Source organism: Hibiscus syriacus, unplaced genomic scaffold (genome assembly GCF_006381635.1).
Source record: "Hibiscus syriacus cultivar Baekdansim isolate YM2019G1 unplaced genomic scaffold, ASM638163v2 tig00112453_pilon, whole genome shotgun sequence".
In the NCBI taxonomy this organism is placed as follows: domain Eukaryota; kingdom Viridiplantae; phylum Streptophyta; class Magnoliopsida; order Malvales; family Malvaceae; genus Hibiscus; species Hibiscus syriacus.
In genome coordinates, this window is record NW_024063336.1 from 242,994 (window position 1) to 315,082 (window position 72,089).

Here is a 72,089-nt window from a genome sequence, read left to right on the forward strand (position 1 = left end):
GTGGTCGTGGTAATACGTGTCTTCGATGCGCGTATACTATCTTTTTAGAGAAAATTCTTAAGAAACAAAATCTTTTTTTTCAACGAATTTGGAAAATCGCAACGACAACCGTAGACTATCGCAACGCGAAATGGAAAATCGCAACGCGAAATGGAAAATCGCAACGCGATTTTCAACTATCGCAACGCGAATTTGCGATGATGGAGATCGCGTTGCGATTTCAACTATCGCAATGTGAAATGGAAAATCGCAACGCAATCTCCAACTATCGCAACGCGAAATGGAAAAACGCAACGCGATTTTCAACTATCGCAATGCGAAATGCAACGTGAATTTGCGATAATGGAGATCGCAATGCGAATTAGAGATCGCATTGCGATTTTGTTGGTCATTTTCGTAAATCCAAAAAAAGTTGGTCAAAATCGTATATTATCTAAGATTTTTGGTCACTGAGGTTATTTTCTCTTATATTATTCAGTTATTAATAATCCAAGAATCTAGTTATTTAATATTAAAAGACTTACTTATCTAATATTCATAATACTTAAAATTAAGGAATAACAATAAATTTTAATAGAAAAGTAACTCGATTCGTGTAATAATATCAAAAAGTTAATAGTAAAATTTAAGGTTTTTAAAAGTTTGATGACTTATTTTTGAAAAAGAAAAAACCAATAAAAAGTGCATTATTTTTCTATGGTCAAAATGTGGGAAGAGATTCGTGACTTTATGAACAGAGAGGATCAGAGGGAAAAGGTAAAGGAAAAATATGGGCAATGGTAGTAGCATCAGCTGAAGCTGATGCAGCATTACAGAGTTCCATTCTAAGCGCGTCCATGTAGTTTCCCAAGGCTCCCATTTCTATCTCAACGTAAAAATACTATATTTCTCTAAAGTTTATTCTTTGATCTATGGGTTGGGGTTTAAAATTTTTTATTTTATGGAAAGTACAGATTTTTTTACCGAAGATACAGTGAAAGGAAGGCAACCAAAGGCCAAAGTTGGGATTATCTCATAAAAGACGTTTAATATACAGTTAATATATGATATTACTTGATATATTAAAAGATATTTAGTAAATTTGAATTAGCGCTACCTATTATGTTGACAGACTAATAATGTTTTAGGTAGAAAAGATGTAAAACTATTAAAAATTTTGGTAACCGGTAAACTTTGGTTATCGATAAGTATCGATACATATATATAAGTGTTCATACTTATTTCACTATTGAAAACATTAATTTAAGGTTATTTTTAGTGAGTTTTAAAATATTAATTTAGTAATTATACACGTCTAATGATTTATTTTTATGTTACGGTATATATTATTATTAAATTAAAAATAATAAACATAGATATTACATATTTATTATTATATTTGGTTAAAATTATTAAATTTAAATTCTAAATAATATTTTATAAAATATCTAAACAATCAAATAATTTTTTGTGTAAATGAAATTATTAAATTAATATTGTAGGTAGAACTATTAAATTTTTTTGAAACATAAATTACATAACTTTCAACAAAGTATCGATACATTTTTATAAAAAGTATTTATACTTTCAATATATCAGGTAAATTTTACCGGTTTTATTATAATGAAACTGATTTTGTCATATTTTTACATGTTATATTGTAAAGTATCGATCATTTTTATAAAAATATGATGTAATAGGTAGTGTTTATATAATCTAATAGGTAGCGCTTATATAATAAAATAGATTAATTATTGGAAACATTATCAAGAACAATAACATATAAGATATCACTTATATAATGTAATAGGTAGCACTTATATAATGTAATAGGTAGCGTTTATATAATGTAATAAATAACGCTTATATAATAAAACATGTTAATTACTGGAAACATTTTCAAGCATTTCAACATATCCGGTAAATTTTATCGGCTTTGTCATAATGAAACTGGTTTTGTCATATTTTTACTTGTTATATTGTAAAGTATCGATATATTTTTATAAAGTATATATACTTTATAGATGCTATTACTGCTTTTCTTTTAAATTCCAAAAGTGTCAATATTTATTTAAATAGAATCGACACTTTCAACATATTTGGTAGGTAGTTTAATGTAATTGGTAGAGCCTATTTTTTTTACCGTTTACATTATTATACTTGATAATGTTCCAAGTAAATAACCGGTTATGTTATCTTTAATAATATTTTAGGCGTTTACCTAATATATTGTAATAACAAATTAAATAATTAACATATTTTATTATATAAGCACTACCTATTACGTTATATAAGAAATGCCTAATATGTTATTGTGCTTAATAATATTTATAATAATTAACATATTTTATTATATAAGCGCTACTTATTACATTATATAAGTTGTACCTAATATGTTATTATATTTGATAATGTTTCTTGTAATTAACCAATTTTATTATATAAGTCATACCTATTACATTATATAAACGGTACCTAATATTTTATTGTACTTGATAATATTTTCGGTTAAATAATATAATATAAACGATTTAAATTTTAATTAGTCACTTATTTAACCGATCATACAATTTTTTAGCCGTTTTTAAACGTCCAACCGCATAACTTCCCAAGCCAACAGCTTTCGGTGCTCTTTCTCTCTTTCCTACGCTTGCGTCTACATCTTTCTTCTTCCTTGTTTTACTCTCCCAAACAAAAATTTCAAACATTTTTTATTTATACTAATAAAATAACATATCCATAGCTAATTTTTTTTAAAAAAAAGTTCTTATCACTCTTTATTTGCCTGCCTCAATTGTCCAAATCTAAAGCCAACCCTTTCACTCCATTAACTTTTATTAGACCCTTCTTTTTATCGTGTAAGTTACTTTTTCTTCTTTTGTTTTTGTTTGCATCTTGTTGAAGTTCCCGTATTTTTCTTCTTTAGATCTTTTGAATTTTTTTGGCCTGATTTTGGAGATCTCTTTGTTGGTTTTGTGGTGATTAGATCAGGAGGATTTTGGCTATGCTCTTTTTGTGTTCTGATTATCCTTTTGTCTAACTAGTTTGTGGCTTCATTCTACTGATTTCTTATCGCTTCTTTGAAGTGAAAGCTTTCTGGTGAGTGATACGTTGAGCAGCTAAGATTTGTGGTTCTTGTCAAACTGGTGGACTTGTGAAGTGCTGAGAGGATGTGATTTCTGTTCGTTCGACAAAATTGAGCACTTTAATCTCTAATCATTTAAGGATAAGCCTAGCAGGCATGTAAATTATGCTGTAAAAGAGGGTAGAAGTCCAAAACATCGTAAACATCTAACGGAGAGTGTATTGATTATGGTCATAATGAAAACAGAAATGGACATTCATGTATGGATGGTGTATTAGTTTTTGTCTTAAACGTGGCCATGTGCTTCAGTGCCATGGTCTCATTAAGTTTGTAGATTCACGTGAAATGTCTTGGATTTGGGTAGAAATTTGCAGTCTTAAATCTGGGTAGGGGAATTTAATCAATTGTGATATGCTATGGTCTGTATTTCTACTTTGTTGTTCATAACCTGATTATGGCCGTTGAATCCATGTTTCCAGCAGTAGAATTTTCTTCGATTTTACCTTGCTTGGTTTAAGTAATTTCATGATTTCTTACTTAAGGATCTCCTGTAGGGGATACGACTGTAATCATTGTCTGCTTACATACATTCAGCAAATACTTTAGTAGGCAAGGGCACATAAGATGTCTTTCGGTGCTTAATTTACACATCTTCGATGCTAAATATTGTTCTAGAGAATCTGGGTTTATTATGCAGCAAACATCGTAGTTACAATGAAGCTGATGCCGAGAAGAACGCACAGGTAAACACTGTTTACATAGATGGTCTATCATCCTTTTATGGAGTCCAATTGGACTAGCTCTTTCTTCATTTCAGTTTCAATTTGATTTCGAGTTTGTTCAGTTTCAGTTTAATTTTGAGTTTGTTCATTTTCAGGCTGCAGAAATTGAAGGAGAATTGAACAAGAGAGAAAGGCTGAAAAGCATATCCAAAAGCTTTTACTACTTGGTTTGTACAACATAGATTACATTCATTGTTTCCTTGTTTGCAAATATGTACTCATATTTCGACTGTTAATCTCATTCCTATGAAGATATCAATCAATGTGGGAATCGCTTATGGTTCCTGTTGAGCACAATCCAAAAAAAAAAACCATCACCAACCTGTTTATATATATAAATGTTTATGCTTAGGTACAGTCCTTGTGGACTTGATTTGCAAATCAGTCTTATCACATAATCTTTCAATGGTTGCAGTCCACTACTTTCATCCTGAGACATATGAAGTAGCAATACTTATCATAGAATTGCTGTCGGCAGATGGGCATTAGGTGCTTAAAGTACTCATTACCCCATAACCATTGAGATAAGAAGTTGAACACCCTAAAGCGTTCATGCTGATTTGCTGCACTGCTTTTATGTTCTTTCAATACCCTCCCCTTCTCTTTTCTGGGTCGCTCCATTAATGATTGAAATGTTCATTGTTTTTAAGGTGCTGGTGAATCTGGGAAGTCAACAATTTTTAAGCAGGTTAGACTGATTGATTGATCCTTTATTGGATCTATTTCATATTTGTTGACTCATCTTTTTATTCTACATGGCTTGTCTGCAGATAAAGCTTCTGTTTCAAACTGGTTTTGTCGAGGAAGAACTAAAGAGCTATATCTCAGTCATCCATGCAAACATCTATCAGACTATAAAAGTACGCAAAACCTAAAAAGGGTGTGTTGGTTTATTTCCCTTCAGGTGTCAGTTATCTATGATGCAAACTTTTTATTTCTATCACGAGAGGATCTTTTTCTATGTTTTTAAATCGTGCTTTGCATGGTGTATTGATACTGTATGATGGATCAAAGGAATTTGCCCAAAATGAAGCAGATTCTTCCAAATATGTTATATTCAGCGAAAATAAGGTTTGAAGTCGTCTATTTTATGCTAACCGATATTTATAAAGTTTAGTAATTGCTTTCCAATTAGTTTCTCCTCATCTTCCTTTTTGAAATTATCAGTTATTGCATCAGTGGTCAAGATATCACATAAACTTTTATTCTCTATCAGGTTATTGGAGAGAAACTGTCAGAAATTGGAAGCAGGTTGGACTTTCCACGTCTGAATAGAGAACTTGCACAGGAGATAGAAACTCTCTGGAAAGATTCTGCAATTCAGGTAACTGTGCTAGTATGCTTATATATAAATGATATAAGCTGATTTTGTAGCTCCATCGCTTAGTTTTGTGTTTAGGTCTTTTCTATGGTGCGTTTTAGTACTTAATCACTCTGTTTACTTGTAGGAAACCTATACTCGTGGTAATGAACTTCAAGTACCAGATTGTACTCATTATTTCATGGAAAATTTGCAAAGATTGTCGGATGCCAATTATATTCCAACAAAGGTATCTAGAATTTGCAACACCTCCTTCTTAAAGAGGTTTTAGCGTCATGCATATGTTCTGCCCATAAAAAATCGTCATACATATGATTAATACTCTCCTCAAGATGAGCATGCATGATAAACAAAACCTTGAAACGAAAATTGGCTTCTTTAATATTCAAGCTGTTGTTGGCATTGCATTATATAACTTATCTTTAAAGATATTTTCTCTAATCAGCTTCTTACTCTGGTTCGTATTGCAGGAGGATGTTCTATATTCAAGAGTTCGTACAACTGGTGTTGTCGAAATCCAGTTCAGGTGAGCTATATTTAGTGATTTAGTCGTTCCTTTGTTTATGCAAATTCATTGATGTGAGCATTAAGTTAAACCTAATAAAGGAACCATGTTTTTGCCTTCTCGAAAATCTGATTGAGTTCAGATTTATATGCTTATATAGATACATGAAAATTGTTACTCGGTTATGGTTACATCATAGATGCTACATAGGTTCCTGTATCTGGCATTTTGTAGGATATATTGATTACTAATTTGCGTCGTCTGTGACGTTTGCTTTGCAGCCCTGTGGGGGAGAATAAGAAAAGTGGTGAAGTATACAGGCTTTTCGATGTGGGAGGCCAGAGAAACGAGAGGAAATGGATCCATCTTTTTGAAGGTGTAACAGCTGTGATATTTTGTGCTGCTATTAGCGAGTAAGATCTGTTTTACTTTTGCCATCTCTAAATTCTGTTTTGTCTGTATAGGTAACGGTACCTAGCTGTTTCTATACCAGAGCCTGGTATAAAATGCAGAAACGTTAACTGAGAAACTGTTGCAGTTTTAGGTAAGATCAAACACTTTTCGAGGATGAACAGAAGAACCGGATGATGGAGACTAAAGAACTCTTTGATTGGGTGTTAAAGCAGCCATGCTTTGAGGTTCTCTTTAGGCTATATATGCTCCTTGTGTATCTAATAATCAAGTATTGACCATAGCTGGAATTTTGCTTATTTTAAAACCTGGTTCTTTTCTGCAGAAAACATCCTTCATGCTGCTTCTCAACAAATTCGACATATTTGAAAAGAAGGTTCTAAAGGTAAAGGCCAGTAGAATGGTATAAATTTTAGAATAATGTTTTGGTATCAGTGTGGCCTTTGATGCCCAACATTATGTAGGTTCCATTAAATGTTTGCCAGTGGTTCAAAGACTACCAGCCCGTTTCAACGGGAAAACAAGAGATGGAGCATGCATACGAGTAAGCAATTTTTTTTTATTCCCATCATAAATCCTTACTAAGAAGGATCTTTATGTTAAGGTTCGTAAAGAAGAAATTCGAGGAGTTATATTTTCAAAGCTCCGGCCCTGATCGAGTAGATCGACTCTTTAAGATCTACAGGACCAATGCGCTTGACCAGAAGCTTGTGAAGAAAACTTTCAAGCTCGTTGACGAGTCTTTGAGACGGAGAAATCTGTTCGAGGCCGGGTTGTTGTGAATGAGGGCAAATACTGTTCATAATTTGAGGCAATGTGGATCCACCATTTTGGATGATTTTAAGGTTGGAGGAAACACCCATCTTTTGCCATATTTTCATCACAGGCTAAAGTTTCGATTTCCCCACATTTTTTTTGTCTCTAAAACCCCCATGATTCCAGGGGATGATTTGTTCAGAGGAATTTGTTTTGTGTGTTTCAGGGTGGGGGATATTGGATCAGACGATGATAAGATATTCATTATTTCCTTCTAATACAACATATTGTTCATAAAGCGCGTGAGTCTTGATGCTTCAGTTGGCGAGTAACATTGTTTATAAATTATTATTCTCTCCTAAACTTCGGCTTTAACTGTGGTCTATTTTTGGACCACATGAGGGGTATGTCTAACTATATAAAGCGCGTGATCTGATGCAGCAGTTGGCGAGTAACATAAGCATTGAAACCAACCTAAAACCCACAGTGCATTGACGGAGAAAAAGAAGACGTGACGCTGAATTGCTTCCACACGTGATCTTATTTAATTATAAAAACTAAATACTATTAAATTAAACATCTCGTGCTCGGCCCCACCTACCCACACCTATAAGAAAATACTACAAAACCTTTCGGTCCATTCACGCTTCAAGCCAATGTGGCAAAAGTATACTTAAAGTCCTCGTATTTTTCTAAAATCAATAAATATGGCTGTCGAATTTTTTTATTCAATGTGACTCTTAAACTTAGAAAAAATCAATGTGGCATTTTAACCAATATATTTTTAAAGTTTAAGAACTTATTTGATTTTATTAAAAAAATTAAAAATATTTTAAATTTAGAATATAAAAAAATAAAATATAAAATACCATTAATTATTAGTATTAATATTAAATAAAAATAGGTTATATTTATTTTTGGCTTAACGGTCACCTTTGCCCCTGTAGTAGATTCAATTTATTATTTTTGTCTCTATATTATTTTCGTATTAGTTTAGTACTCAAAGTTTTTTAATAGCATCATTTTATGCTTTACCCTGACTTACAACTCTAAAATATGAATCCTAAATTAAGATTTAGGGTTCATGATTTATGATTTAGAGCTTATGAGGTTATGGTTTAAGGTTTATAGTTTATAATTTAGAGTTTTAAGTTAGGGGTAGAGTATAAAATGATGCAATTGGGCAACTTCAAGAGCTAAATTGATGTGAAAATACGATAGGGCCGAAAGTGATAAATTGAGTCTACTACATGGACAAAAGTTACCCTTTTGCCTTTATTTTTTAAAATATTATTATTAATTTAATTTACTATTTTATTCTTCATTGAAATTATAACAAAAAAGTTAATCAAAATAGTTGTTCATGTATCAATAAAAATAAAGATAATGAGAATTCACAATTACTGGAAGGAGAGCATAATATATACTTCCATTACTTTTCATATAATTAATATTTTAATAATTCAATTGTCAAATATCAATATAAATATACTTGTCGTATATGTAAAACTATGAATCATTATGATCTTTATCATATTAGTTTAAAACTTTGTCGTTTATTGATGTATAATTTAAGTGAATAGAATATATGTAACAACCCAGAAATTGGAAAAAATATATATATTTAATTGAAATTTGAGGATTTAATTAAGTAATTTGGTGAAATTTGGGACTAAATTAAAAGTTTTTAAAACTTATAGCTTGTTTTAGAGATGAAAGAAATTTAAGGACCAAACCCTAAATTTACCCCTAGAGTGTCGGCATACACGCATTATAAGCGTGAAATTCATTATGAAATCAAAATGAATTTCACCAAATTTCCTCTCTCAAAGCCCCAACTTCCAACCACGATCCCGACGTTGTCTGACCTCCGATCGTTGTTTTGAAAACACAATCGTGTTCATCATCGTGCGAGGAACAAACCCCTTAAATGAATTGAAGTGAAACGCTGCCATACGTCGTGAATTTCAAGTCAAAGTCTCGACGTTTTTTTAGCACCATCGCCGAGGAAATCTTAAATTCATCACCAATAGTCGCTCGGTTTTCGACACTTCCCGCACCATCGTGTTCCTTGTGCCGTTCCGAGTTCGTCGGTGTCATCCTTGGTCTCCGTAGACGGCGGCGCGTGAGGAGGTGAAGCGGTCAAAGTTTTCGATTTGTTGAAATCGAGCTCTCCACCGTTCAAAACTTTGAACCGAGCTTTGTAAGTATCTCAAAATTATTCAAAATAATTTTTAGGAATTTTTCCGTGAATTATATGCTGCCGAAAGAGGCACGCGCCGCCACTGCGCGTGTGAATGTCAAAATGATCGGTTTGACCGGTTCCAACCTGACCCGACCCGTTTACCCGACCCAACCCGTTGACCCGACCCGACCCGTTGACCTGGTGATATTTTGGTAATTATTTTGAAAATAGTGCTATTTTTGTAATTTAAAAAAAATGATATTTTCGTAATTTTAGGTGATATTTTTGTAATTATTTTGAAAATGATGGTATTTTGGTAATTATTTTGGAAATGGTGCTTTTTTGTAATTTTTTTTAAAAAATTGATAATTGTGTAAAATGGTTGATCATATCTTGACCACCTTTGACTAGAACTTTGACCGGCTTTGACCGGCCATTAAACGGCCGTTAATCTTTTCCGAGTATACCTATTCTGACATTTCGACGTCACAAATCCGTTTTTGGGATCCATTTCACCAAATTCAAACCTGAAAGTCTCCTAGTCGTCAGTCAAACCCGTTGACTTTGAATTTGACCAAGAATTTAAATATCCTGAAGGTTATACTTTATGTTTTTCGACGTCCTGAATCTGATTCCGAAGTCTGTTTTGCCAAATTCTGACTCGAAATTCCCGAATCGAGCTTGTGAACCCAAAATGCTTAGTATTTTAATATTTTGATTATTTATTTGAGATTTGGTTAAAGAATTGATTCAATAAAATATTTTATAAAGGTACTGGTGTTTCACCTGAGAGAGGATCAGTTAGGTCCGGAGTTGTCCACTCGTCAGATCAGGCCGAACCACGTACTACTAGACTTACCCGTAGGTTTCTGTATATTATTTAAATAAAGATTAAGATTATTTATATTAGGATTCCAATATGGATTTTTTCGATTCGTAAGATCCAGCGCTGCAGCAGAGCGTGATCGACAGACCCAGTAGTAGGCTTCTCTATCTGATTTCTCAGACTGTTATAGGTGTGTTTCCTGACGGTGTTATCTTACTGTTTTAAACTATCACATAAATAGTTTATCTGATTTTTAACCTGAATTTTGATATGATACTTGACCTGAATTTTGATATGCTACTTGACCTGGATTTTTATATGATACTTGACCTGGATTTTTATGTGATACTTGACATGGATTCTGATCTGCTACTTGACCTGAATTATGTTTTAATTTTTTATATATATATCCGTTACGAACGGAATATGTTTTATTTGGGGGATAATGTTGGAGGAAGTATACCTGGAGGCTCCTTGGCTGTGTGCTCAGGGCCTTACTTACCAGCTCCTCGGCTGTGTGCTCAGGGCCTTACTGGACTTGACGGTGGGTGTATGGTTCTGGGGAACCTACACATTTTGGACTTGACGGATGGGGGTAGTGTTCATATTTTTAAAATATGTTTGATAACCGATTTTACTAGAATATTTTATTCGTATGTTTTTATACACTGTACGGAGCACACTGGGCTTTTTAGCTCATTCTATAGTTTTACCCTTTTTCAGTTAATAACAGACAGCTGCAGATTTGGCATCAGGGGAGATCAACTACTTTATTTTGTATGAACGTATATCTATATGTTTTTCAGTTGTGTTTGGTGACATGTATTTGCTATCGTTTTGGATATATATGTACTATTTTATTTTGTTTCGTATTATATCTAATGTATTATAAGTTGTTTTAAATAAAAAAAAAAATCTATGAATGGGATATGTGACCACTTAGATTTGGGTCTAACTTACAGACTGGGTCTAGGGGGTTACATTTGGTGGTGTCAGAGCTTTCGGTTTTAAACAGTCGGACTGTATGGGTCATAAACTTTGGATTTTAAAGAAACTTTGAAAGAAAAAAAAAACGTGTCACCTTATTTTATGATTTAAAGTTTTCTCGAGATCACTGATGCTAATCTGACATATGTTTTAAATTCTTTCTGTAGAGCCTTATAGATCCAACGATGAGTGCTACTAGAGGACATAGGACAGGACGTGGCCATTGTCGAGGGCGAGTCGCTCGACCTTCTGCTACGATCGACGATCCGATGTCTCCACGTGATCCTCCTATTCCGAAAGTAGATCCGACCCTTTCTCATGATGACCAGTTTACTCCTGTGAGAGACCCTCCATCACTGGAGATGAGGATACTGACATGAATGAAGATGTCATTAATAGAGCTATATTCTGCATGTTTCAGAGAGCTGCCAAAGCCCCTAGTAATATGAATGCGGTTGAGATTTCAAATTCTTTGGTCGCGTGTGGTATAGTTCCATTCGAGGGTATTACTGGTGGACCTCCGACAGAAGCTGAGTATTGGTTGGAGGAAACATAGAGGATTAAGGATGAGATGGACCTCATACCTGAGCAGAAGTTGAAGGGGGCCCTAACTATGTTGAAGAAAGAGAGCTTCAGATGGCGGCAATCAATTTCTAGTAGTATTCTAAGAAACCAGTTAACATGGGCTCTTTTTAAGACACACTTCCGAAGGCGCTACATCGGAGAGAGATACATGCATGAGCGACGTTAGGTTTCAATATCTGGAGCAGGGTAGCATGTCTGTTATGGATTACGAGGTTGAGTTTATCCGATTGAGTCATTATGCTCCTGGACTTGTTGAGATAGAGACAGATAAATGCTTGTGGTTCAAGAATGAACTTCGGTACGAAATTAGGAGCCGAGTTGCTACTCACCGGGAGAGGAATTTTGATGCCTTGGTTGAGATAGCCAAGACTGCTGAGGAAATAGAGCGACTGGGTATGGAGCACAAGAGAGATAGTGATCGAGCTCAAACCCGATTCAGGAGGCCTTCTAGTTCTATTGATTCTTCTGCATACCCCAGTAAGAGAGGCAGGGGTGAATCCTTTCAGAGAGGTGGTGCGAGTGTCGGGAATGTGGGTCCGGTTCTTCAGCTGTACATTCTTCTAGACATGGTGGATCTTCTGGGTTGCAACCTTTGAAGACATGTGATTACTATGGAAAACAACATCTTGGAGAATGCAGGATGAAATTGGGCACATGTTATAAATGTGGTTCTGGTGACCATTTTTTGAAGGGTTGTCCAGAGCAAAATCATTCATTTCAGACACCACTCGTACTCCGCACGTACTCAGAATATTATTCAAACTCCAACAGTGAGTCGTAATCAGGACAGGGTACTAGGATCGGCTAGTAGAGGCCGAGCATCTCAGTAGGGGTCCATACATTGAGGCCAGACAACTTGTATGGTTTTATACTGCTAGACTTCGACAGGATCGTGATGGGCCTAATGATTACAGGTATTGTTACTATTCATTCAGTTCCCTACTTTGCATTGTTTGATAGTGGTTCAACCAATTCCTTTGTATCGCATTCCGTTTCTGAGGGTCAAAATATTCCTGTGAGAATATGAGCTTCAGTGATAGTTCAAAGTCCCTTAGGCAAGTCCATCGTGTTGGATCGTATTTTAGAGAGTACCCTATAGAGATCAATGGGGAGATTTTCTGGCTGACCTGATGAAGTTACCTTTGGAACAGTTTAATTTGATTCTCGGCGTAGATTGGCTGGACAAACATCGAGTAAATTGATATTGAGACCAAGAGAGCTGTTCTGAAGACCCCAGATAATCGAAAGATTGTAATGATCGGGGTACGCCATGGATTTCTGACAAATATTGTGTCTGCTTTGGTAGCTGAGAATATGATCAAGAAAGGTTCTGAGGCGTTTCTTGCTTATATATTGGATACTATGAGTTTCTCAATCTGATATTGAAGGCATCTGGATTATCAAATAATTTCCGATGTTTTTCCCGAGGAGTTGCCTGGATTACCTCCGAATAGAGAAGTTGAGTTTGAGATTGAAGTCTATTCTGGTTCCACTCCGGTTTCAATGGATCCTTATCGTATGGCCCCAAATGAGCTTAAGGAACTGAAAGTCCAACTCTAGAGTTGTTGGACAGGGGATTTATCCGACCCAGTGTATCACAGTGGGGAGCCCCAGCTCTCTTGTCAAGAAGAAAGACAGGACATTGAGACTCTGTATTGATAGGAAGTTGAAAAAGCTCACGGTAAAAACAAATATCCTCTACCCAGGATGATCTATTTGACCAATTTTGAGGGGCTTCTATCTTTTCAAAGATAGATTTGAGATCTGGTTATTATCAACTCAAGGTGAAAGATTCAGATATTCTAAAGACTGCTTCCGTACTCGGTATGGGCATTATGAGTTTTTAGTGATGTCATTCGGTTAACAAATGCCCTGCTGCTTTTATGGATTGATGCATCGGGTGTTTCGACCTTATTTGGATCAGTTTGTAGTTGTATTCATTGATGATATACTGGTGTATTCTAGAAGTGAAGCAGAACATGAGGAGCATTTAAAGATTGTTCTACAGACTCTAATGGAGAATAAGCTATACGCTAAGTTGAGCAAGTATGAGTTATGGCTCAGCGAAGTGACTTTTCTTGGATATACGTTATGCTGATGGTATTCGGGTGGATCCAAGCAAAGTGGAGCCTATTCTGAATGGAAGCAACCAAGGAACGTTTCTGAGATCCAGTTTCTTGGGCTTAGCTGGTTACTACGTCATTTCGTTGAGGGTTCTCCCTGATTGCAGCTCCTCTGACAAAATTATTGAGGAAAGATGTTCCATTTGTCTGGTCTGAGAACCACAAGCTAGCTTTGAGAAATTGAAGATGTTCTAACTCAAGCCCAGTGCTGATTCAGCTGAATCTGGGAAGGATTTTTTGTCTACAGTGATACTTCTCACTATGGATTAGGATGTGTTTTGATGTAAGATAGGAAGGTTGCCGCTTATTTCGTGTCAGTTAAAGTCGCATGAGCGTAACTATCCTATTCACGATCTGGAGTTAGCTACTGTGGTTTTTACTTTAAAGATCTGGACCTATATGGAGAAAAGTGTTATATTTATACTGAATAAGAGTCTGAAGTATCTACTTACTCAGAAAGAATTGAATTTGAGACAGCGTCTTGGTTGGAGCTTCTAAAGGACTATGATTTAGAGATAGAATATCATCCAGGGAAGGCTAATGTAGTGGCAGCGCCTTGAGCCGTAAGACGATATCAGATCTCAGATCCTTATTCGCCAACTTGAGTTTATTTGATGATAATAATCTGTTAGCAGAGTTGCAGGTTAAACTACTTTGGCCGAGGAGATTAGATCAAATAACTTCTGGATAGTTCATTGATTCCATTATTAAACAAGTTAAGCAGGGAATGAGTCCAGAGTATATTGTGGATCAAGATGGTATTTTGTGTTTCATGGTCGTTACTGCGTCCCCAAAGATGATGGAGTTGATAGGGTTATTCTTCTGGAGGCATAGTAGTCCTTATGCTATGCATCCTGGCGGGGACAAAATGTATAATAATCTCAAGGAGCGTACTTTTGGACCGGTATGAAAAGAATATTTCAAATTTTGTGGCGATGTGTTTGACTTGTCAGCAGGTTGCATCCATCTGGATTGTTACAGTCAATTAAAATTCCCGAGTGGAAATGGGAGCGCATTACAATGGACTTCATTACTAGTCTTCCTCTGACTCCTTCCAAAAAGGATTTTATTTGGGTGAATATTGATCGACTCACCAAGTCAACACACTTTATCCCTATCCGAATTAATTATCTCTGGACAAACTGGCTAAGTTTTACATTTCTGAGATCATTAGACTACATGATGTTCCATTGTCTATCATATCTGATCGAGATCCGAGGTTCACTTCCAGGTTCTGGAAAGCTTTGCACGAGGCTCTGGGTACTCGTTTGAATTTCAGTACAGATTTTCATCCTCAGACTGATGGACAGTCTGAACGAGTTATTCAAGTGTTGGAGGATATGTTACGGGGTTGTGTAATTAATTTCCATGGTAGTTGGGAAAAATTTCTTGCCATTAGCTGAGTTTGCTTACAATAATGTTACTAGGAAAGTATTCGCATGGCACCGTACGAGGCTCTGTATGGACGTAGATGTCGTACTCCAATATGTTGGACAGAGTTGAATGATAGAAAAACTTTGGGTCCAAACTTGGTTCGAGAGACTGAAGATACTGCCAGATTAATCCGTGATCGCTTAAAAGAGGCATTTGATAGGCAGAAATCATACGCAGATAAGCGACGTAAGGATATCGAGTTTGAGGTTGGAGATCAGGTTTTTCTCAAGGTATCTTCATGGAAGAATGTATTGAGATTTGGACATAAGGGTAAACTGAGTCCACGATTTAATGGGCCGTATCGTATTTTGAAGAAAGTTGGACCTGTTACTTATCAACTTGAGTTGCCTCCCCAGCTCAGTCGTATTCATGATGTTTTTCATGTGTCTATGTTGAGGCGATACCGTCCAGATCCGGATCTCATCATCCAGGTTGATGAGGTACAGCTGAGACCTGATTTGTCATATGACGAGGAGCCGGTTCAGGTTTTAGAGAGAGATGAGCGAGTTCTTTGGAATAGGCGTATTCCAATGGTCAAAGTTCAGTGGAGTAATCGTAGCACCTCAGAAGCTACTTGGGAGACTTTGGAGTCAATGGAGGCTCAATTTCCTCATCTATTTTTATAAGGTAAATTTTCGAGGACGAAATTTCTTGTAGAGGGGGAGAATTGTAACAACCCAAAAATTGGAAAAAATATATATTTAATTAAAATTTGAGGATTTAATTAAGTAATTTGGTGAAATTGGGGACTAAATTGAAAGTTTTTAAAACTTGTAGTTTGTTTTAGAGAAGAATAAAATTTAGGGACCAAACCTTGAATTTACCCCTGGAGTGTCGACATACACGCATTATAAGCGTGAAATTCATTCTGAAATCAGAATGAATTCACCAAATTTCCTCCCTCAAAGCCCCAACTTCCAACCACGATCCCTACGCCGTCCGACCTCCGATCGTTGTTTTGAAAACACAATCGTGTTCATCATCGAGTGAGGAACAAACCCCTTAAATTAACTGAAGTGAAACACTGCCAAACATCGTGAATTTCAAGTCACAGTCTCGACGTTTGTTTAGCATCATCTCCGAGGAAATCTTAAATTCATCACCGATCGTCGCTCGGTTTTCGACACCTCCCGCACCATCGTATTCCTTGTGCCGTTCCGAATTCACCGTTGTCATCCTTGGTCTCCGTAGATGGCGGTGCGTGAGGAGATAAAGCGGTCAAAGTTTCCGATTTGTTGAAATTGAGCTCTCCGCCGTTCAAAAATTTGAACCGAGCTTTGTAAGTTTCTCAAAATCATTCAAAATAATTTTTATGAATTTTTCTGTGAATTATATGCTGCCGGAAGAGGTCCCACGCGCCCTCACGCGCCGCAACTGCTCGTGGGGAATGTCAAAATGACCAGTTTGACCGGTTCCAACTCGACCCGTTTACCGACCCAACCCATTGACCCGACCCGACCCGTTGACCCGACCTGACTGTTGACCTGGTGATATTTTGGTAATTATTTTGAAAATGGTGTTATTTTATAATTTTTTTAAAAAATGATATTTTCATAATTTTAGGTGATATTTTTGTAATTATTTTAAAAATGATAGTATTCTGGTAATTATTTTGAAAATGGTTGATCATATCTTGACCACCTTTGACTGGCTTTGACCGGCCATTAAATGACCATTAATCATTTCTGAGTATACATATCATGACATTTTTCGATGTCCCAAATCCGTTTTTGGGATCCATTTCACCAAATTCAAATCCGAAAGTCTCCAAATCGTCAGTCAAGCTTGTTGACTTTGAATTTGACCAAGAATTTAAATATCGGAAGGTCATATGTTTTTCGACGTCCTGAATCTGATTCCGAAGTCCGTTTTGCCAAATTCTAACCCGAAATTCCCGAATCGAGCTTGTGAACCCAAAATGCTTAGTATTTTAATATTTGATTATTTATTTGAGATTTGGTTAAGGAATTGATTCAATAAAATATTTTATGAAGGTACTGGTGTTTCACCTGAGAGATGATCAGTTAGGTCCAGAGTTGTCCGTTCGTCAGATCAGCCCGAACCACGTACTACTAGACTTACCCGTAGGTTTCGGTATATTATTTAAATAAAGATTAAGATTATTTATATTAGGATTCCAATATGGATTTTTCCGATTCGTAGGATCTAGCGCTGCAGCAGAGCGTGATCGACAGACCCAGTAGTAGGCTTCTATCTGATTTCTCGACTGTTACAGGTGTGTTTCCTGACGGTTATCTTACTATTTTAAACTATCACATAAATAGTTTATCTGATTTTTAACCTGAATTTTGATATGATACTTGACCTGGATTTTGATATGATACTTGACTTGGATTTTGATATGATACTTGACCTGGATTTTGATATGATACTTGACTTGGATTTTGATATGATACTTGACCTGGATTTATATGATACTTGACCTGGATTTTTATATGATACTTGACATGGATTCTGATCTGCTACTTGACCTGAATTATGTTTTAATTTTCGATATATATATCCGTTACGAACGAAACATGTTTTAGTTGGGGAGATAATGTTGGAGGAAGTATACCTGGAGGCTCCTTGGCTGTGTGCTCAGGGCCTTACTTACCAGTTCCTCGGCTCTGTGCTCAGGGCCTTACTGGACTTGACGGTGTGTGTATGGTTCTAGGGAACCTACACATTTTGGACTTGACAGATGGGGGTAGTGTTCATATTTTTAAAACATGTTTGATAACCGATTTTACTGGAATATTTTATTCGTATGTTTTTATACACTGTATGGAGCACATTGGGCTTTTTAGCTCATTCTATAGTTTTACCCTTTTTCAGATAACAGCAGACAGTAAGCAGCAGATTTGGTATCAGGGGATCAACTACTTTTTTTGTACGAACGTATATCTCTATATGTTTTTCAGTTGTGTTTGGTGACATGTATTGCTATCGTTTTGGATATATCTGTATATTTTATTTTGTTATGTATATATCTAATGTATTATAAGTTGTTTTAAATATAAAAAAAATCTCTGAATGAGATATGTGACCATTTAGATTTGGGTCTAACTTACAGACCGGGTCTGGGGGTTACAATATAAAATATAACCATCAAATCATCAAATTATTAATATATGTAAAATTACAAAAATATATAAAATTACTTTAACTTTATACTAATTTAAATGAATCACACCTCATATATGATTGGAGTAATTAGTGAAAGTAAAACATTTTAGAGATTCTCTTTTATTTGATGAAATAATGAAATAAATTAAAAAAAGGTTAAAAAATGGGTAAAAATAAGATTATCAGGTCACCGGGTGTTCCTATGCCTTGGACAAAGCTAGAACAATCGCATGGCAACTAGAAGAGATCACTTCCAGTATTGAGCGCCACCAAAAATGAAAAGTTGACTTTTGTAATTTTAATGGAAAAAAATAATAAATTAGATAAAATAATAATATTTTAAAACTAAAATAACTTTTTTATTTAATAAATAATATTAATAATTAATGGTATTTTTATATTTAAACTTTTATATTTTGGCAAAAAAAACACCCAAGCTCTTGTAGTTTTAAAAAATAAGCGTGGTCCTCTAACTTAAAAATAAACTTAATGTAGTCATTTGACCAACATTTTCCGTTATTGACCGTTATAGTACTAACGTGGTGGTCCATGGAGCTGAAGTGGTAGTCCATTGGGCCTGATGACATGGCAAGTTACATTACAGATGGACTAAATTGTTTTTTTCTTTGTTCGAGGGCCTAATTAATTTTTAAACAAGTTCAAGGGCTTCTTTAATTTATTTTAAAAATAAAATATTTTAAATTATAAATATAAAATTATTCAAATATTCAAAAAATTAAATATAAAAAATATTAAATATAAAAATTAAATATTCATATTAGAAATACTAAATTTATTATAAAAATTTAAAAGAAATATATCCTAGGTTATAAAATGATAACTTATAAATTATAATTTTTTTAAAAAAAAGATATATTATATATAACATATACATGTAACATATATACATATTATCAACACTTATACAAAATTTAAATTAGTCGAGACTTATAATTTTTGGATTAGTCGAAACTTATTATGTTTTCTAATTTTTTTAAGTCTCGATTAATTTAAAAGATAATTATATAATAAGTTTCGAAATAAAATATAATTAGAATACATAGTAAATTTCGACTAATCCAAAATTTATAAATCTAAACTAATTTAAATTTATTAAATCTTGATTAATCTAGTGAAAATACTTTAATAAGTGTTGATGATATTGTCACGGGCAGCGGAGTTGGGCTCGGGACATTGGTGCAAGTGTCCGAAAAAGAGGTTGAATATGGAGTATCGAACTTGCCAAGAGCACCAGACATAGATCATCAGTTGGAGAATACTGTGGAGCCCGTTCACACTGACCGTGCAAATAAGGAAAGTGACACCTTATCATATTGTGATAAGGTTCTGTTGAGTTGAGGGTTTCCATAAGTGCTTGAAGTTGTTGCTATAAAGAAAACGAAAAAGAATTAGCAACATTGGCATTAAAGAATTATAGACATTATGTCTGATGTGCTTACAGTGAACAAAAAACCCTCATCAGTAAATCACATGTAAATAGCTACACTAACAGGGAAATCTTTTAGTAATCAAGCCACTCAACCAAGAACATCAATAAAGAAAATAAATCATTAAAATCTTCAAAACCATCCCACTTCCTAAAAGTGAGGTCCAAGAAAGAATAATATCAACACCACAAAGAAGAAAATATAGGAGTAGCAAAATTTCCTGTGATAAGTTTATTGTCTTAAAAAATATTATCAATGACATGCCTGAACCTTCACAAGGGCTACCTAAAACAAGTGTTCAACCTTGTTAGATGGACTCGAGTATAGTAGCCAATACAAATCTATGTCTATGTGTTAGACTCATCTTCTGGTAAAATATGGTACTCAAAGATTCGGCTAAAAAATAAGATAAAAAAGGGATCATTATTTTTAAAAGTCTCGGGTTTGAGTATGTTATATGTCAAGGTTGTTTTAACTTTTATTATTAAATAAGTTCTGAGTCTTTCAAATATATTTATCTTCTTATAATCGCGTTTCAATTAAAAGGAAAAGAAAAAAAGTATATCCACTTGTCGAGCAGGCCTTTTGGGAAATGGGTGGCGATTGTGTTGATCGGTCTAGTCATGGTTTCACCTCTCTATGTCAACCAAAATTTGGTCTAAGAACCATGCTAGAAGAGCAATCCATGGACTTCACCTCTTGATTATGTCTACTGCTTCCGGTATTGGTGTTGGTATTTGCTTTCTGGTTTTACTTGAACCGAAGCTGTACGAGTTCCGACCATCATTGGACTAGGCGGAGTATGTATTCTTCATATGAGAGAGAGAGAGAGAGAGAATGGTAGAAATAGTGTAACACTCCAAATTAGGGGTCAAATTAAGAGTTTCTGAAACTTATAGACAGTTTTAGAAAGTATAGAAAATTCAAGGACCTAGTCCTAAATTTACCCATTTTTTTGTTAATGTTGAAAAATAAACCCCCGATCGTAACCCCCAAATTCTCTCCCCCGTCGACTCTCTTTGTCACCCGATTCTACCGTTGTCCGACCACCGTTCGTCGCTCTGATGCTACCAATAGACTTACCGTCGAATGGTGATCAAAACCCAACCCCTAGCCCACGTGAAACGCTGTTCACCGTGGAGGAGCCAAGAAAAGCCCGTCGAAAACTCCTCATCGCCGTGTATATCTTCAACGATTCCGGCCGCCTCCGACGTTATCTCGCCTCACCACATGCATCATTGGATTCACCGTCGTCGTGTGCTTAAAACCCGACATATTTTGTTCATCATTGACGCGTCGTCGTCGGTTCGCCATTTGGGTAAGTTACCGATCAGTATTGGGTGAGTTTTGGTATGGTTTAAGTGTGATATTGGATTGGTTTTGATGTAACTGAAGCCTTGGTTGAATTTGGAGTAATCGACCGCCGACCAAATCTCACACGCCGTCGGGTGCGCGTGGGGCTTGTCTCCAGCTTTGGATCCTTCTATCAGTCTAGCCGATTTGGACAGGCCCGAACCAGTCAACTCGGTTTGAAAGAATCGATTGCCTGCCCGACCCAAACCTCTTTGACCTGACCCGTTGACTTGACCCAACCCATTGACTTTGGTCAGAGTTGACCGTTGATCGGTTAAACTGTTAACTTTGATTAGTCTGATCGTAATCGTCGACCATTGATTTTGAGCGAAAAAGTCAATTTTTTTTGAAAAAGCCCTATTTTATTTTTTCGATATCTTGAGTTCGATTCCGAATTCTATTTTTCCAAATTCACACCCGATAAGCCGTTGTTCAGAGATTTACCTTCAGATTCAATATGGTTTCTAAATTAAGTTCAGTTACTGACATAAATTCAATTGCTATGTATCTGAGGAATTATTAGACGTTGAATTCAAGTTCCAAGGTGATCAAATGGAGTTTAAATGGTCGGTCGGTATGGCACAGAAACTGAGGAATACATTACTACATGTTTCATGCTTTATGGAACATGTTGGTATTGATTTCTGCATGGGCGAGTATAATTGGTCACATGTATGTAGTGATCACTTCCTAAACTCGATTTGAATATTATAAAAAGTCGGTAACCGAATAAGACTTATATGGCTCACTTAAGAAAGTGGAAGATCAATAGAGGAAATACTAATAATAACTTTGGTGAATTAATAATAAATTATTTGATTTTAAGATCTATGAATTTTGATAAATTTTCTTAAAGGTTAAATGTCGGAAGTATTTGGAATGAAATTACCAAAAATAACACCATGTGATAAAATTACAAAAATGCCTTTGTACTAAAAAATGACCAAGACTTCCCCTAGTGTTGAAATTAACCTCTAGTGATCAAATAAACAAAGTACCCTGAATGCTAAAGGAACTAGAATAATTTCAAGCTTAAGTTACCCGAAGTGATACTACTGACAGAATTGAATTAAATGACGATAATACCATTAAAGAGTAAAAAGCAATATGGATGACTATGATAATAGAGACGACCTGAGAACTTATTTCATGATCCATTGGAATCTTGGAATCACCGATTAAAATTCTGGTTTATTTCGAATACCCCTAAAGTATCATATGATTTGAAGCACGTCTAAGCCTTGGAATAACTAATAACCTTAACTCTGAAATGAACAAATCAACCTCGAATAACAAAATAACTAAATTATATGACCTAAGTACCTTCAATGACCTAGGGTTAAGTGAGTGACTTGGATAAGTTTGGAAACACTAATGGTTATATATATATTGTACTGTCCATAAGGGTTTTGAACCACGAATCAAGCACATCAACATTTCCTTATATTGTTGAAATGTAGAAATGAAGTAAAGACCATTGGAATATATGTTCGTCTCCTTAAGACATTCAGTGATGATTCTGAAGATGATCAATTTGACAAGAGTTGTCTGCATTGAAAAGTGAATACCCTAGAAGTGTAACGAATTGACCGGTCAACATGTATTAGTTCTGGGAGTTGTTCAACTTGAGTTAACTCGATATTCTGATAGATCGATACAAATTATAAATGTCATGGATCTTCGTTTCTCCCTTATCAACTCAAATCACTATGAATTCTCCAAGAACCTAATACCCAAAATGCCTCTGATTTTCCTGAATAATGAAATCACTTCGGTCATATCTGAAAACACAAGTAACTCAGATGCAAAGTATTATAAATACCATTTTGATTACTTAGTGCCTCCGAAAAATGTCCGAATACTATATGATTTTGATAAATCACTTTTTGAATAACTGATGATCTTGTCAGCTAATGAACTATTTTGATAGTGATACTAATTTACGGTATTCTATTGGTATATTGAAGATCTTTATTTCCCTACCCGATAAGATCTAGTACCTTTGAATAATATATGGAACCTCTAGTGTGTTCCTGATCACATGGATGTTTCTTGATTTCTGATCTGATCTCTGATATCTCTGTTTACTGATGAAAATGTTTTATTTGGGGTACTCTGGGATCTGGTATGAAGACTCTGTCAGGTTCAGTCGCTGCTGGTAATTCCTTATATATGTTCAGCACCGACTGATAATTATTATCTCTGGCAGGTTCAGTCGTTGTCGGTAACTCATTGTATAAGTTCAACAGCGACTGGTAATTCCTTATGGACCTCAGGCAACCCTTGGGTAGGCACTGTAACCCTGAGATTTTACTTGGGTAGGCCCCGTGGCCCTGAGAACTTTCTTGGGTATATGCTCTCAGGTCCCAAGGTGCTCCCTTAGGTTATGCAGTTATGGGGAACTGCATATGGCATTCGGTTGGAGGGTTTTACCATGGTTTTTAAAGATATATTAAACTGCTACTGTTTTAAAAATGATATGTACATTTTCACTGGTTTTGTGGAAACACACTAGACGCACTATTCTGATCTCTTAAACCCAGTCATCCGAAATATTTCCCTCTGAACTGAAAGCTTACTATCTGTTACTACCTGAGATATCAGTGGAACCTCAGCTCAGCCTAAAAGTCTGTAGATGTCTATATCAATAAGGAAACATATTCTTATCTGTTATCTGCATGTTCTTCATCATTATTTGGTAATTGTATATTACTGAGCTTTCCAAAGCTCACTCTGTTACTCACCCTTTTCAGGTTAAGAGAATTGAACCAGTGCAACTATCGACGTCAGTAAGGGAGTTTCATCGGTGTTACTTGTGGAGTACGGTGCATGTGATTAGGGGGCATGTAGCTTGTATTTTGTTTTTATATCAGAGTCAGATATCTATTTTATTTCTGAATATTGTTAAATTTTATTTTTATATTTATAAATTATTTTATGATTTTAAGCATTTTAACAAAAAGTTTAATTTTTTTTTATATTTTTACTGTGGGTCACTCCGGTGGCCCTAATGTGACACCTCGAATAAGATCAGATTACCCGCATCGATCTGAAGGGGTTACATTTAGTGGTATCAGAGATGAGTGAGACATGTTCCAATGTGTGACATAATCCCATTTAATATAATTTAACCTTTACAAAACTTTTAGGGTAAATAACAACTTTGGTCCTCCCTATAATAAACTCAATTTAAGATACTCCCCTTTTTGTTCCCTAATAGGCTCAACCTAAGCTAATTAATACATACTTGGATAATGGCTTTTCACAAGCTTATTGGGTATGAATAATTCTATCTCGATTTAGCTCGAACTCCTAACCGTGGAATCGAGGCATTACAAAAATACCAAATAATTGGTAACATAGATTTTCTCTTGAGAGACCTATGTTAGTGCTTGTTATCTTATGAAAGATGAAAGTAATTTTTCTTTGATTGTTTTACCTATATTTGATGGAGACAATTATCCAGTTTGGGCAGTACACACGGAGACTTACTTAGTGGTTGTATATCTTTGGGAATAGTTGAAAAAAAACTGAGATTCCTGCATTATCAACTAACCCCATCATAGTATATATCAAAGCACAAAAAAATGAAAAAAACTTGTTTATTTGTTGCAACATCATCAACTATTTTCACCGAAATTATGTCTTTAAAGTCAGTAAATGAGATATGTGATTGTCTCAAGGATGAGTACGAAAGAGATGAAAAATTTTACGGGATGCGTATTGAATCTTCTACATGAATTCTAGCTGCAGAAGATGAAGGAGACCAAGACAGTCAAAGAGTATTATGATACGCTCATTGAGGTTCGTCTCTAGTAGATTCAAAGATTGTGCAGAAAATCATTGTAATAATACTTGAGAGTTTTGAGGCCATCATTACCACCTTAGAGAACACGAAAGATATGTCAAAGATTACTTTGGTGGAACTCTTAAGTGCTTTACAAGCACAAAAACAAAGGCGTGTGTAATGAGGCAAGAAAGAGGCCATTGAAGATTCTCTATCGATTAAGCATCAAGATGAAGAAAAGAGCATGAGGCCAAAGAAAAAAGTTTCACGTTGAGGGTGGAGACAAATATGCGTTTGAGAATAAAAAAAGCCTGGAATAGAAGACCACGAGTAAAAAATGGCTATCCTTCGTGTCAACATTGTCGAAAGAAATGTCTTTTTTCTTTCAAGTGTTGGAGAAGACCAGATGCAAAGTGTAGCAAGTGTAACCAAATGGGACATGAAACTATTACTTAAAGTATAAAAAACAACAACAAGATGAAGCACAAGTAGTAGATTAAGCAGATGATAATCAATTTTTTGTTGCAACTTGTTTTACTAGTCACAAAATGAGTGAAAGTTAGTTCATTGATAGGGGTTGCACTAATCATATGACACATGACAACGAGTTGTTTAAAGAATTGAAGAGTACCGAGTCCAAGAAGGTTAGAATTAAAAATGATTAATACATTGCTGTCAAAAGAAAAGGGATCATAGCCATTGCAAGTTGTTCAAGTATCAAGTTTATTACTGATGTTCTTTATTTACATGATATTGATCAAAATTTGCTTAACATTGGTCAATTAGTAGAGAAGGGATTCTAAGTGAAATTCATGAAGAAGACATGTGTGATAGAGGATGCTACAGGTCAGAAAATGTTCAAAGTAAAGATGACAGTAAGAACTTCTTTCACTCAATCCGATACAAGAAAAGAAATCGACTTTTCTAGCAAAAGAATGTCTCACAATGTTGTGCAAAGAAGGCTCAAACATTATCACTATTTGGGGATATTAAAGATGAAATCCAAAATCATGACAATGGATCTTCTAAAACTTGATGAACACATATTGACATGTAAGACTTGTTAGTTTGGAAAGCAAAGTAGAAAGTTATTTCCAAAGACGGCATAAAGAGTCATTTATAAGTTGCACTTGATTCACACATACATTTATGGACCTCAAAGAACTATTTCGTTAGTAGGTAATCAATATTATGCTACTTTTATTGACGATTTTACAAGAATGTATTGGATTTTCTTCTTAAAATTCAAGTAAAAAATTATTGGAGCATTTTGAAAATTCAAAAGGATTGTGAAAAATCAAAGTGGCAATGCATTCAAATATAGAGGTTTGATAATGGAAATAAATATACGTCATAAAATTTTAATGCATTTTATGAAGAATATGACATTGAGCATCCAATTGACAGCTCCCTATTCACTACAGCAAAATAGATTTAGTGAAAGATGAAACAAATACATCTTAGAAATGACTAGATGTATGTTTCATGAAAAGAATTTACCCAATTATTTCTGGGTAGAAGCATCTCATACCTCAATTTTCTTACATAATAGACTACCCACAAAAATAGTTAATGACCAAACACCTTATGAGGCTTGGTATGGTTATAAACCTTATGAGGAAGATCAAACACCTTATGATAACACGAGGAGTACTCCAGACTATTATTTCATTTTTGGATATGATGTTTTCTCATGGAGCTCAAAGAAGAAAGAAAATGTGGCTCAATTCACCACTGAAGCAAAATTTATCGTTGTAGTATTCGTTGTTAGTTAAGCTTTGTCGTTGATAAAATTATTAAGTGATCTTAATCTTAAACAAAAAGAATGCACAATAGTATTTGTTGATAATCAAGCTGCCATAATAATTTCCCATAATCCAGTGTTTCATGAAAAGACTAAACGTTTCATATTTAACTTTTGGTTTCGAGGGAAATGCAAAAACAAAATGATGTTATATTGGTTCATCACAAAACAGAGGGACAACTTGCAGATATCTTCACCAAACAACTTTCAATAAGTAAATTTGAAATTTTGAGAACAACATTTGGTGTTTGAAGTTACTAATGTAAGGAAGAGTGTTTATGTTTGCTTCTATTTTTAGTTATGTATTACTTGAGTGTTTCTTAAGTTTAGGATAAAGTTATTAATTATTGTTTAAATTTAGGAAAACATTGTTAGTGGATTGTTGATTTTATTTTATTTAAATTCTGAATGTTGTTTAAATTTAATTCCCTTCCTCTATTAAGTTTTATTTTCATTAAAATACCAACAAATTACCCAAATTATTAGACAGTGATATCATTTTAATTGTGTTGCTAAAGAATGATAATGTTGGCAGTTCTCTTCATCCAAATTCGTGGAGAAAAGAACATTTGTGATGACTATATTACAGAATAAAAACAAATCCTCTATCGAGCAAGGACGATAGACAACACGACCGACAATATTAGCCATCCAAGAAAGAAATATCCCACCAATCTCGTCGGCCCAATGTCCTCTGGTTCTACTCTCATTATGATTTGAAACTGCTAATTATAACCAGCTAAAAATAAACTCGTGTGAAATGAATATGGTTGATTAATTACCCCTGGTAGAGGGTCCTCCTTGGGAGTTTGGGTTATATCTACCTCAAAAGGCCAGGCATATCTATTTGGGTTTTCACTTTTTGCCAAGCTCTAGTCACACAACCTTCTTTCTTCCTCCGATGACAAAATCGAGTATGATTCCTGAGAAAGAAATGAAGTTCTCAACTTATATATAATCACATAATTGAGTTATTAATTATATGATATCAATGTTGTTAAGCTTCAAAGACTAACTTTAAAGAGATCCATTTTCTTGTTGAGTTCTTCTTCATCTAATCCCTGATTCAGGAGTTAATCAACCTTTTCTGAATGCCACTGTGACCTGAAACACAATGGCACCCCAAGTATTAAAAAAAGGAAGGAACTTACAAGACGGGAGTACATGTTATAACTGATTTGATTAAGGACCTATTCATAAGAACATCCTCTTTGAAGGCCAAGTCTACCATACTGATCTACATCTGTTATTGTTGCATGTTAAAACTAAAACCACATCAATCGAGTGCAGTATTTTCCTCATAAATAATTATGAATACATAACGATTAAATGACAATCCTATAAATAGAAACAACAGAAAATGGTTGATCATGAGATTTATCGATGCCACGAAGATCTCGTTCAACATTAAGAGTAGAGATGATTAGTGTTTAAATTATACATTATTTTATGATTAATTACTCCTTGATTAGATAATTTTAGTTGCTAACTTGGGCCTTTTTATTCATTTTCGATACAGGATAATTCAAAAAAGTATGTTAAGAATAGCGAAATCGTGCAATTTTTTTATATTTTTATGGATTCATGGCCGGATTAGTAGGCACGACTTAGGACATGACACGCCTGACATGGCATATAGTCAGCGACTGATGTGGAAGCTGATGTGGAGATTATGTGGTAGCTGACGTGGTTATGATTTGGTAGCTGATGTGGTAGGTGACGTAGCACCCAATCAACAGCTTCTAGAAGGCCCAGTCAGCAGCTTCTAGAAGATCCAATAAGTAGTGGCATCGAGAAGGAGAATTAGCTGAATTTTAATTCTAAATTAGGATTTATCTTATTTTTATTTTTAGGAATTATCTTCATGAATTAGCTTTTGTTTTGGATATTATTTTCTAGATTTTTTAGGACTATAAATACCCCATTGGGTAAGCCTCTAGCATCGATTTTCATTTAGATTTCATTCAACTCTTGTTTGTTTCTTTCCTTTTTACTTTTCAAGTTACTTTATTTTTTCTTTCAAAATGCTAAGTATGGTTTCTACCATGCTTAGTTAAGTTTTCTATAGCCAAGGGCTAGAGCAATGACTCGATTCTAAGTCGTGAGATTCAAAAAGTGCACGTTGGAATTGAATTTTGGTTTTGATTAATAGTTGAGATGAAGGATTGGCTTGTGGCACATTCAACTTTCTGTGAACACACTTAGCAACAATCCGCTAAGGGAAACTGAAATCGGGTTAGATTCTCAATTAAGACGATAGAATCCAAGTTGGGTTTTTCCAGAATTTAAAGGTGTTGAATTAATAAGTGATTGTCGCTATTAACTCAAATAATAAGTGATTGTCCCTATTAACTCACAAAGAATTGAGATCTGAAAATTGATTTTAGATTCTTGATTCATTTGAGAGAGAGAGATAGTTATAGGGGTTGGTCCCTATAGACTGTAAAAATCTTATTTGAGGATCGATTTAAATCGAGGCAAAAGCTTTAGCCCAAGGCTGATATTTAACAATTGAATTTTATTTTCTTCATTTACTATTTTATTTTATTTCAATCAATTTTATTACTTCGCTTTAATTCTCCAAAATCTCTCTCTAATTTTTTTACAAATCACGCCTAAAGCTAGATCAAAAGCGAGGAAATTGTCAAACTCCTAGTCCCTGTGGATCGACCCTTACTCTCACTATTATACTTATTCTTATTCATTTTATTGGGATTAAGGCTATTTATTTTGACATCATAACGTCGCGTGTCAAAATTGGCACCTCTGTCGGGGACTACGACAGTGTTATTGATTTAATTTTCTTGTTTTTAATTTATGACCAAGAAGAATCCGAACACATTAGAAGAATTTGATCTGGAAATCGAAGCGCGAGCGAGACGAATTCATGATCATACACTTCATGAGAAAATAAAGAAACGACAAAAACAAGCAAGTTCTGAAGATTCAATATATTCAACGCAGTGCACAAATCCAATCGAAGCTGATTTCACATCCTTTGCAAATCTAACATAAGACACATAACATCCAGAACCAATGGGCGATCAAACCATCCTTGAACTCGCAACTCCTGATGTTCAATAACCACTTTGTATTTCCTTTCCTCAAGGCGATACGCCGTTTCAACTCAAGACGGGTTTGATACATTTAATTCCAACCTTTCATGGCCTTCCTAGAAAAAGTTTGTACAAGTACTTAGCCAAATTTCATTTGGTCTATTCAAGCATGAAACCTCAGGGAGTATTCGGAGACCAAATTAAATTACGAACATTTCCATTTTCACTTTCTGGAATTGCAAAAGAATGACTATTTTACTTACCACCAAATTCGATAAATACTTGGGTTGACTTAAATCGTATTTTTTTTGACAGATTTTTTCCAGCTGCGAAGGCAAACGACTGAGGCGAAGCATCCTAGGAATTAAACAGAAGAATGAGGAGTCACTTTACAACTACTGGGAGCGATTCAAGAAGCTATGTGCGAGCTGTCCGTGCCACGGATTGATCAAACACACATTTCTACAATATTTCTATGAAGGTTTGCTTCCCATGGAGATAAAATTATCGACACTGCTAGTGGGGGAGCTCTCATCAACATGACACCAAACCAAGCAAGGGAATTAATTTCAACGGTGGGTAATTTTCTCAAACCTCCCCAAAGGCCCTATAATCCCTATAGCAATACATACAATCTGGGGTGGTAGGATCATCCTAATTTCAGCTATGCACAAAACCATAGGCTGAATCAAGCTTACCAATCGAGGACAATGCAACCATATCAACCGCCGAAGACTTCACTTGAGAGTCCCTTGTGGAGAGATTAGCGTAATCTCAAGAAAAATTTAATAATTGCACAGAGTCACACTTACAAAAAATTGACAAACAAATAAGTCAATTGGTACAAACTGTGGGCCGCTTAGAATCACACGTGAAGTTTCCCTTTCAAAACGAAGTGAACCCACGGGAGAATGTGAGGGTCATCACTCTTAAAAGCAGAACAATTGTCGAGCAACCAATCCAAGAGAAGATTGACACCAAATCCTAGAAAATGGATGAATAAGCAATTGACTTGGAGAACGATGAGGCAAGTGACGCTAACTCCCACAAGAAAAAAGAGGATGATGCCATAATTCAAAAGAAGAAGAATCAAATACCCGAATCTGCACCATCCCCATATGCCGCACCACCTCATTTCCCATCAAGATTCATAAAGAAAGACAAGCAAACTAAAGATAAGGAGATCCTAGATGTCTTCCTGAAAGTTGAGATCAATATCCCACTCTTAGAAGTAATCCAGAAGGTCCCAAGGTATGCCCATTTCCTTAAAGTGCTTTGTAATACTAAAAGAAGACTTACCGGTCATGAGAAAGTAAACCTTAGAGAGCACGTTTCTACGATTTTGACCTGACGGGTTCCACCGAAGTTGAAGGATCAAGGTATGTTCGTTATACCTTGTAAGATCGTAAAGTGAGCATTAAGAGGGCGATGTGTGATTTGAGAGCCTCAATAAACGTGATTCCTTTATCCGTTTACAATACTCTTTCAGCCAAACCATTGAAGGACACAAGAATTACCATTCAATTTGTGGATCACTCAGTTATCTACCTAAAATGACTCTTAAAGAACGTCTTAGTAAAGGTAAATGAGCTAATCTTTTCGACCGATTTCTATGTCGTCGACATGGAAAATGACCGCTCAAATACTTCATCTGAGATTCTCCTTGGGTGACCTTTGTTTAGCACTGCCAATACAAAAATCGACGTGAGGAGCGGTATTCTCACAATAAAATTCGACGGTGATATCATTAAATTTAATGTTTATAAAGTAATATGATATATTGAAAATATTCAAGGTATTAATTTTGTTGATATGATTTAGCCTGTGGTTGATGAATTTATTGAAACTAACTGCGTCGATAAGTTTTGCAGGGAATTGGACGATTTTTATGGTGAATTGAGGGAGTTTGAACAAACTTTTTCCATTAATTCTATTTGTTATGATGAAATTACTTCACCTTTGAAATCTAAACTTTTTCCTTCTATTTTGCATGCTCTTCAAATCAAATTAAATGAATTACTAGATCACTTGAAGTACGTATTTTTTGGGCGATAATGATACTTTACCAGTGATTGTGTCGAACAAATTAACCAAGGAAGAGGAATAAGATCTTGTAACGATTTTGTGTGCGCATAAAGAAACTATTGGTTGGGCCATAGCCGATATTAAGGGGTTAAGTCCCTCAACTTGTATGAACAAGATTAAGATCGAAGAATGAGCAAAACCATCACGATAAAGACAACGCCGACTAAATATGCCGATGGTGGAAGGGGTAAAGAAGGAAATTCAGAAGCTTCTTGACGCCGGAGTCATTTATTCAATCTCGGATAGTAGTTGGGTAAGTCTGGTTCATGTTGTACTTAAGAAGATCGATGTTATGGTAATCAAAAACCTAGAAGGTGAGTTAGTTCCAACTATAGTACAAAATGGGTGACGAGTTTACATAGATTACATGAAGTTGAACTCTCTAACTCACAAAGATCATTTTCCTTTACCTTTACCTGTTATTGATCAATTAATAGAAAGATTAGCAGTAAAACTCACTATTATTCTCTCGATGGATTTTCAGGTTTCTTCAAAATCCCGATGGCACTTGAAGATCAAGAAAAGATGATGTTCACATGCCCTTTCGGAACATTCGCTTATAGGCGAATGCCCTTCGGATTATGCAATACACCTGCCACATTTCAACGTTACATGCTCAATATTTTTTCTGATTTTGTCGAGAAAGGTGTAGTGGTATTCATGGATGACTTCACGGTATATGGTAATACTTTTTTCGAATGCATTTTTAATTTATCAAATGTTTTAAAGCGATACCTAGAATACAACCTTCTTTTAAACTACAAAATATGTCATTTCATGGTCGATAAAAGGTTGATTAAAGGACACGTTGTTTCTTCTAACAGTATTACGATCAATAAAGCCAAGACCGATGTTATTCTCTCACTCCCTTACCACACTACAATAAGGGAAGTGCATTTTTTTTCTTGGCCATGCAGGATTTTATCGACGGTTTGTCAAGAACTTTTCAATGATAACGCAATCGTTATGCAATCTTCTCCAAAAAAAACCAAGCTTTTGACTTTAATCCAGAGTGCCAAAAAAGATGGAACACATCAAAGGAAAAACTAATCACGACACCAAGTGTGCAACCACCAAACTGGGAATATCCATTCGAGCTGATGTGCGATGCCTCCGACACTAACGTTGGCGCGGTTCTCAGCCAAAAAATTGGCAAGGAGCCGCACCTTAGACTCGGCTCAAAGAAATTACTCTACAACCAAAAAAGAACTTTTTGCCATAGTGTTTGCTTTAGAAAATTTTCGATCATATTTACTTGGTACTAACATTATCGTTTTTAATCATGCAGCATTACGGTACTTGATGAGCATGAATGAAGCAAAGCAGAGGCTAATTCGTTGGATTATACTCCTTCAAGAATTCAACTTGGAAATAAAAGATAAGAAGGGGCGAGAAAACTTAGTAGCCGATCACTTGAGCCGAATTCCTATCATCTCATCCGACTCGCCAATTGAAGAAGAATTTCCATAAGCCAATGTTGAAAATGAAATTAATTGTATAAAGGTTTAATGGAGAAGTAAAGACACCTCTTGAGGCATATATCATGGACAATTCCTGAAATTGAACGTCATAACAAATCCCTATACCAATTCCCCAACATCTGCATGAACTATTGATGATATTAGATTCCCACTTAAAATATTACGTACCTAGTATATTCCAATGCTGAAAACAATTCCTTGTCAGTGAAATCTAATTGAAGAGGATCTTAGTAAGTATTTCATCCAATAATGGCACAGATGTAAGGACCAGATAAATGTTATATGACAAGGGAGAAGATGATTTACCATATATGATCTAGAAAATGATTCAAACAAAAATTATGGACAGGGTAACATGTCCATGCATGCGAAGTCTTAAGGAAACATTAACATGTGTCCACAATGGTAGGAGTCTCCCCAGCAGTAAGGGTCTTGGATTCCATAAATGTAATCTTCCCAGGAATGTCAATATTAAAAAGGTGGATCTGTAGTTCCAAAGAATTCATAAATATTATGCACACCAGCTCCGGAGGGCATCTTCAAAATGATATCAGTGAACTATTGGATTGCCTAAAGGAAGCAACCAACTCGACAACATAAATCACAAATTTTTATGCTTGATAAGACTAGCATACTGATAAGTTAGTGGCAAAAGGTAAATATAAAGCTTAAGACCAATGATCATTTTCTTGCAGCAGACATCAAGGTTTAAACTTGACACAATCAGAACAATGACCGAGTATTAAAATTTAAGTGGCTTAGTCGTCTAGTAATACATGTAGATGTATGCATTTATATTCAGATGATGAATTGACAGATGTTGCACCATAGCAAAATCATTTTGTGTAATGGACAATAAATAACATGTGGCTCCAGAATAGAGTTCATTTTCTATACACTACCATGTGGGATTGGAAGTGCCTCTACCTTGCGGTGCTTGGCTTTCAGCTTTTTATACAACTTATCCTCACAGCGCTCAGGTATAGAGCCTCCAACTATCGTGATCCTTAGTTGAGCAGAAACTTCAGCCAACATAGTTGTTGAAGGAGATAAATTATGCCCTGCATCTATTTCTTCATCATAAACTGGGAAACTCTCATTCGAATATGGGCTGTTCCATATTTCCTGATACAGAATGACAGACAGAAAGAGAGGGCCTTGAGATGTTGAATCACAAAAACTATTACACGTAATTGGTGAACACTAAACCCACCATTTCATGGACCACCAACATGGTTAAATATTCCACCATATATTTGGCTCACATGAAAATCTTAACTTCCATTTTCACCAAAAAAAATATTAAAAAGAAAAAAAAAGCTTCAACTAAGACGCATGATCACCATTCAAGGCTAGCTTTGTCCGAGTAACAAGATTGAAGTATAAATCATCCACGCAGTCATACGCAACAATTAATTGGTTTACAATTTTAATTTATCTGGTACGACACAATGTCCTAAAACCCAGTAAGCTTCTCAATTTTCAAGCCTGGAATCTGATACAACCAAGATAAGTTATGCACAAACTGTTACCTAACGAAAACCCTCATTCGAGTATTAGAAAAGAGAAACCTTGAGACAGAGACAAGAAGAAACAAAAAACTCACAGGCAATACAACAAGCTGAGCACCCTTTTGAGCAGGCCTTACGAGCATGCTTTATGTTCCTCTCTTTATCAGGTGTCACCGACAACTGGCAAAGCCCAATCTTGATCTATAGCAACAACCCAAAACAGATCACGCACCACTATATCACACACAGTTAAAAACAACTGATATATACTAATACGGCAAAGCCTTGTTCAGGCTTGAAAGCTGATGACATTATGGAAGTTAAGCTGGGAATTGGAGCTTTTGGTAAAGGTTTCTGGGGATAGTAGGAACCAAGAATGTTCTTTTGAGAAATGTGTTTTGACCAGAAGAGAGCGTGAGATTGTGGGAATGAGATCCTTAAACCATGAGATCGTTGACTCAATTTTTCCTTTTATTATTTCACTTTTTGTTTAGTTTGTCGCTTCTGGGCCATTTGCTTTTTTGGTGGTACAAGGAGCTTTTAATTGAAACCGACGGTGCAAGTTGTAAATTTAATTTAAAAATTCTGAACTTCAAATACCAACTAAGAAAATAATTATTTTATAATATATACATATTTATTTATTGAAAATTTATGTAATTTTGTGAAATGGCCTTCTCTTTAAATTTTTTTCTTCTATTTTTAATATAAAAAAGGGATTATTATCCCATTTTTTTGTTCACGAATTGGCTCACATATTTATGCCTTTCCTTCTTTCTCCCTCCATAGTCCTAGAGAGAAACAAAGAGAAAGGGTCAGTTAATTACTCTTTAAAACTAAAACAAATTCTGCCTTTGTTAATCTTTCTTTTCCCTCCTTTTCCTCTCACCCTCACAGTACGTTTCCTTCCCTTTTTCTCTGCTTCTCGATCCCCACTCTCCCAAACAAAAAAGCCTTCTCTTTGAAAGAGAAGCGAAAAGGAAGAAAACAATCAGTCCGGACTATGGATGGCGGTGTTCCGTACAACCCACGTTCCGTTGAAGAAGTCTTCCGGGATTTCAAGGGTCGTCGAGCTGGCATGATTAAAGCCCTTACTACTGGTGATACTTCCCAACTCTCCTTGTATATTCACTGCTCTTTTCCTCTTACATGACTTCCATTTTCTTAACCATCTTTTGTTTTTTGGGTTATCCTTTGTCGTTTCAGATGTGGAGGAATTTTACCAGCAGTGTGATCCAGGTACTGCGTTTTGGGTTTTATGGAGAATTAATTTATGGGCTTTGTTTTGTTGGGTTGATGTAATGATTTATCTTGAAATTGAAATTACAGTTTTTATTTTACATGTCGTTTTCTTTTCATTTATAAATGAAGCAGAAAATTCAAGTCCGGTGATTGAAGTTGTCTAAAGTTTAGTATAAATGAAGTTATTAGTGTACCCCACATGATATTTAAGATTGTAGCTTTATTGTTGTTTAGACTTATGGCCTGAAGAAGCGCTTTAATTATGTGGTTACCATTTTCTGCTTAAATATCATTTTCTCTTTGAAAATAAAAATGATTTGTTGAGCCGACTGAGTAAGTATGATATCTGTATGTTTAGGTATTGTGGATTTAATCATTTCAACATTACTGTTGTTGTTCCTTGTTGTGTTAGAAATGTAGGTCTTCTTTCTTTCTTTTAACAACTATACTTTTGTAGAAGTTGGCATGAACAATCCTTTGTATTGTTTTGTTGGCCAGAAAATTTAAGATTGTTATCACTGCTTGATTCTTATTGGCAATTTTAGATGGCTTTGATTTGGATGAAAAAACATGTGCGTCTGAAGTTGGATGCAGATGGAATAAACTCAGTGTGGTTACCTTGTCTTTTATTCGTTCCACCTTGTGAAGTTGTAGATGCAAAGAACGGAATGAGATAGTTCAAATGTTAAAATTTTGATTGCAGAAAAGGAGAATCTTTGCCTTTATGGATTTCCTAGTGAGCAGTGGGAAGTGAATTTACCTGCAGAAGAGGTGCCTCCGGAGCTTCCAGAACCCGCACTGGGTATTAACTTTGCGAGAGATGGAATGCAAGAAAAGGACTGGTTGTCTTTGGTTGCTGTGCACAGTGATGCGTGGTTACTCTCTGTGGCTTCCTATTTTGGTGCTAGATTTGGATTTGATAAAGCTGATAGGTATTTTTCACAATACCCAAGTGTAGTCTAGTGGTTTGGTTTTTATCTACATATTCTAGTGGAAATAAGCTAATTTATTAAGTTAGCATGAACACAAGTCTAGCCTAGTTCAGTAAAATAATTGATTAATTTCTCTTTTACTTTCAATGTTTTGTTTATAAATATATATATATATTTGCATTGGCTAGTTTAATTTATTTGCAAAGCGGCTCTAGGTGTTAACCAAATTACAAATTAATTTTTCACAATACCCAAGTGTAGTCTAGTGGTTTGGTTTTCTACATATTCTAGTTGGAAATAAGCTAATTTATTAAGTTAGCATGCACACAAGTCTAGCCTAGTTCAGTAAAATAATTGATTAATTTCTCTTTTACTTTCAATGTTTTGTTTATAAATATATATATATATTTGCATTGGCTAGTTTAATTTATTTGCAAAGCGGCTCTAGGTGTTAACCAAATTACAAATTAACCTTAACATGAACCACTTACAAATTATGAGTTTACATTAGAATTTAGAAACAAGGCATAGCATAGTGAGCTTGACTAAATTGGGAATTGGGATGCTGTGTACTAGATTTGCATGTGGCTATAACAAGTTTGCCATATTTTGCACTACAATTTTTACTCGTTTATACCATGCTGATTGATGTGATGCAGGAAACGCCTTTTCAATATGATAAATGATCTTCCAACAATATTCGAAGTTGTGACAGGAGCGGCTAAGAAACAGATGAAGGAGAGGTCTTCGGGTCTAAATCATAGCAGCTACAAATCTAAGTCAAACTCTAAGGTACTGAAAACCTTTTTCTTTACTGTTTCATCAAACGTTTAATAGGTGTGATTTTAGGGTTATGATGGGTTGGCGGTGTTGAAACTAAAACATAATATTATTTATTCTCACTATTTGAAAATGGCTTCTGACATTGCAAAAGCTCTAGCAGTTTAAGTGTAGTTCTTCGAAACTGTTGCCACTGTCGTTTGTTACATCAATATTTATGTAAACTTCATTCTACTCGTGGTGGTGGCTGACTCGAAAGAGGGAAGTAACTTCAAATTTTCAAGGAGACCTTATAAAATAGAATTTTCTTTTCCCTTTTGTGTTTGACAAAATGCAGCAAGGTTCTGAAGCTCAACCCAAATATTCAAAGCCAGTGCCACCAAAGGAAGAGGATGATGATGATGAAGAAGATGAGGAGCATGGAGATGCATTATGTGGGGCTTGTGGAGAAAATAATGGAGCTGATGAATTCTGGATTTGCTGTGACATATGTGAGAAATGGTTCCATGGAAAGTGTGTCAAGATTACACCAGCTAAGGCAGAGTACATTAAGCAGTACAAATGCCCATCGTGTAACAACAAGAGAGCACGGCCTTGATGACGGCCAGTTACTGTCTCGTGTGTGAATTCTATCATTGTGGACTTTGCTAGCTGCCTAGAAGCCTCAAGTATTTTCTTAGTCAATTATGTTCCTTTGTCTTGGCATATCTTTCATAGACTTTATGTGTGGGTCGCAATTCTCTGTTTAAGTTTATTATAAAATAGGATGTTATTAAGGCCGGGAATCATTTTTCTTAGATATTGGAAGGGAGACCGGACTTGATTCTTCTTGTGTTTAGGTGCGTGCGAATTCATTTCCTTTTTTAAATCTATTTTCACTCTATTTTCCTTGTTTGGGGGCAGCAACAGCAAAGTATAAGACATGGTTCATTCCATCACAATGACCTGCTTGATGATGGCTCTTGGGCCGAGTGGTGTTTAACTCGACCCGTATTTCCTTGATTGAGACGCCTTATCCACCATGAAAGGCACATGACTTGTATCATGCCATGTGTGAGCCAACTTTTTGTCAGTTTGGGTTTTGTAACTCCATTAAAAGCAAAAGAAATGGTTCTACTAGATTGTAACTGCAACTGCCAAATGAAATAAGCATGAAAAGTGATTGCAACGGTGGTCTTTTCATTAGTAATAGCAGAGATAAACCTACGAGGTGCGGTGTGGTCGGACCTTAAAATTTTAAAATTACTATATATTTCAAATTTTTTCTGTGTATTTTTTATTAAAATTATGCTTTCATCTTCTAGAATTTTATTAGTTTAACTTTATCCCTTAAAATTTTATAAGTTTAATTTCGTTCCCTTGACATAAAATCTTATGTCCGTTTCTAGCAAGACGTTTTCTCTGCTGTAAGTAGGGTTCATTTTAGAGACACAAAACCTCAAATTGGTTCACGGATTTTGCGTCTATCTACCATGGATGAAGTTTCTTTTTTCTTAACGGAGGAAGACATAAATTATAAAATACGTTATTTTTTAATAAAAAAAGTAAGCGGAGCAGATGGAGCAGTGTTATCGATTTCTGTAGCGTTTTGTATGAGATCATACTTTCTTTTAAAGAGGTCATCAAATTGGTTTCAGTCTCAGACAGACAAGTATGCTGTATGGCTGTTGTGGTGAAATTGTGGATAAAAATGAGAGGTAACACCGAACGAGAATGGTGGGTAGGCCTGCCCTGCCCTGCCCGTAGTTTTCTGGTTGGTGTTGGATATGGTCCATGATAAATCCAAGAGGCTCCAATCGGCCCCTGGTTTTTCAGTCCCGACTCCGACTCCCATATTTAAAATAGGAAAACGTAAACTGCCCCTATCATTTATCATTTCTCTCAGTTGCCTGCCGGCTGCCGCCAACCGTTGCTTCTTTACTTGTTTGCTTTTACCGATGCTAATGGCAGTTTCTGGATTAAGCTAGCATAAATTTACTTCCCACATTTAAGATGAAAGTGAGCACTAATCTACCATATCTAATAATCTATTAAATGCCGCAACTTTTTGCATTGTTCCACCATATCTAATCCGCCTTACCCACTTAATATTTTATCTTTTATTTTTGGGTTAAACATCAAGTATACATGCAAGTAACGAAACCCATCACCTAGCACCCATATCTACACTAAATTATTGTTGCTAAAAAGAGAAAGATAAACAAAAATAAAATGTCAGCACATTTAATTTGAAGTCTTGACAGTTCCATTACAATTTAGACATGGTAGATTGATAAATGAACAATATCTGAGAAAAAGGTTCAGATAAAAGGAGATTGTGTAACCCCTAGACCCGGCCTATGCGTTTCGACTAAGTCTAGTGGATCACATTATGATTATTAAAGATATTTTCCGAAACCGTTATTCCATCAATATAAAATCACATTATAAATAACATGAAATTATAAACAAATTATACTATCAAAATCCAACTCGTAAATATAGTACCAATAAATAATAATTTAATTTAAAACATGTCTTCAATTTCAAAATCACAATAAACTGAGCAATAATAGCAAAAGAGTCATCATTATAAAATTTGATATTTTAAAATAAGGTCCATGTCACCAAAATAAAGTCAATTTGCAAGATAAAAACATTACAATCTGATTTACTTCAAGAGATATGTTGATCCTCCAAGTGCTCGAACCGAGGTATCTAACCAATAGTATCTGAAAGGGGGAAAATTTTTTCAAAAGGTGAGCTAGGCTCAGTGTGTCCCAACATCTCCATAAAATCACAATAGGTACAAATCATAGTCCAGTAATCTCACAAATTCGTAAAAGAGTTTAACTTTTGAAAATCATAGTTTAAACCCTTTTCTGGTACACCATCAGTAGTTCCCAAAATTATTTTCCATATAACTTACTTTATGCACATAGCAAAAAGAAAGCCGACTTAAGGATAGGCTCTGAAGCTTGTATCCTTAATCCCTAGTCAATAAGTCTATATAGATTACCCTAAGCACACAGCAAAGGAAAGACGACCTAATGAAACATCTTGGGGCCCTCAAGAGTCACATTAGGCCCAGTTAGCTTGATCAGAGCTATTCCATCGTAATTCAATTCCAAAATTCAATTGCACCGTGACATAAATTCCATAAATCCAAAAACATGGTAATCATATACCATTTCAAAACAAAAATTAGATAGCAGCCATATTCCATAAATTGTCACATTAAATTGGTGCATCCATAAAACAATAACCAATGAATTCGGTGTACCACATATTAAAACCAATAAAACAGTTCAATAACACACCTCGACAATTGGTTCAAATAGCAAATCTACTGATTGCTGGTTTCACCACGCTCTGCTACAGTTTTCGAACGGGTGAATACTGGCACACGTGGTTTAACTGATCTAGAAGAGCTGGGTCGAGCTGTCGAACAATCCGGAGAGTCTCTTGTACCTTCAAACAATAATATTTATCAGTCCCAAATCCTATTTAATTATTCAAAGCTAAACTTCTTAAGTATATAAGCATTTTTCGGGATTGACTATCAATTTGGGGTATTTCTAGTCAGCATTTGGAAAACGGATTGCGGAATCGGAATCAGGGCGTCGAAATACATAAAGTATGACTTTCCGAAAATTCAAATTCTTGGTCAAAATCAAAGTCAACCACTTTGACTGTCGATTTGGAGACCTTCGGATTTGAATTTGACGAAACGGACACGGAAACGGATTCGGCACGTCGAAAACTATCAGGATAGGTACTAGGAAAAATTAACGAGTTTAATAGCCGGTCAAAGTGGTCAAAGGAGGTCAAAACTATTGAACATTTTACACAAATAGCACCCTTTTTAAAATAATCACCAAAATAGCACCCATTTCAAATTAATTACCAGAATAGCACCAAAATCGAATTATTTACCAGAATAGCACCAAAACTGAATTATTTACCAGAATAGCACCGGTCAACTTTCAACGATCGGGTCGTGTCAACGGGTCGGGTGTCGGGTAGTGACCGGTCAAACAGGTCAAACCCTTAAGAAAACCGGTTGAATCGATCACTCACTCGCCCAACGGCGGCGCGTGTGGCACGTGAGGTGTCCTCCGGGGCTCTAAAAATTAGGGAAAATTTTCTAAAAATTATTTTGAGCGTTTTCGATATACATACAAAGTTCTGTTCAAATTTTTGAACATCGGAGAGCTCGAATTCATCAAATCGGGTAGTTTGACCGGTTCACCTCCCCACGCGCCGCCGCCGCCGCCGGAGAAAAAGGGGAACACCGGTGGACTCGGAACGGCACAAGGAACACGATGGTGCGGGAGGTGTCGTAAACGAAGCAACGATCAGCAGTGAATTTAAGATTTTCTCGGCGATAGAGCTAACAAAAACGTCACTACTTTGACTGGAAATTCCCAACGTTTGGTCGCGTTTCGCTTCAATTAATTTGAAGGGTTTGTTCCTCGCTCGATGATGAACACAACGGTGGTTTCAAAACAACGATCGGAATTCGGAAGGCGTCGGAATCGGAGTTGGAAACTGCGTATAGGAAAGGAAAATTGGGAGCATTTTGGTTCTGAAAATCAGAACCAAATGCACGCTTATAATCAAAGCTGCATACAGTTTTAGGGTAAATTCAAGGCTTGGTCCTTGGATTTCCTTCACTTCTAAAATGGCCTATAAACTCTCATAAATTTTGATTTAGTCACCAACAATTTACCAATTTTCACAATTAACCTCCAATTTCAATTAATTATTATTTTGTAAATATTCGGGTTGTTACAATTCTCCCCCTCTACAAGAAATTTCGTCCTCGAAATTTACCTTATGAGAACAGTTGAGGAAACTGAGCCTCCATTGACTCCAATGTCTCCCAAGTAGCTTCTGAGGGGCCTCGATTACTCCATTGAACTTTGACCATTGGAATGCGACTATTCCGAAGAACTCTCTCATCTCTTTCTAAGATATGAATGGGCTCTTCCTCATATGACAAATCAGGTCTCAGCTCTATTTCCTCAACCTGAATGATGTGACTTGGATCTGGACGGTATCGCCTTAACATAGACACATGAAAAACATCATGAATACGACTAAGATGGGAAGGCAACTCGATCTGATAAGCAACAGGTCTAACTTTCTTTAAAATACGATACGGCCCAATAAATCGCGGACTCAGTTTACCCTTACGTCCAAATCTCAATACTTTCTTCCAGGGTGAAACTTTTAAAAGACCTGATCTCCAACCTCAAACTGTATATCCTTCCTCCTTTGATCTGCATAAGATTTCTGCCTATCAATTGCCTCTTTCAGACGGTCACGGATTAATCTGACTGTGTCCTCCGTCTCACGCACTAACTCAGGTCCCAACGTTTTTCTATCACGCAACTCAGTCCAACAGATCGGAGTACGACATTTACGCCCATAGAGTGCTTCATAAGGTGCCATACGAATGCTGGTCTGATAACTATTATTGTAAGCAAATTCAGCCAACGGCAAAAAGTTCTCCCAACTACCATGAAAATCGATTACGCAACCCCGTAACATATCCTCCAGAATCTGAATCACTCTCTCAGATTGACCATCAGTGTGTGGATGAAAGATGTACTATAATCCAATCTTTCCCAAAGCCGTATTAGCGCCTTCCAAAATCTCGAAGTAAATCTTGGATCTCGATCAGAAATAATAGACAATGGAACACCATGTAATCGTACAATCTCTGAAATATACAATCTCGCCAGCTTGTCTAAAGTATAATTTACCCGCACAGGAATGAAGTGAGCTGACTTTGTAAGTCTGTCAACAATCACCCAAATTGAATCTTTTTTCGAAGGAGTTATAGGTAAGCCGGTAATAAAATCCATAGTAATACGCTCCCATTTCCATTCCGGAATCTTGATAGGTTGTAACAAACCTGATGGATGTTGATGTTCTGCCTTAACTTGACAAGTAAACACCTAGCCACAAAATTCGAAATGTCCTTCTTCATACCGACCCAATGATACCTCTCTCAAATTCCGGTACATCTTATCTCCACCGGGGTGCATAGCATATGGACTACTATGAGCCTCAATAAGGATAGTCTGCCTCAACTCAGCATCATTAGGCACACAATACCGACCTTTGAAGCATAAAACTTCATCCTGATCAAGGGTGTAATCTGAGTTTGTCCCTTGCTCTAAAATGGAAAGCAAGGAGCTATTAAGGGGCTCTTAGCCTTGATCTCATCAACCAAGGTCAGCTTAACTTGCAATTCTGCTAACAAGGTGCCATCGTCATATAAATTCATCTTGGCCATTAAAGACCTCACTCCGATACCGTCTTTCGACTCAAAGCATCCGCTACAATGTTAGCTTTACCAGGGTGATAATCAATCACGCAATCATAATCCTTTAGAAGCTCTAACCAGCGACGCTGTCTCAAATTAAGCTCCTTCTGGGTCAGAAGATACTTTAAGCTCTTATGATCCGTGAAAATATAATACTTCTCTCCATAAAGATAGTGTCTCCAAATCTTCAAGGCAAAATTGCTGCTGCCAACTCCAAATCGTGAGTAGGATAGTTACACTCATGCGGTCGCAGCTGACGGGATGCATAAGCCACCACCTTACTTTCCTGCATTAAAACACAACCAAGTCCTGAATGTGACGCATCACTATACACTGTAAAATCCTTCCCGGACTCTGGTTGAATCAACACCGGTGCTTGAGTCAAAACCGCCTTTAATTTCTCAAAGCTCTGTTGTGCCTCGCCCCAGTCAAACAGCACATTCTTCCTTAACAACTTTGTCAAAGGAGAAGCAATGATCGAGAAGCCCTCAACAAAACGTCGATAATAACCACCAAGCCCAAGAAACTGCGGATCTCATACGTTCTTAGGTCGTTTCCAATTCATAATAGCCTCTATCTTGCTGGGATCGACCTGAACACCTCGCGCAGAAATAATATACCCCAGAAACGACACTTCTTGAAGCCAAAACTCACACTTGCTTAGTTTGGCATATAGACGATGCTTTCTCAAAGTTCGTAGAACGATCTTCAAATGCTCGTCATGCTCTGCCTCAGTACGAGAATAGATCAGAATATCGTCAATGAAGACCACCACAAATTGATCCAAATATGGACGGAACACCCGATTCATCAAATCCATGAAAGTTGCAGGAGCGTTCGTCAAACCAAAAGGCATCACTAAAAATTCATAATGATCTAGTGCGAATGGCCGTTTTTGCAACATCAGATCCTTTAACTTTCAATTGATAATACCCCGAACGAAGATCAATCTTAGAGAATACAGTAGCTCATCGCAATTGATCAAATAAGTCATCAATCCTAGGTAGTGGGTATTTATTCTTGACCGTCATCTTGTTCAATTTCCGATAGTCAATACATAATCTTAGCGACCCATCCTTCTTTTTCACGAACAGAACTGGAGCTCCCCATGGTGAAGTACTATGTCGGATAAATCCTTGATCGAATAATTCTTGCAATTGGATTTTCAACTCCTTAAGTTCCTTTGGAGCCATACGATAAGGTGCCATAGAAATAGGTGAAGATCCCGGATAAGTCTCAATCTCGAACTCTACCTCTCTATCAGGAGGTAACCCAGGCAACTCCTCCGGAAAAACATCAGGAAACTCGCTAACTGTACGAATCTCCTCGATCGTGGACAATGCACCTTTGGTGTTAAAAATACAAGCAATGAATGTCTCATATCCCTTCCGGATCATACGATCAATTTTCATCGCTGAAACTATATTGGAGAGATAACCACGCCGTTCACCAATTAACACAACAGTCCGACCATCTGAAGTCTTCAGAGTAGCCCGCTTGTATTCGCAATCTAGATTTACCTTGTGTTTATTCATAAATCCATCCCAAGAATTAGATCGAACTCCTCTAAAGGAAGCTCCATAAGATTAGCGAGAAAAATTTCTCCCTAAACCTCAAGAGGACAACGCCAAAATACTTTATTCACTAATACCGCTTGTCCTACTGGACTCGTAACTGTAACAGTATTTTCAGTGTTCTCAATCAGAATCTGAAGGTTTCGAGATACCGAGCTCGATATATAGGAGTGAGTGGAGCCATTGTCCAATAATGAAAAGTATGGGGTAGAATAAATAGTAAATGTACCTGCAATAACCTCAGGCTCATCTCTGTCATCACGACGTCTAGTTGCATAAACCAAAGCTGGTTGTCTAGCCTCAGAAGCTGTTGGCCCTCTATTTTGCTGAGGTTGGGCTCTATTGTCTGTCCTGGACGTTGGTCCTCGAGTCTTTCCTTGACTATGATCTCTAATTGGGGTATGTACTGTAGTCTGCGAACGCACAGGAGTTTGGGTAGTGGTCTGCTCAAACGAAACTAGCAGAGGACAATCCCTCCGATAATGACCACTAGATCCACACTGATAGCAAAGACCCATCTTCTTACGACACTCTCCTGAGTGTTGTTTACCACAATACTCACAAAGGGGCTCATTATAATACGACGAGGAACCACCTCGACTGCCAACTAACGGTGAGGATGCTGCAGGCCTGAAACGTGTATTGCTTCTCTGAGGGGCTGAAGTACGAGTCCTCTTCCCGGACTGTGCTGATGACTCCATCGGGCCTGAAAATTTTTTAGATCGTTCCTGATCAACACGCTCTCTACCAGACACATCAAATATTTCATCCTGATGGGTTACAACTTACCTACACAGCTCGTATCTGAGTCCAAGGGCAAATTTACGACATCGATCTCTCTCAATAGGTACCATACTGAATCCATACTTCAGCAACTTCAAGAACTCGATCTCATACTTAGAAACAGTCATGTCTCCCTGAACCAAGTCTTGAAACTGTTGTCGTCTCTGAGCTAAGTAGCGCTCTCCCATAAAACGACTCCGAAAGCGATCCTTAAAGAAATTCCAGGTCAAACGATCGGTAGGAACACTACTGGTCACTGACTCCCACCAAGTGTAGGCATTACCATCTAACATTGCTACAGCACCCAGATATCTCTTAGTTGAGTCCAAACCCAACTGATCCATGCGTCTCTCTGTACCCTGGAGCCAATCCTCAACTTCAGTAGGAGCTCCACCAATCTGTCCCCCAAAAGTTCTAACTCCATTGGCAATCAACGTTTGTGAAATAGGAACCTCAGATACAACACCAGTAGCTATGACTGCTCCCTGTATTAACTGCAGAAATTGTCTACCAAAATTCTCATCCAAAGCAACTCCGGTAGACTCTGACTCAATATCGGTCGCTCTTATGATCGGTGTAGTCATGCCAATACCAGCGGCTGGAGGCAGATTCGTTGGGGTCGTAGGAGCAGGATCACCTATCGGAGGTGGGGGATCTACTCGTATCTCATCAATCGGATCTGCAAATCTAGCCACTCGACCTCATCCACGGCTAGTTCAACGACCACGTCTAGCACTCATTTTGGTGGATCTCGAGATTACTACAGAAGATAAACTTAAGGTTAGATAAGCACTTGGAGTCTCGAACATAGTTAAAATCTTAATATCTTTGTGACATGGCCTTAGTAACTCGTTTTGTAAAATATTTCAAAACCGTATTTTCAATGTGGACTCATACACAGTCCGAGGGTTAAAAACCAAAAGCTCTGATACCAAAAAAATGTAACCCCCTAGACCCGGCCTATACGTTTCGACTAAGTCTAGTGGATCACATTATCATTATTAAAGACATTTTCCGAAACCGTTATTCATCAATATAAAATCACATTATAATAACATGAAATTATAAACAAATTATACTATCAAATCCAACTCGTAAATATACCATAAATAATAATTTAATTTAAAACACGTCTTCAATTTCAAAATCACAATAAACCGAGCAATAATAGCAAAAGAGTCATCATTATAAAATCCGATATTTTAAAATAAGGTCAATGTCACCAAAATAAAGTCAATTTGTAAGATAAAAACATTACAATCTGATTTACTTCAAGAGATATGTTGATCCTCCAAGTGCTCGAACCGAGATATCTAACCAACAGTAGTATGAAAGGGGGAAATTTTTTTCAAAAGGTGAGCTAGGCTCAGTGTGTCCCAACATTTCCATAAAATCACAATAGGTGCAAATCATAGTCCAGTAATCTCACAAATTCGTAAAAGAGTTTAACTTTTGAAAATCATAGTTTAAACCCTTTTTTGGTACACCATCAGTAGTTCCCAAAATTATTTCCATATAGCTTACTTTATGCACATAGCAAAAAAGAAAGCCGACTTAAGGATGGCTCTGAAGCTTGTATCCTTAAGCCTAGTCAATAGTCCATAATACTAAGCACACAACAAGGAAAGACGACCTAATAAAACATCTTGGGGCCCTCAAGAGTCACATTAGGCCCAGTTAGCTTGATCAGAGCTATTCCATCGTAATTCAATTCCAAAATTCAATTGCACCGTGACATAAATTCCATAAATCCAAAAACATGATAATCATATACCATTTCAAAACAAAAATTAGATAGCAGCCATATTCCATAAATTGTCACATTAAATTGGTGCATCCATAAAACAATAACCAATGAATTCAGTGTACCACATATTAAAACCAATAAAACAGTTTAATAATAAGTAGGGAACACACATCGACAATAGGTTCAAATAGCAAATCTACTGATTGCTGGTTTCACCACGCTCTGCTACAGTTTTCGAACGGGTGAATACTAGCACGTGGTTTAACTGATCTAGAAGAGCTAGGTCGAGCTGTCGAACGATCCGGAGAGTCTCTTGTACCTTCAAACAATAATATTTATCAGTCTCAAATCCTATTAATTGTTCAAAGCTAACTTCTTAAGTATATAAGCATTTTTCGGGTTGACTATCAATTTGAGGTATTTCGAGTCTGAATTTGGCCAAACGGATTGCGGAATCGGAATCAGGGCGTCAAAAACATAAAGTATGACTTTCCGAAAATTCAAATTCTTGGTCAAAGTCAAAGTCAACCACTTTGACCGTCGATTTGGAGACCTTCAGGTTTGAATTTGACGAAACGGACAACGGAAACGGATTCGGCACGTCGAAAACTATCAAGATAGGTATACTCGGAAAAGATTAATGATCATTTAATAGCCGGTCAAAGGAGGTCAACAAACTGTTGAACATTTTACAAATAGCCCCTTTTTAAAATAATCACCAAAATAGCATCATTTCGAAGTAATTACCAGAATAGCACCAAAATCAAATTATTTACCAGAATAGCACCAAAACTTAATTATTTACCAGAATAGCACCGGTCAACGGTCAACAATCGGGTCGGGTCAACGGGTCGGGTCAGTTCAACGGGTCGGGTCGTGACCGGTCAAACCCTTAAGAAAACCGGTTGAACCGGTCACTCACTCGCCCAACGGCGGCGCGTGTGGCGCGTGAGGTGTCCTCCGGGGCTCTAAAAATTACGGAAAATTTTCTAAAAATTATTTTGAGCGTTTTCGAGATACTTACAAAGCTCGGTTCAAATTTTTGAACGTCGGAGAGCTCGAATTCATCAAATCGGGAAGTTTGACCGGTTCACCTCCCACGCCGACGCCGCCGAGAGAAAAAAGGGGAACACCGGTGGACTCGGAACGGCACAAGGAACCGATGGTGCGGGAGGTGTCGTAAACGGCACAAGGAACACGATGGTGCGGGAGGTGTCGTAAACGGAGCAACGATCAGCGGTGAATTTAAGATTTTCTCGGCGATAGAGCTAACAAAAACGTCGCTACTTTGACTGGAAATTCCCGACGTTTGGACGCGTTTCGCTTCAATTAATTTGAAGGGTTTGTTCCTCGCTCGATGATGAACACAACGGTGGTTTCAAAACAACGATCGGAATTCGGACGGCGTCGGAATCGGAGTTGGAAACTGCGTATGGAAAAGGAAAATTGAGAGCATTTTGGTTCTGAAAATCAGAACCAAATGCACGCTTATAATCAAAGTTGCCGACAGTTTTAGGATAAATTCAAGGCTTGGTCCTTAGATTTTCTTCACTTCTAAAATGGCCTATAAACTCTCATAAATTTTGATTTAGTCACCAACAATTTACCAATTTTCACAATTAACCTCCAATTTCAATTAATTATTATTTTGTAAATATTCGGGTTGTTATTGTGTGAAATGTGGCTAGAAAAATTATTCAAATCTGAGCAAGTGTAACCGAGGAAGGGTGCATGTGATCTTAGTGCACCATGCAGGTGACCTATATCTTTTAAACGAATGAGGACATTATTTCTTGTTTTATATAATAAAGCAGGTGGAGTGGCTCAATCTTTGGATGATTTACTTTTGTCGTTTTATGTGTTCTTTTAATTATGAGTAAAGTTGGGGTTGAGTTTTGAGAAGATCATTGTGTTATATGACCCAAAGTAAAAAGCTTTGAGTATTACCCTTTTGTGATACAAATTGTTTTTGACTTTTCAAGTTTTTGAAGGGCACAGCCAGGCCAATGTCATATCATATTGGCATCTGGCATGTAAAAGCAACTTTATGGTCTTATATTGGATTGAAGTAAGCTGAAGCAAGAAATAGACATTATGATCTCAAATTGATTTTTTTTTTCAATCATCATTTAGATTGACAACATCAACTTTTTGGAGTAGAAAAAGGTTAGAATTATAAAAGATTGACAAATGACAACATGAAACTAGAGTGACCCAGATGAAAAGGAAAGAAATTTCTGTAGTGATCCTACAAGGCCATAATAATAGAAGAAAGAAATTTACGCTTGGTAAGCCAACAGGGAATCAAGGTTTTCACAAGCTTGAAGAATCTCAAGTGTGAGAAATTCTGTATGTTTTTTCTTTCCCCTTCAGCCCGCCTTATATGATGTCAAGTTCTATTGGCTCTTAGTTGATAACCGTTTCAAGAACTCGTAGGTAGTGATCATGGTTGTTGCGGACATGGACATTGACACCCATCTCGGTCCCAGTCCCCTATAACAGGCTGCTAATCCGCCTTCTTTAACCAAATTCTTTACCGTCGTCTTATGTCATTCTCTTCTGCATCCAGAACCTGTAATCTGGTCTTGATTGTGTCGAGTGGCATGGTGATTAGAGCCGAAACACCGCTAGCCATGGCTGCACTTAATCCTTGGACAGCTATCAAGGCCTTGGAATCAGGCTTGAAACCAGGTCCTCCAATCAAACCAGTCTCATCTTTTTTACCAATAGAGCAACCAAGACCACCCCAAATGAGCTTGTGAGCAACAGAGTACGATTTCCACCAAACCGCATTAGACGGTTCGTAAGTGAGTAACGAGATCCCAAATCCCCTATACAACCCTCTAGGGCCATCTGCATACAGAATCTTCCTAAACGCATCGAGGCCATTCTTATATCTACAAGTTGAAATTGGATTTTTGCAACTGTTGCTGCTACCTTGAATCATAAGTCTTTGGCTCACAACATCGATTGGGGTCCAAACAAGTTGTGCAGCCATGGCTGAATTTAACCCGGCAGCAGTACTGGCTATGGCAGTGGCTGTAGTATCTGAGAATCCTAAACGAACAGTTGAAGTGCCAGCACTGCTCTTGGTAATCTCAAGGGCTCCCACGTGCAGGAGCTGGGATTGTCCCCATCAAGGACGTACCAAAAGCCCTTTAGAATCCTCTCAATCCTCTTCATATCTCACGATGGAGAGAGACATCTTGGAGCAAGAAATTTGAGTGGATGACACTTGTTGCCTAGTTTTCAAAACTACTACAGGGTAAAGAGCGAATGATACACCAGAAAATAAACCGGCACCAAGAAAAAAGAACTTGGATTTATCAAGCATATGCGAATCAATATCTGCCGGTAAATGAATCTCTGGCCCCGAATCATCCTCGGCCGCCCTTAAACTCGTTTTCGCCACTATGTAAACAGTTCTGTGCAAACAAGTCAAATCTGCTTTTTTTATCCTTCTACCAAAATTAATCAAAAAATCCAAAACTCAATGTAAAGTTGTAAACCAACCGAGCTCAAGTAAAATATAATTCCAGTTATTTGGGGTTTTCTATAAAATCAAAGCTACAAATTAGTATGAGTGTGAAGAAAAAATAAAAAAGATTCGAACAAAAGAAAAAGCAGAGAAGATCAGAAAGGCTAGAAAAAGATGGGTTTTTGTTCTTTTAGTATTTGGATTTTGGACTGTACAAAGTTGGGAATTAGAGGCGGAAAGGAGAGGGAAAATGAAGGTAAAAGACCGGAAAAAGAAAGGGTTTTGTTGGTTTTCTCTTCTTCCTTTTGCGAAGCCAAATCCGAGAGCGAACGTGGATCAGAAATAAATCGAACATTTATTATTTTGTACAGTTCCTATCCAAAACGACGGCTAAAATTTCATAAACAGGTTATTGTTTTTGTACAGATCCTGGTCTGCTGTCGCAGCACCTTTGCCGTTTGTTTGGACAAATGAACACAAAGCTACCTAGAAAAAAGTTCAGATCACAAAGATGTATCTAGGCCGGAAAGGAATCGACAACATAAATGGGTATGTTCATGTTACTTCATTTAATTTTAATTAAATAAATAAACGAATACGAATATAAAATTTTTTATTCGTATTCATTCGTTAAGAAATGTAGTTTGTTCGTGTTCGTTTATGATCGATTATTTAAATAATAAACGAACACAAATGAACGAATATAAGCGAAATGATGTAAACGAACATAAATGATCACAGACGAATGAGCGTAAATGAATATAAATGAACACAATAAATACACATAAACAAACAAAAACGAACTTACACAAACATAACAAATAAATATAATTTAACATAATAAATGAACGTAAACGAATGCAAAAACAACAATAACCACATAAATTCATTATTCATTAATGTAACTTACAACTTTAGAATTAAAATCATTTGGGTTTCAAATAGGTATGATTTATATTTTCTTTAATTGATTTAAATTTAAAATTATTTGGGTTTCAAAATATTAATGATTTGGTCTTAATATTTTAAATGAGTATAGAGATTAGGTTGAATATAAATGAACTGACATAAACGAATATACACCAACATAAATGAACGAACATACATGGACATAAATAAACGAACGGATTAATAAGCATTCATGAACGTAAATGAATGAATAAGATCTTTGTTCATGTTCGCTTATTTAATTAAATGAACATTAAATCTTATTCATATTCGTTCGTTTAATAAATAAATGAATATAAACAAATTTTTCCCCAAACGGTTTGATAAACGTTTGGTTCATTTACAGACCTAGTATCTCACCATAAAGTCTGAAAGGTGATTAAAAGTAGCCAAATAAATATTCTTCTTTATTTGGTAAAATTAAGAGAAAATGATTGGTGGGAGAAAAATTAAAAATTTAGAGATAGTATTAGATTAATTAGGTAAATAAGAATTTATTATGATGATTGATAAAATTATTGATAGAAGAAAATGTTTTTGAAAAAATGATTTATAGATAAAAATATTTTTTATCATCAATATACGAATATAATTTTGATAAATTCGTCAATAAGTATTCATGATTTTATTTTAAGTTAAATTATATCATTTCTCACTGAACTATAATTTCTCTCCTATTTTATTTATCGTGCTTTCAATTTTTCTAATTTACTCACTGAACTTCCGAATTGCTTCTGCTTTGCTCACTCTGGATTATTTTATTCTTATTTTCATATAACTTTGAATTTTTTTATTATTTTCTAATTAAAAATAATTAAAAATATAAAATAAAACTAGAAGGAGATCGAACACCATCGTCGATCGTCGTAGAAGGTGGTCGTTCTCGAGTCTGAATCTAGTGGTTGTTTCACCTAAAAATATCTCAAAACTCGTTATCTCAACTAAACGTTTCGACTTCCTCAATTTCAATCTCCAATTTGTGGACTTCGAGCAAGTTCTAACAAAATGGAGGTTGGATTTGGACTCACTATGTCAAGGCTAAGCGATCCATAAAATTTGGGACCAAACGAGCACCATCCACGATGGTCATTGCAACCAGCAGTGGTGTCCGACTACCTTCTGTTTTTTTTATTTTATATTAAAATAAAAAATATCACATCATACGAAAATAATAATAAAATAATTCAGAGCGCAAAACATCAACAATTCGAAAGTTTAGTGAGTAAATTAGAAAAATTAAAAGCATGGTGAGTAAAATAAGAGAGAGTATAATTCAATGAGGAAGTGTGTAATTTACCCTTTATTTTATTTATTTTCATTTTGATAACAAATTAAAAATAAGAGTATAGTACACAAGTAATCCCCCAACTATATGTTACTATTTTATTAAGTCATTTGAATATTAAAAGCTACAAAATAATATCATTAGGGGTGAGCAAAAGAACGGGGAGTCCTTTTTCGGAACCGGTTATGAACCGTCGGTTCCGGGTAGCAAAATAAGGACCTGTTGACATCGTTTCCGATTCTGGTTCCCAAAATTTTGGAACCAGAATCGGTTGGGCACTTGGCTAAAAGCGGTTCCAATACTGGGTACCCTAAAACCGGAACCACATAACATTATATTGTCCAAAATATTAGAGCCCAAATAAACTGAGCCCATACTAAAAAAATACTTTGAACGTAAAAAGTTAAAAACACAGAGCCAAAAATTAAAAACCCTAACTCACCCACCTAGTAACTGCAGGCACTCTTTGTCTCTCCTTCTCCCTGTCACACATCTTCATTGATGAACACTCAATCACTACATTAATCTCTTGGATTTCATTCAACAAAGTCAGGTATATTATCTTTTTTCTTTCATTATTTCTTTCTCTTTCTCTTTTTCTTCTTAAATCTTATCATATAATTTATATTAGAATTAGAGATTTTATTTTTTAGGGTTTGCTTGTTGATTAATTTTTCCTGAAATTCATGTATTTTTTTCGTATTATTTCTTCTCTCACTCTGTATCTATCTCTAATTTGCAGCGTTATTATTGAATATTGATGATTGCTTGATGTTATTCGGTATTCAGCCTACTCACATGTGATTATTTCATTTCTTCTTAACTTCAAAAACATTTTTAGGATGAAAATTATAAGAAATTAGGCGTTCTTATATAAGAGAAATATAATCTATAGGCATACTTAATTTGCATGTCATTTAGACGAAAATTTTGAGAAATTAATAGATTGCTCAAGTAGTTGTTTACTCGTAAATTTGAGGTGAACTAATTTAATTAGTATGAAATTTGTATGTATTGTGAAAGAGTATAAATTTAATATTGATTTCATTTGATGTTGCTAGAATATATGATATATTGTGTAATATCTTTTAGTTGTTGGTTTGGACTTTTTGCGACTTTTATGCGTTTTGTGACCTATACTTTTGAATTTGGATTAAATTTGTTGTAATTGATTTCTAACTTTGCGATTTCGTAATATGTACTTTGGGTTAGTATTTTTATTACTATTTAAGTATGAAATGGAGAATAAATTTTGTATAGAAAAGAGTTCTACTTGTGATAAGTAGTAGCATTTTAGTTTAAAAAATTAACAGGTTATAAAAGGGTTAATTTTAACGTGGAGGCGGCATACCATCCCACTTAATGTGTAACAATTAACAGGTTGAATGAGAAAGCTGTCAAAATAACAGGGTACCCGGAACCAGTACCTACAGGTTCTGGTTTCGGATCCCAATTTGTAGGAACCGGATGAACAAGTTCCGGTTTCGGTTCCCATTTTTTAGGAACCAGTGCAACAAGTTCCAATTCCAGTTCCCAAAAAAATAAGCGGGTACCCGGTGTTGCTCACCCCTAAATACCATGACTATAGAATGTTGCTTTGTTAAGTCTTCGACTGTTAAAAATTACAAAATGGTCACCTGACTATTCATTATGTTCTAAACTCATCCTTTTTCGTTAAATTGACAGTTTTCTAAGCTTAACGTTAATATGATGACTGAGATATGATAGTCATTAGAGATTTTGAGATTAGATTTTATTATATTACACTCAACAAGTTAACATTTAGCTCATAATACCGTCAACTTTTTAACGAAAAATGACAAGTTTATATTCAAATAATCATTTTGTAACTTTTAATAGTTGATGGACTCAATAAAGCATCACTATCATTTTGTAACTTTTGATAGTCAAGAGACTTAATAAAGTAGTATCCTATAGTCGAGGTGTACTTAACCCTAAAAATAAATGAAAATAGAGAATTAAACTATTTTTTATAAATCAACATTAAATGAATTTTGGATGCATTCCTTTTATTTTATTTTATTATAATTATTTATATAATTTCATTTAAAATCTTATATTTTAAGTTTCTTTAAATTTAATCCTAAAATGTGAAAAAAGTTATTGCTTGCTGTTAATAACTTTATCAAAATTAATTTTAACTGACGACGATTTCGATAAACATTGTTTAAACGTCTCTACATCCATAAACACTATTTAAGGATTTAGAGATGCCAAAGCCATGGCGGCCACTCCAGCAGGAAGAGAGACGAAACAACCCGTCTCGAGCCTATGTTCGAGATGCCAAAGCCATGGCGGCCACTCCAGCTGACGTGATGGAGTACATTGTCGACATGCCTGGCATAAGCCACAGCGAGATCAAGGTCCAGATCGAAAACGACAACGTCCTCATCGTGAGCGGGGAGCGAAAGCGCGAGAAAGAGAAGGATGAGAAAGAAGGGGTGTAGCATGTGAGGATGGAAAGGAGGATCGGCAAGTTCATGAGGAAATTCCAGTTGGCTGAGAATGCGAATACTGATAAGATATCTGCGGTTTGTGAAGATGGGTTCTGAGAGTCACTGTGGAGAAATTACCTCCACCTGAGCCTAAAAAGCCCAAGACTATTGTGGTCAAAGTTTCCGTAAAAATGTTGGTTGTTTGATTTGAGAACAATGTTTAAAAAGCGCCTGTGTGTTTTACTTTCTGCAGATTGTGTGTGTTAAAGTTTTATGAGCATATGAAATTAATAAAGTTTGGTTCTTTGTTACACACTGAAGCCATAGTTGTTCAGATTAAAGCCTTAGTTACATTGTTTAGAGCATCAAAACATGCCGCCAAATAATGCGTAGTGCATTATAGAAAATGTACACACTGATGGGGTGAGCTGCACAGTTGGCTAACAAAAGAGCTAGAAGGACTAACTAATATTGTGCTCTTCAGACTCAAGCCAGACAAAACAAATGTAAAAAAAAAAAAAAGCCTTCACGAAAAAATAAAAGAAGGCATGTTTGACATATAACAACTCGGGGCACAAGCCACAGCATGCTTATCTTGGAGCAAGGATTTACAGATAGGAGCGTTATATAACGATATCTTTATCGTTTGAATTTTTTTTTTTTTTTGGATAAGTAAAATTTTATTTATCCAAGTACATGTCAATACAAAGAACCCAGACAAGGATCAAAGAAAGCTATGTACAACAAAAGAATGCTAACCTATACCCCAATTGTTACAAAGTAAAGAGTTAACATGATCGTTTCTATTGAGGTCTCTATTGCTAAGATGAGAACCTACAATGTCTTTAATGGAGCTTAACAATTCTTCAAAAGTTCTTGTTCTTCCTTGAAAAATCCTGCAGTTTCTTTCCTCCCATAAAGTGTAGATGAAGGAACACCAAGCAATCTTCAATATGGAAGTAAGAAGGGATTTACCTTTCCAAGATGAAAGAAGCCCATGAAAGCATTTCATCCCATGACATATGAGGCTTGGATAGGTGATTAAGAGTTAAGATAGCTTTCCACAAGTTGGTTACTGTAGAACAATCAGCAAATAAATGGTTTCTGGATTCATTTGAATCAGAACAAAGAACACAAGAGACCGTAGTGGTAATTCCCATGCGAGAGAGTCTGTCTCTAGTTGGAAGTCTATCAAGGATAGTCATCAAAGGATAATTCATTTGAAATTATTGTTGTTTGTATCACCACTAATTTAATATCAAACAAAATTTATTTTATTATTCTATTAGTATGATAATGACTTCACATATAATGTCAAATTATATTATAACATAAAATTACAAGTCAATGAACCAAACAACATTATGTTGATATTTCTTCCAGGGCTAGACTGAAGCAACAATTGTTAAATCTATCATCGGATAGAATCTGGGTAATATAGATATTGAAATTTATTATAAAGTGAGCTGGCCGAGTCTCTGTTCTATAGACAGAGAGCTAAAGTTTAATGGTTACATGAGGGGACCAAAGTACTAAGTTCTTTCATTATGTTGTTGCTAAACTGAAGAAGAATACCATTAGATTTCTAGAGAACGATAAGGGGATAAAATTCATTACTTTTGAGCAGATGAGTTTTGAGGCTATAAACTGCTTTGCCTCTTGAAGCTAACAATGCGCCAATTAAGGAGAACTTAAATGATAAAAAAAAGAATGTTATCTTGAATGCTACAACCTTAGTTATTGTTCCAAAATCTCAAATTTCTTGCATGGTGAAGGACTTTGGACTCATTTCTTGTTTTTCAGTGATTACAAGAATCATGATGGATATAGTAACTGTTTTTTTTTTCGGGATGACTTCATTTAATCAAATGACCTTTGTTAAGGATAAAAACATTGTTGATAATACCCTTTGTAGTGTAGGAATAGGGGGTTATGCAAGAAAGTCTCTTGCAATAAGTGAGCTCTTAATGTTGACCTCTAAAAGGTGTTTGATAATTTATCTTGAGATTTTGTGCCATCTATTATGGAGGCTATGAGATAATTGCCTCACTACTGTTGGGTTTTTTTATTACCTTTAATAAAAGTCTTGTAGGGTTTTTTATCTATGCTAGAGGAATTAGGTAGGTAATCCCTCTCCCCTACTTATTTGTCATAGCCATTGATATTTTATCTAAGGTCCTGGAGCGACTTCAATTGGATGGATCTTCCAATTTTGTCCCAAATATAAAAAATATGATTATTTCCTCTATGTTTTGTAGTTGACTTACTTATTTGGAAGGAGGGGAATAGAAATTAGTTTAACGGTTAACTTAACATTATAGAAGTTTTAAGTTTTATAAAGATCACAATTAGATTAAGCTCTATAAAAAGTTAATAGATAATTGATTCTGTAAATCTGAATCTTTTTACAGCTTAGAAGATTTCCATTCTCTTTTAAGGACGTTCTCGTGTAAATATAGACTTAGAGATTTTATAAATCTTAATATTGGTGCAACGTAGAAGATTTTTGTACAATGTAACATTTTAATAATTGATAAGAATAAAATTTCATTAAGGGTATAAATAAGTTAATTGGACCCATCCTCATGTTTTTTATAATAATTGAATTAATCGACTGAATATAGTTTTAAATATACAAAATATTATAATAATAAAATAGATTATATTTCATGGTGATTAGCATCTTTAAGGAAATATAAATAAAATATAAAATAGTCTTAGGAAAAGCATTTTAGGGTGACCTTTGAGCATGAGGGTGGGAAGCAATCAGTTTGACTGATGAGATCTGATGCATTGAGACTCATCTTTTCACGGCTTCGTGGTTAATGTTTGGGTGAGGTGTTTTATGTTTGGTTCACCAAATGTAAAATTACCATTTAAAATAAGATTATTAAAGTATTATATTATTTAACATATTACTTTGTTTGGTTTGTTTGACATAAATATAAAAATATAATGTTTGGTCGATGAAATATAAGATAAGAAATATGCATGTTTTATTAAATTGTTCTTGAGATATATTTTTAACAAGTTCATTTCTTAATATTAATGTCAAAATATTTACACGAAAGTTCAAAGAAAATAAAATTTTATATTCTTTAATTAATATATATATATATATTCAATAAAATTTATACACAAATAACTGCATATATATTTTTATTTCTTTGAAAATACAGAAACATACTTACACCAATATAATTATGTGTTTTTTAGATACTAAGATATTGAGAGATGTACATACTTACACCAGTGTAAGTATATGTTAATTGCTATGATATTGAGAGATACACATACTTACACATGTGTAAGTATGTGTTAATTTCTAAGATATTGAGAGATGTAAATACTTATATCGGTGTAAATTTGTGTTAATTGTTAAGATATCGAGAGATGTACATACTTATACCGGTGTAAGTATGTGTTAATTGTTACATTTTTATATTTTATTCATGCTACATGTATGAGTTGTACAACGAAATATTATATCAAATTATCTAACAAGATTAATGGAAAACCTAAAAAATTATAATATAGAAAACTTTTTATGAAAATTAATCCTAAAAAATAAACATAATAAAATACATATAAAAATAAAATTTAAATAAAATACATACATAAAAAACTCAAAATAAAAGAGAAATTTAATATTTTTTACTTTTTATTATAGGCATCATATTATTTTATAATAAGTATTACAAAATTCAAAACCACAATAAAAATAAATAAACATATATGTCAACGTATATATACACAAATGAATGATCATTTTAAAATAACTATATTATTTAAGGGCATTTTTTGTCCTAAATAGAAGAAATTGACAAATATCTAAGAAAACAATAGAAATGACATTATCAGGAAAAACCTAAAAAAAATGTTATTGTAAATAATGCTTTATTACCTCGGGATGGAATGCTTCTTAATCAAATGTGGATACGTGATTCTAGCCGCAACCAAACGTCCTCTTAAAATTTGTTCCTTTTTGAAACTTATAATTTTTTAAATGCATAATTAGAGATCGCCATTGATACTTTTTTTTATCTAAAATCCATATGATATGATTACCTTAAAATTAAATTTTGATTCAAATAAATATATATTTTTACATACTTTTATTAAAATAAATAATTGAAAAAAATAATTCATTAATTTTAATAATATTAATTTTAATTTAATATTATAATTCTTGTAGATTATAGGTTAGCTTTTTATGTATTTTTAAAAAAATTAACTAATATTATATAATATATAATAAAAATTTATATAATTATTTTAGTACGGTATTGAATATTTTTTTAAATCCAAATCAAATTTGATTTAATAAATCTAAAAAAACAAAAACAGATTCAATTCAATTCAAAATCCATTTAAAAAAAAGTTAACATTATCAAATTAGATTAAAATATGATATATAGAAAAAAATTCATTCTAATGTACGAACTATTATGCTTTATTTTTCTTATTTTGGAGTGTTGTGGCTTTTTGACAGCTTACAACTAGTATTTTGCTTTTGACAATGCAATAATTAAGCTTTTATTACCGAGAAAAAATATCCATAGAAATATAGAATATGCTCATCTTCCACTGGATTGGTTATTAGGAACAGTCATGAACAGCATTAGTTATGAATTATGACTAGGTATTTCCTCCCCGAGGCTCGTACAACTGTAAGGGTTCAAAACAAACCGAAAAGCTCCACGACATATCTGAGGTCCATTCTATTCGTCGAATCATCTGTCGACAGGCATCAAGCATGCACCTTGGGTTGTTATCCTCTCATGTATATATCTAGCAATCAACCATAACTGTAAGAAACTTCAAGCACGAAAGAAAAGTCGAAGGATCAATCTAGCAAAGCGTTTGGTGATGAAGAGTCTAACGCAGGCGCCTTAAGCAGTTGTTTTATAATACCAACTTAAAAATTCATTTACAAATTTAAATAGTTGTACTAACTTGTTAACATGTCTGATTTTTCCTGGAGAAATAACTATTTCTTTCTATGTTAGCCGTCTAAACATTCTCAGAGAACTGTTTTATATTGCAGTGAAGAGTGGCTCAAGAGGATGGACAAAAACTCAGCCGCCATTAAACCAATAATGGAGGCAACCTATGGCAAGGATCAGGCTGTGAAATGGACTGTTTATTGGCAAACGTTCTTTATCGCTGTTGCAGAACTCTTTGGATACAATAATGGAGAAGCATGTATGGTTGCACTTCTCCTATTCAAGAAGAAATGAAGCTCTCAATGCTCCTCCTCCAAGTGAAATCTGTTTGGGCGACTGTCTTCACTGGACTCATATCAATCAATAATGGAGGACGTGGCAAAAGTAATTTACATTTCGAGTGCAAATGGGATGAAATACATTTAAATCAGTGTTTATTTGGATTATAATGGAATGAAAACCATTCAAGTACAAAAGGAAGGCAATGTAGATATACATAACACCTATATTTCCACATGTATCATGCACTATGAGAAAGGAAGCACCTTACATGGCCAAATTGATCACTCCAAAAACCATATGCACTGGCCGGCTTATTGTGCTACAAAAACTAGAATCATCACAAGCAATCAACGATTCAACTAATGGAAAGATGAACTGCACTTGTATTATCTTCCAAATTTCCCAACTTTTACATGAGCACCATGGGTTGAAATACAAAATATGAAAATATGTCATAGCAAGACTGAAGATCGGAAGACGGTCGAGAGATCATCGTCATGTCTTACTCTTGAACTTCCTTAGAGCTTTCAGGTCGATCACAAGTACTGTGATATTGTCCTTGCTTCCCTTTTGAAGAGCTCGGTTTGAAAGGTATTCTGCTGCAGATTGAGCGGCGGGATCGATTGTCTCACCCCTTTCTGAAGCAAGTGTAGCACCGTTCTTTTTATGCCATTGAAGTATTCGTCTCCGAGCTAGGTCACATGCTTCTTCATTTGACATTACATCCCATAGACCATCACTGGCCAAAATGAGGCATTCATCTTCTTTCGCTCTCGGAATAAACATTACTTCTGGATCTGGAATGATCCATGGCTTCAAATACCGATCACCTGAAGAAACAACAGGAACAATCATTCTCATTCTTTTAAATCATAATTTGAATCCTATCGGAAGAAAACATGATTCTCAGGACACATCCTTGTTAGAAAAGAAAAATGAAACCATTGTTTCATCAAGATCATAGAGGTTTAATAATTCAAAATGAGACTTCTATATCAGCCCGGACACATTGTTTCATCATGCAAGATTTGATCAAGAGAAGCCAATTGCACAGATATTTACAATCTAATGCTCTAACATTCATCAAACTTATTCCAGGGGTTATAATTTCGTTTCTTTTTTTTCAATCAGGGGTTATAATTTCTTCAGACCAAGTATAAGACACTTTATTTTATTACAAAACAGCTCGACCTTTTGAGCAGTCTAGGTGCAGAAATCGAAAAGAAAAAGCTACACAGAGTTCAATAAGACAAAAAAACAGATAGTGCATGCATCAGAGACGTAAATAAGTGAAGACTTCGACAGTAGGCAAATCCATAGGAAATATGCCAGAAGCTTGAGTAAAATGTTCAAGCAATAAAGTAACAGATTTTGATCAGCTACACTGTCACCCCATTAACACACTTCGATGGCTAGTGTACAAAGAACTGTGATGAATTCATCCGATTCTGAAGCATCAATGTATACAGATATAAACCATGATGTGGATGTCATTTGGGGTGAATTTATAAGGGAAATGTGCCCCCCGAACCTTATATTTTTTTCTCTCTCCAAATTATGGCTTGAAAAAACACAAAATTGTAAACATTAAGAGTTTGATTCTATTGAAAAAAAGGGGTTCATTATGACAGAAGACATACCAATGGACCTTGACATTGCAAGAACACCAAAAACTCTATGACCATTCCACTGGATAACCTTGCCTCCAGCTTCTTCAATCCTTTCATATTCATCTTCTCGGTTTGGCTAAGAAAAATGAAGACAATTCAAGTTAAAAGGGTAAAGTTCCCAACACTAAGAAATACAAGATATAAAGGCACAATTTACAGTCTCTTACTTTATGATCCACAGACAAAGCCATCGGCTCTTTCCCACGACATAGAACAGCTCTAGAATCTCCACAGTTTGCGACAATTATATGTGAAGAACAAATAAGGGTGACAACAGCAGTGGAACCAACTGTTTCAGGGGCAACGGGTTCTTGATCAGCTTGTCCTCCAATCTCAGCATCAACCTTAACAAAACAATTTGTGAATACCCTTTTCCACAGCTCTAGGCAACTATCTGTTATGCTTGCATTACTCTGGCATTTCTTAACAGACTCTATTTCCTCAACCAAGGCAGAATGAAGACGCCCACGACAGTAATTTGCAACCTGTGTACAATCGCAAACTACCAAGAAATAAATTTACATCCAGGGAAAGACACGAAGGTAAACATGAAGTCGAACTAACCTGTGAACCTCCATGACCATCATAGACCCCAAAGAAGTGAGCAGTCTGATGAGCAAAGTCCCCACTAAGGCCATCAAGTATTCGATCACCGATTAGCATCTGAAGTGGAACCTTCAAAAACCGAGGCACCGCTGCAACTGCATCTTCCATCTCTGGTCGTCTTCCGCAAATAGAGGTAAATCCCCAAAGAGGCACATATTCCACCTCAAACACACTGCGTCCAACCGGACTTGACATACTCGGTTGGTTTTCGAGTGCCAATTGAAGAACTGCAGATGGCTTCTGTTCAGAACCGTCTCCAATATCTTCCTCAAGGTTTACTACCACAACAAGGGGATCACTTGCAAACACCGTTTCAGCGTTTGACTCCACAAAGTTAGTGGCTTTTGCAATTATATCTACACTGCAAATGCTCTTCTCATTATCCACAGTACTTAGTGTTTCTACCTCAGAAGTAGCATCAAAACCCATGAAATCCTCTCCACAAAGGCTACTAGTCTCACTTGCAACCGATAGCGAACAAGAGCTATCGAGATCGAAAACACGATCACCTTCTAGAGTGAAGGAATCCTCTTCCTCGCTATCTCGGGCCATAACATCATTATTAGCAATCCATCTATCTTTACCATCAGATTTAATATCCAAGGAGTCATCTCTTTCTCCCTTGACCTCTAAGCTACTTCGTTCGATTTCCATATCAGCACAGCTACAATCCACATCTTCAGCAGTCACTAAATTGTTTGTACCCTTGGTTTCGGAATCGATTAAAACACCAGCAGGATTTGCCATAAGCTTAAGTTTTGTGATGTCCATACGGGCAGCAAAGTCGGAGTTTTCACACACCGAATTACCTAATTTAAATGGCTCTGTGACCGTACATCTCCTCCGTCGAAATCCCTCTCTTGGCAGTGCAAAAAGTTACCGTCCAGCCCCTAAAAAATCACACAACCTGTCATTGTTCAACGAAACTAAGACCTGATGATGAGATAAACAACAACGATTGAATGTGAAAGGTGGGTTTTAGGAGACCATTTCCCATGCTTTAATCAACTAAAAGGTGTCTAAAGAAAGGGATGCAATTTCAGGTGTTGCAACTTGTTGGGGAGTAAAAACTAAAAAGGTTAATGAAAGGGAAATGGGTTAGTCATCTGGTCAACTACAAGTGGATCCAAACTTCCCAATTGTGGATTTTTTTTACACAAAAATATTAACTTCAGACTTTGATTATGCTTTTTTCAACTTCTTCTCTGGAGTCTTCTTTATCTAGCTTCATCAACTGAAGTTAAGACAGAAAGAACCAGAGAAACAACTTAATGTCCACAGTCCACATAAAACCAAATCTATAAAATAAATTTTAAAGGGAAAAAAGACAACCACAATTGCATCAAATTTAAAACCAAATCTTCATCCTGAAAAAAAAAAGACTTGGATAGAGGGAAAACAAAAGGGGTCATGAGAAAGAACTCAAAGAAAGGTGATCTCTCCCAAGAATCACAGAAAAACCCTACAAAGAATAGTCCTTTTTTTTTATTTTCAATTATCAATTAAAGAGTTCCCTGGATCTCAGGAAACCTTCTCAGCCTCTTGTAATTTTGGCTCTCCCCCACCGGCCACCACACAGTTCCTCCCAATGTCAACCAGCGAAGGTATTGATCACTGATTTAATCAGATTCAATTATGGTTTAACCGAATTTTATATAAAATAATATTTTTTAAAATTTTATAATATTCAAAATAATATTAATATATATATAATATATTTTTTTAAATTATAATATTAAAAGGTATAAAAATATTACAATTCATAACATATATAAGTTAAAAAACATAAAATTAAGTGAAACAAAATGATTCAAATCAACTAAAACATAATATTTAAGATAAAACATATTAAATAATAAATATAATTATATAACTATAATCAAAAAATAAATTTGGGGTTGAAAAAAATCATAACAAACGATATCGTTTGGTTTAATTTTTTAAAAAAAACAATCTCACATGGCTAAGAAACATAGAAGAACATCCCAAAATTTAAAGAATAAAAATATGAAAACAAAACAATCTCACATGACTATGAAACATAGAAGAGCATCCCAACTGACTTCTATAAATACTAGATGTAATTTGATATTCAAAATCATAGAGCATTTTGGTGAGCACAGAACGAACTATTTTTTTGCTTCAATTGAGCTTGAATTTTAGGCTTCAATCGAACTTCTAAAATATTTTTGAATTCGAGCATTTTCGAGTTAAAGTTTCAATATTATATTTCGGGTTCGAGTTGAACTTGATTATTTTTAGCTCGTGAGTTTTTTAGTCGAGTTGAACTTACTTTTAAAGTTTTCGAGTTCGAGTCGAGCTCAGCAGTACTCGAGTTCGACTCGGCTCGTTTAATAAATAACATCGTTTGGTTTAATTTTTTTTAAAGAAAAAAAAAGAACCGGTTTTCACACCGGTTTTGCCGGTTTTCAGCAGGTTCACCCCGGTTTTACCGGTTCTCAGTCGATTCTTTATCAGTTCTGTGCTCATCCGGTTTTGGAAGTTAACCGGACCGGACATGCCACCGGTTCACGATTCAACCGATCGAATCGGCTGATCCAATCCGATTTTAATAACATTGGTTCCTCCTGTTTGTCTCTCTCTCTATATATATCAAATAATAGGATATAAAAATAAATAATAAATAAATAAATAAATATAGAAACTTTAACTAAAAAATAAATAATGACTACTGCCTAATTGCGCCAACTGTAGTAAAGTTTTATATTCCCCTTCTTTGTAATTGTTTAAAGCAATAGCCATTGAACAATATCGGAAGGAGCCATGCAAAAGAAAAGAAAAGAAATCAATCGAGTAAGAAAATAAAGATATGAATTTTTTTACTATTAAATTAAATTAAAAGTTAGAAAGTAGACAGCTCAAGTGGTCATTATGGACTAAAAGAAAGGTAAGAGATGAAAAATGTCAAATCTTGAAAACCATACTAAAGCATCTCCATTAAGGGTGTTCAGATCTAATCCGATAAAAAAAAACAAAAACCGAGCTAAAAAATCGATAATCGAAAAAAATCGAAACCGATTTAGTATGTTTGATTTTTTTAAACCGAACCGATAGTCTCTTACAATGAATGATTATCTCCCTGCGCAAAACAACGCCGTTTCAAGTTTAATAAAAAATGAAAAATCTTAGTCCATCTACAAACTGCTGCTGAATTATTAATATGAACAAACTTCACACTATTGAATTTGTTAAATATATATCTTTTTGTAAATTTCACAAGCTTGTATTTGTTAAAATATATACTATTTGCTTTTGTTATATATATATGCTGTTTTTTATTAAAAAAATTCAAGAATTATTTTGAAAAATTAGAATCCAAAAATTGCACAAATCCAAACCGAATCAAACCGCACTTAATTGGATCGGATCGGATTTTTTTAGAAACATCCAAACCGATCAAAACGCAAACATTTATACTTTCGGATCGGATGAATTTTAGCCAAAAACTGATCCAAACCGACCGCGAACATCCCTAATCTCCACCCATCCAATGGCTCATACTCTCTTTCTTTTGTCCTAATATTGTTTTCTTAACATTTTCAAATCATACTTGGTCATTTTTTTAATCTAAATTATGTCTTAATATCTTTATTTGATAAGAATAAACAAAGAATACTACTACATGTAGATCTTTTCTTTGGTTACAAACTACATGTAGATTTTTGTTAGGCTTTCTTATGATCAGAATCTGTCAATCTTTTCAATGTTGATTGTATTCTTGAAAACTTGTTTGATTTCATCACTCCAATTATTTGGTATGACAAGTTTTTTTAATTATATTAGAATCACTAAGATTATTAATGGTTTTATCTTGTTTATGACTTGAGTAATTAGCTTATAAGTTATCATCCGAAAGCAATGAAAAAACTAAGTATATTATCACGGGCTAGACCGTCGGCTAGTTGGTTCGTGAGGCCCTTAGACGCCTCGCACGGTTACTAAGCGTCTAAGTCAATCTAAACTCCTCGGTTAATGTTGCTATAGCGATAAGCAAGATGGAAAAGCATAAAAAAGCGTAAATAAGCGTGCGTGGGGAAATTTTGGCACATATGCCTGAGTTTATTCACACCAAACTCTCCATATCCAATGGAGGTGGGGATGCCTCCTTTTATAATGAAGTCCCCTTACATCTCATGACTACTCTTAGTCTAACTACAAGTAAAACTCTTTATTTTAGTTGAAACTCTAATATTTGAGTCCTATAGCAATAAGCAAGATGGAAAAGCATAAAAAAATGTAAGTAAGCGTGTGTGGGGAAATTTTGGCACACATGCCTAAGTTTATTCACACCAAACTCTCTATATCCAATGGAGGCATGGGGATGCCTCCTTTTATAATGAAGTCCCCTTACATCTCATGACTACTCCTAGTCTAACTACAAGTAAAAAACTCTTACTTTAGTTGAAACTCTAATATTTGAGTCCTATTCACAAATACTATGCTTGGCTTTGTTTTCTAAGTAATGGTTGGTCTTGCTAGGTGGATAGGCCTTTTAGTTGAAACTCTAATATTTGAGTCCTATATATAGCAAGCAAGATGGAAAAGCATAAAAAATGTAAGTAAGCGTGTGTGGGGAAATTTTGGCACACATGCCTAAGTTTATTCACACCAAACTCTCTATATCCAATGGAGGCATGGGGATGCCTCCTTTTATAATGAAGTCCCCTTACATCTCATGACTACTCCTAGTCTAACTACAAGTAAAACTCTTTACTTTAGTTGAAACTCTAATATTTGAGTCCTATTCAAACAAATACTATGATGCTTGGCTTTGTTTTCTAAGTAATGGTTGGTCTTGCTAGGTGGATAGGCCTTAAGTTGGTGTTGGCCTTGGCCCTTAATGCACTCTCGGTGTGCGCATGCCTCAGACCTGTGTGCCTCCGATATGTGTTGCCCTCACCCCTAAGTGGCCCCCTTTGTGCGTTCATCTCGGTCCTAGATGCACACCCGATGTGCATTGGCCCTGACCTCGAGTACGTCCCATTGCTTGTTGGCTAGAGCCCTCGACTGACCTTGTCGTGTGTTGCCCTCGGCTGTAGGTGCACCTTGGTGTACAGTGGTCACGACCCTAGGTGACCCTTGTTGTTTGATGACCATGCTTGTGGCTGCGGCTCCATGGGTAGTCTGTTGTGGTTTGCCTGGTGGGTGTTGGTCTTGATCACTTTGTATCAACGGGACACTACCTTGCCATCAAGAATCCATGATGCTCATGACATTTGCATAGGGAATGACAGAGGCTTTGATCTGGATAAGAAAGTTCAACCCGATGACAAAATCAAAGTCATCTATGAGGATTACCATAAAGTCTACGTTGTCCTTCCATCCTTCAATCTTCAATTCTACCTTCCGCGCTATTCCAACGATTGAGACTTTTTCAGTGTTAACGGTCTTGATTGCTCCCTTTGATGGTTCAATTTTGAGTCCAAGATCGTCGGTGACCCTTTTTGTATATGAATAAATCGGTTGCCCCAGTATTCACAAGGGCAACTCCAGATTGTCCAGCAAGATTGATGTTCACGTACATTAACCCTTGCTTTAGGATTTGACGTTGTGTGCCTTGAAGTGGTAATTTTTTACCATTTGTGGTCCCCTCCCTCGGTGATCCTTTTGTCGCTTGGAATTTACCCTTGGCTTAACACTTGTAATTTAGCTAAGTTTACATACTTCTTCCTCTGAATTGTCGTCTTCTTCGGAAACGGCTGTGAGTTTTTCAGTGTGGGGGCAATCTCTTGCAAAGTGTCCTTTCTCATGGCAATTGAAACAACGTATCAATTGGATGTCTCCCTTCTCTTTTGACTTGTTGCGTTGATAGGTTCTGCCTTTTGTAGGCTTATAATCATCACTTAATAGGCTTTGTTCTTGGCCTTTATCTTGGTTTCTCTTACTAAGACCATCGGCTTTTGATTTAGGAGGCTTGGGTTTCTTAACACCAAGTTCGATGAGGGATTCAACGGTTGTCAAAGCTTTAGATAATTCTTTGACAACCCTTCTTTCCAACTCGTTTTTGGCCCATGGCTTTAATCCGTCCATTAAAGTGAAGAACTCGTCCTCTTCAATTAGACTCGGGACTTGTAGGCTTAATTCGACAAATTGTTTGAACGTGCTCCCTTAAATAGCCTTCTTGCCTGAGACGCCTTAGTTTTGATCGTGCCTCATTCTCGGCATGATAAGGGTAAAATTGCTCTTTGAACTCATCTTGGAATTCTGCCCAGGTTCTAATGGTAGTGCCATCTCGTTTCATATCGATGCATTTACGTCGCTACTATAAGAGTGCTAAATCAGTTAGGTAAACAGAAGCAATGTTTATTTTCTCAATATCATTCTCGATGCCCATGGCTTGAAAGTATTGATCCATGTTTCACATAAATTTTTCAACATCTTTGGCTGACATATTCCCTTTAATCTTTTCTGGTTTAAGAACTTCGACCCGACCTTTGAGGGCGTTGATTAGCATGCTGCCAACCACGACAGCCTTGCACAAGGCCACCTCGGTCTTAAGTTGTTCAATATCATTCTTTAGGTTTTCAACCTCGGTTCCAGAACCCTGGTTTTTAAATTCTTCGACCTCTTGTGTTAAGGCCAAGATTTGAGCTTTCAAAGCATCATCTTGTTGGGAACTCTTCACATCTAATTCGTTGAGTGCAGTCTGCACATCCTCTTGGATGTTCTCCAAGGCTTCAAGCTTCTCGAGATCTAGTGATCCAAGCTTCTCGAGATCTAGTGATCCTAGCTTCTCAAGATTGATGGATTATAACAGATCCAAAACCTCATTTGTCTCTCTCGCTGAGTCCTCAAGTCTGATGATCTTACTTTGGAGCGATGTGAGCATGTCCTTTGACGTTCCTCGCTTCTTCTCTGCATTACGAGTCTCGACGCCCTCAGATGTTGCTGCCTCGCCACGTTGTGCAATCATCTCGTTTAGTCACGAACCTGGCTCTGATACCACTTATTATGGGGTTAGACTGTCGTCTAACTGGTCCATGCGGCCTTTAGATGCCTCACTCGGCGTTAAGTCAGCCTAAACTCCTCGGTTAATGTTGTTATAGCGATAAGCAAGATAGAAAAGAATAAAAACATAAGTAAGCGTGTGTGGGGAAATTTTTAGCACGAATGCCTGAGTTTATTCACACCAAACTCTCTATATCCAATGGAGGTGGGGATGCCTCCTTTTATAATGAAGTCCCCTTACATCTCTTGACTACTCCTAGTCCAACTACAAGTAAAACTCTTTACTTTAGTTGAACCTCTAATATTTGAGTCATATTCAAACAAGGACTATGCTACTTGGCTTTATTTTCTAAGTAATGGTCGGCCTTGCTAGGTGGACAGGCCTTAAGTCAGTGCTGGCCTCGGCCCTCAGTGCACTCTCGGTATGCGCAGGCTTCGGCCCTGTGTGCCCCTAATGTGTGTTGTCCTCGCCCCCAAGTGGCCCCCTTTATGCGTTTATCTTGTTCTAGGCGCAGACCCGGTGTGCGTTAGCCCCAACCCCGAGTGCATCCCATTGCTTGTTGGTTAGAGCCCTCGACTGACCTTACCGTGCGTTGGCCTCGACTCTAGGTTTACCTTGGTGTGCGGTGGTCACGACCCTAGGCGACCCTTGCTGTTTGATGGCCATTCTTGTGGGTAGTTTGGGGCGGGAGTGTCTTGACCATGTTCGACATTGTGTGTGCCTTGGTCTTGACGTGTTGTGGACCTCCTGAGCGGCGTCTGTCGCACTGTTGGGTGTTGGTCTCGGCACCACAATAGGTGCAGTCTTCTTTGTGCTGGTTGTGGCCCCACAGATAATCTATTGTGGGCCGACCTCACCCACAAGTTCGCGGCCGATGACAGTATAAATTAATTAATATGGGTCAGATTTGTGTTTGATTAATCACTTGATTATATCAAGTTTTAAAGTTTGGTGAATTGAGAATGTAGTAAGTCAAAATCAACCAAAATTTTACCTGCCTCGATTGAAAAGTACAAATCCAACTAATCTGGCAATCTCTCAAACGATCACAACATATCTATCATGTGGCAAAATCTCACCTAAACAATTGATTTATATGTTAATTGTAGTTAATCTATTGGCTAAAAAACCTTGACCTTTTAGCCACAGTAAGTCAATGAACAATGGACTTTTTTCTTTAAGAGGCACGACGCCTCTGGCTTTTCCATGGATTCAAAATTGTGATAACCTGAGCCAATATCTTTTCATTCTAACGAACTAGAAGAGTCAATCCTCAAAGGCCTGGTTCAGAGCATCCAAAATTCTCAGTTTTACACAAAGAGAATCATGTTCTAGTTGAAGGGAAAGGTTAATCCAAGAAATGGTAAATTTTCATGTCTAATTTTGTATATTACACAAATTTTAGAATGTTAATAATCCGTGTTACATTAAATAATCATCT

General features: G+C 35.8%; 2 protein-coding genes and 5 pseudogenes across 2 annotated transcripts; 3 read left to right on the forward strand and 4 right to left on the reverse strand.

Annotated features, from left to right (window-relative positions):
• Window positions 1-2,662: 2,662 nt before the first annotated feature.
• LOC120179783 lies at window positions 2,663-7,113 on the forward strand (annotated as a pseudogene).
• Window positions 7,114-27,033: 19,920 nt separating this feature from the next.
• Window positions 27,034-27,921, reverse strand: LOC120179793 (annotated as a pseudogene).
• A 5,154-nt stretch (window positions 27,922-33,075) lies between these two features.
• LOC120179794 lies at window positions 33,076-34,945 on the reverse strand (annotated as a pseudogene).
• Window positions 34,946-35,394: 449 nt separating this feature from the next.
• Window positions 35,395-38,372, forward strand: LOC120179789 (PHD finger protein ALFIN-LIKE 4-like). The gene is made up of 5 exons (XM_039185279.1): window positions 35,395-35,733; window positions 35,840-35,872; window positions 36,579-36,807; window positions 37,467-37,599; window positions 37,925-38,372. Exons 1-5 carry the CDS (start codon window positions 35,637-35,639, stop codon window positions 38,183-38,185), a joined length of 753 nt encoding a protein of 250 aa, XP_039041210.1. The 5' UTR covers window positions 35,395-35,636; the 3' UTR covers window positions 38,186-38,372.
• A 12,014-nt stretch (window positions 38,373-50,386) lies between these two features.
• On the reverse strand, window positions 50,387-55,213 carry LOC120179795 (annotated as a pseudogene).
• Window positions 55,214-55,949: 736 nt separating this feature from the next.
• On the forward strand, window positions 55,950-61,414 carry LOC120179796 (annotated as a pseudogene).
• Window positions 61,415-61,874: 460 nt separating this feature from the next.
• Window positions 61,875-64,554, reverse strand: LOC120179797 (protein phosphatase 2C 53-like; the record flags this gene model as incomplete). The annotated part of the gene is made up of 4 exons (XM_039185282.1): window positions 61,875-62,232; window positions 63,043-63,148; window positions 63,240-63,557; window positions 63,637-64,554. Coding segments are annotated over 4 exons (1,677 nt in total), but the record flags the coding sequence as incomplete, so codon positions are not given.
• Between the last annotated feature and the right edge of the window lie 7,535 nt (window positions 64,555-72,089).

Bases quoted from the DNA above. Each gene is read 5' to 3' on its own strand.
- LOC120179789 (XM_039185279.1), top strand. From the start codon at position 35,637: ATGGATGGCGGTGTTCCGTACAACCCACGTTCCGTTGAAGAAGTCTTC. The intron at 36,808-37,466 runs GTATTTTTCACA...GATGTGATGCAG, and splicing joins GGATTTGATAAAGCTGATAG to GAAACGCCTTTTCAATATGA. The intron at 37,600-37,924 runs GTACTGAAAACC...GACAAAATGCAG, and splicing joins AATCTAAGTCAAACTCTAAG to CAAGGTTCTGAAGCTCAACC.